The 71,658-nt window shown below is 34.0% G+C and overlaps 6 protein-coding genes across 6 annotated transcripts; 5 read left to right on the forward strand and 1 right to left on the reverse strand.

Annotated features, from left to right (window-relative positions):
• The first annotated feature begins 2,943 nt into the window (after positions 1 to 2,943).
• On the forward strand, positions 2,944 to 14,504 carry LOC130628739 (vinculin-like). The gene is made up of 19 exons (XM_057441732.1): positions 2,944 to 3,171; positions 6,467 to 6,574; positions 7,047 to 7,218; positions 7,785 to 8,102; positions 8,307 to 8,525; positions 8,604 to 8,740; positions 8,819 to 9,011; positions 9,183 to 9,328; positions 10,037 to 10,199; positions 10,734 to 10,885; positions 11,276 to 11,515; positions 11,871 to 12,006; positions 12,129 to 12,220; positions 12,344 to 12,440; positions 12,776 to 12,900; positions 12,973 to 13,088; positions 13,234 to 13,369; positions 13,562 to 13,652; positions 13,738 to 14,504. The coding sequence occupies exons 1-19, from the start codon at positions 3,115 to 3,117 to the stop codon at positions 13,920 to 13,922; spliced, it is 2,883 nt and encodes a 960-aa protein (XP_057297715.1). The 5' UTR covers positions 2,944 to 3,114; the 3' UTR covers positions 13,923 to 14,504.
• A 1,740-nt stretch (positions 14,505 to 16,244) lies between these two features.
• On the forward strand, positions 16,245 to 21,513 carry LOC130628740 (uncharacterized). The gene is made up of 6 exons (XM_057441733.1): positions 16,245 to 16,332; positions 18,474 to 18,786; positions 19,198 to 19,279; positions 19,483 to 19,669; positions 20,182 to 20,525; positions 20,944 to 21,513. The coding sequence occupies exons 1-6, from the start codon at positions 16,280 to 16,282 to the stop codon at positions 21,105 to 21,107; spliced, it is 1,143 nt and encodes a 380-aa protein (XP_057297716.1). The 5' UTR covers positions 16,245 to 16,279; the 3' UTR covers positions 21,108 to 21,513.
• Positions 21,514 to 22,094: 581 nt separating this feature from the next.
• Positions 22,095 to 24,256, reverse strand: LOC130628741 (uncharacterized). Its single transcript, XM_057441734.1, has 2 exons — positions 23,889 to 24,256; positions 22,095 to 23,728 (listed from the first exon to the last, which is right to left on the reverse strand). Exons 1-2 carry the CDS (start codon positions 24,053 to 24,055, stop codon positions 22,993 to 22,995), a joined length of 903 nt encoding a protein of 300 aa, XP_057297717.1. The 5' UTR covers positions 24,056 to 24,256; the 3' UTR covers positions 22,095 to 22,992.
• Positions 24,257 to 31,913: 7,657 nt separating this feature from the next.
• Positions 31,914 to 33,473, forward strand: LOC130628869 (delta-type opioid receptor-like). The gene has a single exon (XM_057441900.1). The coding sequence runs from the start codon at positions 31,960 to 31,962 to the stop codon at positions 33,103 to 33,105; it is 1,146 nt and encodes a 381-aa protein (XP_057297883.1). The 5' UTR covers positions 31,914 to 31,959; the 3' UTR covers positions 33,106 to 33,473.
• A 6,982-nt stretch (positions 33,474 to 40,455) lies between these two features.
• LOC130628868 (uncharacterized) lies at positions 40,456 to 48,451 on the forward strand. Its single transcript, XM_057441899.1, has 6 exons — positions 40,456 to 40,705; positions 44,007 to 44,350; positions 44,810 to 45,152; positions 45,541 to 45,635; positions 46,383 to 46,496; positions 47,864 to 48,451. Exons 1-6 carry the CDS (start codon positions 40,552 to 40,554, stop codon positions 48,095 to 48,097), a joined length of 1,284 nt encoding a protein of 427 aa, XP_057297882.1. The 5' UTR covers positions 40,456 to 40,551; the 3' UTR covers positions 48,098 to 48,451.
• Positions 48,452 to 53,750: 5,299 nt separating this feature from the next.
• On the forward strand, positions 53,751 to 56,780 carry LOC130629040 (uncharacterized). The gene is made up of 2 exons (XM_057442134.1): positions 53,751 to 54,130; positions 56,299 to 56,780. The coding sequence occupies exons 1-2, from the start codon at positions 53,974 to 53,976 to the stop codon at positions 56,631 to 56,633; spliced, it is 492 nt and encodes a 163-aa protein (XP_057298117.1). The 5' UTR covers positions 53,751 to 53,973; the 3' UTR covers positions 56,634 to 56,780.
• The last annotated feature ends 14,878 nt before the right edge of the window (positions 56,781 to 71,658 follow it).

Here is a 71,658-nt window from a genome sequence, read left to right on the forward strand (position 1 = left end):
GATTTAAAGTTAGAATTTAATAAAAAGATACAAATCAATGCCATGTGATACACAAAAGGTATACTATATAAATAAAAATATATATATAAATTTAGTCAAGCTGGCTTTGATATCATTGTTAAACAAGTATAATATTAAGCAGGCGATACAAGATTTTCAAACCTGTGGACAATACAGGACTTATTTTGTTGAAATCGATTTATTGAATTTTACAAATTTGATTGTTTATTATCGAGGAAATTGATTGGTCATTGTTTTCGAATTGAATTGAACAAGTTGATACAAAAAAGGGTAGACACTCAATTAATAAATTTGTCAGATTTGATAAATCAACAACATCATTTATAATTTCAAGAAAAAACATAAAAAAGGGAAGAATACAAAGAAACCTGTAACATACTGTGGGTAGCGTCTAGTTGTACTGCAAGGGCTAACTATGTTATGTTATTGGTTAATTTATCAGTTCAACTTGACTGTTCCGTGCAATGAACAACAATATTTTTTCATGATTCAACAAATATCTTTTTATATATATTCTTGCGGTCGGATTCGTGTCAACCAATCACGAGCAGCCATTATGAAATCGGGTACAAATGCCGTAATTAATGTTTTTGTGGTGAAATCTTCATAAATACAATACTGGATTTTTCAAGGAATTCTTTTTTTTTTAGTCAAATCTTTAATATGTTTTAGATACTGCTTAATTTTTGCCATTTTGCGACATTTTAACGACGTTTTACTTGTAAATTCTGTTTAAGTAAGGTTGCTACTTTGAAGGTTTGACAGTGAAAAGTCCACTTTGTTCTCCATCGGATAGCAACGAAGGAGAACATTCTGACCGCAAGAATACATGATAGCAGCCTCACAAAGGTTCCTTTAGAAGTTATTTTAATCACCCAAAACGCCTATACTTTTTACGGTGTATGTGGCTTATCAGCACCCTCGTTAATAAAATTACACAGGGCAGGATAAAAGTTTTTTGTTGCTTCTGAAAAAAGGGACTCTAATGAAAGCACTATTTTGTGCAGTTCTAGCTTGATAAGCTGTAGTACAAGTGAGAGTAGTTTTACGACTATTAACTTATAAAATGCAAGAATTTAAAAATAAGTATTTAGCTCCCTAGCTACATCATTAAAGCTATTACGACAAGCCAGACCATCGGGAAGGGAAGACCAACAAAATGCAAGCAGTTTTAGTCATGGCCATACACGGAATGTTCTGTTCTTGATTGACTTTAAATTGTGATGCATTTATAAATTGCGGCCTTTGGATCAACGCCATAAACTGTTCTGAGTTTAATTTCATATAAAATATAAGTAATCCTTCTACTTACTGTTAACAAGTTTCGAAACAACTTGGACAAAGAAAAACAAACCTTTTCTTGAAGATAAATTCACGTGGGCTGCAGTGACATTTAAGCATATTAAACGAGACAATATTACAAAGCTTTAAATTAACATAACAAAAGAATCTCGATTAATATTTTTTATGGCAGTCAAATCTTCAGAGACAACAAAGAAACCGAGACAAGATAAGTTTTGCTCGATCAGTGTTATTTTTGTCTTGATGGTACCAAACACACAGGTTGTGTTATATCAAACCTAGGTTGGATGTTCGAGCCGAAGTTCCCCCGCGAAGTTGAGAGTAAGAAAAAAACTTCTCCCATACATAAAACAAACACTATATACCCGCGGTCCACTAAATGTGCGCCCCTTCGGCGGGGCGCAATTAAAGAGATATTTTACGCAAACACTTTTTTTACTTAAAGGTCCAAGAAAACTTTTATGGTTCACCGATCACTTTTTTAATTTGACGCTTGTGTTTCTTGAAAACACTGTTGTGAGAACACCCCTAAAAATTTGTTCATGCATAACTAAAAAGACTTTCGAGGATTCTTGTCCCCAGGTTTATTTTGCGACATGTTATGCTAAGACTCATCAGAAAAGTGCCACTGGGAAGATGACGTTTGGTGATTTCAGATTTATTGTTGACTTGTTGTGAACCGCCTGCTCTTGTGACTGATCAAGGTAGGAGAACTGGGTACAAGGATGGTATAAACATGTTTATTTTTACTTCGACTTAACTAATGTAATCTCGTACCTGCGAAAGGAGATAATCTTTAATATCAAATAATCCAACTGCTACTGAGGGCGGTCATTTTCTGCCGGTCAAGTGCAAGAATCTACAGTGGAGTTAAAATGAAGCATGCTTCTACATATGAGCTATTGTTTTCGAATAACTGCAGCACGTAGGAGCAATCCTGAACTCTTTTATTATATGTAGCAAAATACTTAAATTACATATAAGCTGGATACTGTTCTGTGCTTGGCTCCGTTTGTGAGGTCTACTTTGTTTCAAAAACACAAAAATCCTCCATTATGGACTTTTTTCCCCACAACTAAAACAGTAATGCTCATACTGCCAGCCAATAAATTTGGTTAATGGTGGTTGAAAAACTGTCGTAGTAACGAAAAAATCTTCCGGTTCCTGCGTACGATGACCCATCCTCGTCCCCGGGGACCCTTGATGAATATTACTGAGCGGTCAATTTTAAAATTAATCAAAAAGACTCTAGGCTGGGAATAAATAGTTTAAGGGTAAGAAATAGAAAAAGTTTTATTCACAAAATAGTTTAAACATATTACGTCTTAAAATGTATTATTAACATAACTGCACATATAGAGTTTATAAAAAACAGCTTCTAAAAATTCGCATCATGTCTGCAAAGCGGAGTTAGCAATATGGCTTAGGCAATTGCCTGGGCTGCCTAACCCTCCTAGAGCTGCCTCTGGGATGGCAACTGTGGATAGACCTAATACGTCATGATAACGGGGTTCTTGACTGGGGGAGGGGGGAATCCATTACGTCGAAAAAAAATGTACGTCGCTGTGTCTTTTTGTCAACATTGCGCCCCATTTATTTTCGTCCTGATTGCGTCCCATATATGGTCAATAGTTTATCGAGTCGGTCAGGAAAAAGAAGGAGGTGGCGATTTCAAAACAAAGATTTCAAAGATCAATATATATTTACCTTATTCTCCTGCCTGGTCGGCTGGTCGACTTATTTATTTTTTTGCTTGTTCATTGTAAATGTATAGTTAACTAATCTTTTAAAATGCCAGTATTTCATACCAAAACTATAGAACAAATCCTCGAGCCTGTCGCGCAGCAGGTAATTATAATAAATGTTTTGTTTCTTCTGGCTGGGCTGGTCTAGGTTTATTTATTATTTATTTTGTAGGGTTTATTTTGCTTTGTTTTCTTTTACCACCTGGTAGGTGGCATAGCATAGATAGCTATAGATAACCTAGTTTAATAAAATATTGAACCAGTAGCTAGGTAATTGCTTGTACCTAAGTGTTATTTTAAAAGTTGTTCTGTTCGGCATATAAGTACCAAACCACACTGTTATCAGCCCAAACATAAAACTTCAGACACGATGGATCTTTTGATAATGTCCCAATGTGACTTACATGGTTTACGCAGATGCTAATAAGCTGCAAACAACTTACTTTTTTTCGGATGAGGGTTATGCTTAAAAATTCCTTGATCATTTAGTTACAACAAAAATGACAAACGAATTCAGCACCAAAATTTATGGTAACATGCTGAAGTGAAAACTGCACAGTTCAGAATGACCGTATAAATCAACTGTGCAGTTTTCACTTCAGTTATATCTTTCGGGTAAACTTTAATAAAATTTAAAAACTTTAATTCACAGTAAATCTTGTTCTAATAATTGTATAGTATTCTAAATTTCCTATTTTATATAATTTTTGCTAATAAATCAAAATATGTTACTCATTTTCCTTTAAAGTTTCTTGTTTTATTTTTCGAAATTCTATGATGTTAAAGGAATTATATTTTTTTATGTTATAGAGGATAGTTGTTTATATATCAAGTTTTTTGGAATTATTTGAAAATCTTTTTAGTTCTCAAGATATATGTTGAGCTTAAAGGTTTCCAGCTGACCCTATGACATAATCATCGATGATGTATAAGGATAGTAGGCATAAATTAATATTTGAAATATCTTGTGAACTTACATAATATCAAAACTTTTAAGCAAATGGACTTATACTCTTGATGATATCTTACCATGTGTAAAGTTTTGTAGTTTAAGAATGATCTTATCTTTAATTACAGATAGAAATATAATATCAGCATTTTTCAAAACTTTTCTATGACATCATAAGATCCTGGATTTTGAATACTTAAAATTTTAAATAACTTCAAAATGAAAAAAAAAGTTCAAATAATTTCAAAGGACTTGATTCAAAGGACTTCTCATAGCTACTGCATTGTCATATGGGTCCAGAAAATTGCACAAAATTTACAGAGGTTTTTGGACGAGTTCAGTGTTTAAACAAAACAAAGCCTGCATCCATTTTAGAAATTAAAAACAAAATTTTTAATTGTAATAATCTTGGAACTTACTCAATCAGAATAACACAGAGTTTATGTTAATATTACTTTGTTCTTCAATGCAAATTGCATGGGCCAAACGTCCCTTTTCTAGTAACAGGAGTGTTCATTAACGGTATATTGTTTGTGATAATTCTCAGTAAAAAAAGTAGAGTTTCAAAAATGCTTTTTTTGATGGCGCTGTAGATTAGTGGTTATAGCTATCGTACTCTGTGCCGGAGACCGGGGTTCGATTCCTCTTGACGGCGATTCAACATGGGCGAGTAAATGTTACCATAGCCCCGGGTTAACCCAAGCCATGTGAGGGAAATTGGGGAGATGGCTCCATATGTGGGCTGTTGGATGTTGCCAGGAGTTGTCTAGTAGAGCGCGGGCCCCAAGTGGGTCTGCGTAGCTCAAAATAAGCATTAAATACTCTAGGACTCTCCATCTAAGCCATGGCCCCTCCTGGACATAATAGACAGGGCATATCCCTCTATATTAGTGAGAATAGCCACGTAGAATATGCACATCTATTGCGATTTGCTTGATAAATATAATTATTGAAGTCACACAATTCCGTAATACTTGAAGATTGTCTTTTGTTGTGGTGGCAATGAAATTAAAAGTGCTGTTTTTCATTTTGCCAGTTTGGGAATAATTTGGACCAGTTCAGGAGTTATCATATGAAAAGCACATATTTTATGCATAAAGTCTGAACTGGCCCTCATATATACTGGCGTTTTCTGCGGCTGATGCACTTTTTTGAACTTCCAACTCCATAATTCTCCTTAATTCCAAAACTGCATATCAAGTCCCAATTTGCAACTATAATATATTAAAAAAATGCTTTATGAAGCTGAGAGATAAAAGTAACCCCATTCTATAAAAAAAAAGAGATATAAAATGTAGAAATTAGATGCCTATTTAGGAATTATATATCTAATAATCTTAAGCAACCTGTTTGCATCAAAATAGCCAAAAGTCATAAAAAAATAAGTGCTAATATTTTATGTCACAGGACCACAACAATATTTTTCAGGTGCATGCAGTAAAATTTTGTTACAAGATTTTTGCAGCAAAAATTAACAGTGGCACTTTGTTTTGTATCTTTGTGTGTGTCATGCAACAAAAACCTTTTTCTATTACATTAGTATTAAATTATGAACCACAAGCAAATTTTTTTACTGCAGAAACATTTTAATGCATTCCATGAAAAATGCTTTTCAGGGCTATATATGCTTGCAAAAATATAGGGTCATAGGCCCTTATTTCTCACATGTGTTGGCTTTGGATGCCATTTTTGTTTACACTTGGAAAGCTCAGATTTTTTTAATTTAGGTTTATAACTTCTACAAACTACTTTAAACTTCACAGGTTCTTCAGAAAGTAAATAATCTTAGAGCCATTTTCTGTCAATTACAGGATTCCAACCGTATCCAAACTTAATTTCAGCTCACCAACAATACAGTATGGTGCAAACAGGTCTACGTTATCCATGTTTGTGCAAATGTAGATATTCATAACCTAAAGCTTTATAAAAAACATTACACAACCCTTTTTTTAGTTCACATTGCATTCTGCAATGACTAGATAAACTATAATTACTATTCCATGTTTCCTTCATTTCTCCAAATTTCTGTTTACCAGTAACCAGGTTAGTAGTGAAAGTGTGCTCAATATTTAACTACTGTTGTCAAACCTAATCAAAACTAAAATACACATATTGGCAAAAAAATCAAATTAATGTTGCATTTTTTTTTGCCGATTCTAGAAAAACTTGAATTAGAAGGCTGGGACCCCTTATCAAGACTATTTAAAAGATATAGACATGGACCAATTGTTCATAAATTAGAAAACCTGCTATTCTTTGGTAAAAGTTGAGTATGTCCCAGACCATATGAAGACATGTTAGCTTTTTTCATGTTTCAACAAGTAAACTGAACATACTGTCTAAATGTGATAATTCTTAAATGTGAAAATTATCTTTAAAAGGTTGTTATCAGTCCCATAATAATGATGATAAGCGTATTTATTTTTTTAAACTGTTTATTTTTTATCAGGTTTCCCAGCTGGTTGTTATCCATGAGCAAGCTGAAAAAGGAGCAGCAATAAATGACTTAACTGGACCAGTTGGAGCTGTCGGTGCTGCTGTTAACAATTTAGTTCATGTAATGTACCGATTTTAAACTTTCATGTATTTTGAAAAGTATTCTTGTATTTGTAAGAACCTTTTACTGAAAAGTTTTATTTTTATTCGAGGTTGCACTTTCGGTATTGCTAAACTTGAATAAATTGCTATTAAGTAAAACATGACTAAATGACTCAAATTCCTAAATATCTGGGATGTCTTTTTGCTTTCTTTAAAAACCAATTTCATTATAGTGTTCTTGAAGACAGCTTGTATCCTTATAGATTGTTTATAGTGGTTCCAATGAACATATTTTTAAACAATTTAAATTCTAAAATTGATTCTAACTACATTAAAATTAGGTATAAGTGCAAACATTGGAATGTTGGAACTGCAGTCAAGAACACTTTATTGCAATGCACCATTATTAACAGTTAGATATACTAAGAACTCACCTATATGTATTAATCTTTTTATGTGTATAATTTCTGACAAAATATTATTCCATGTAGGTAGGAAGAGAAACAGCAGCCACCAGCAAGGATGAAATTTTACGCAAAGAAATGCCAGTGTCATTTACCAAAGTTGAAAAAGCGTCTTCAGATCTTATTGAGTCTACAAAAGTGTTGAAGGAGGACCCATATTCTGTAGATGGTCGAAAGTTACTTATTAATGGAGCTAGAGGTAAAACTAAAATCTCAAAGATTCTCTTGGCATTGCTGGTGATTTCCTTAAAATTTTATTTCTGCAAAATCTGATTTTTTCTGAATAAGTTGATTCTCTTGCAGGTTGTTTAACTAGTCTGATGTGATAATATGAGAAGACATCTCTCTCTTTGTCGTTCTGTCTGTATTGTGCAAAATTTATATATTTTTAAAACATTTGTTTTGACATAAAAACAGAGTGAGTTGATGGCAATGGCATTTTTTAAGTTAGTAAAACTATTAATTTGCATTTACAACTTTCAGGCCAAGTAACTTTTGAAATGGTCCCTGACTTCAGTTCTTTCGTCCTCAAGATAGATCAAATTCTCCTATTTCTCCTATATATTTAAACCGCTCATGGAGAGTACACGATCTTAGTATTATTTTGATCAATTTTTTAATGTTTACCTACAAGAGTAATGTCTCCAAAATTTAAAACAATTTTTTTATTATTTAACAAGTCTTTGCTTATGTCATCATGTGGCTTTTCATTGGGCCCGACAACCCGTTAATATAATAATACTTCTTAATTTCAACATTTTTCAGGTATATTAAATGGCACTTCTGCTCTGTTATTGACGTTTGACGATGCTGAAGTACGTAAAATTTTGGAAGTGTGTCGGAAAGTCCTGGATTACATACAAGTTGCAGAAGTCGTGGAAGTTTTAGCAGATTGTGTGACGTTTGTCAAAAATCTTACGCCTGGTATATTCAACATGGCAAAAAAAGTTGAAGGACGTATTCAAGATCTAACCCATGTCACACATCGGGAACTTTTACAAAAACACATAAAAAGTGTGAAGGAGAACATACCGCTTTTGATAGGATCGATGAAAGCTTACGTTTCAACCTTGCAAACAAATGGTATTTTTTTGCGTTTTTCAATAAACCCTTTTTTTTTATTTTTCCTTAAAGATCATTGTAATATTTCTGAAATTCTCAAATATGCCGAATGTTTTAGGCTAAACCTTAATACCCAAATTTTTTACCTTTTTATGTTTAACTTCGAGGTGTTCCCAAATACTCTTCTCGTGTATTAATGCTCTAACATCAATTGTTATGGTTTAGTTGGACGTGCTGAAGCACAAGAAGGACGCAACTTCATTATCACTAAAGTATGTGATGACATTATTGAAATCATGCGTGTTTTGCAGTTGAAAGTAGACGATGAGTATGACTTGGAAGACCCAACAAATTTAATGCGCAAAGCACGACACCGTCTCCAAGAAAAAATGAAACTGGCTAAAGATTGGCTTTCGAATCCAGATGCAGAAGCCAATGGTTTAGGTAGCCACAAAATGTGGATAATTTCAATTTCTTAACAATAGTGATTTGAGAAACACTCACCAGTTATATCTTTCGTAGGTGAAAGAGCGCTTCGTGATATAATCAAGCAAGCTCGACAAGTTGGTGTTTTAGCAAACGACCCAAAGATTAAGCAGTTATGTGACGAACTAGATAATCTCATCGATAGAATCAGTGCACTACGTGCAAAGGGATTGGTAAGCAAGCTGGACTTAAGTTTTTATGCCTATATGAATTTTGTTGTTGTTGTGTTAACCCATACTTCTTGTAATTAGGGACATAGCCCGGAAGCTTTAGCTCTTGCTAAAGAAATTGACGAGAAGTTAGATCTATTAACAAAGCTTGTCGACGATGCCATCGCCAGAGAGGTTGCCGCGGGTACAAGGCTTCCAGCCGCTACCACGCAGGGGCAGTTTGATCAAGCTTTATCTTGGATTGATGATCCAAGATCAGATCCGAACAGTGTTGGTACGTCACTTTTTCTTAAAATTGTACTTTTTATATGCTATTAGACTTCACTATTCAACATATTTGCGTCAAATCTAGTACAAGAATATAAGAATGCACATACATCGTAACCTAAATTTCGAGATCTCTAAATCATTTTTGTATATCAGTGATGTCCTACCTTGACATTAGGTCGTCGAGCAATAGATGCATTACTTGCAGACGGACGAAGACTAGCTGAACAGCTGTCAGGACCTGAAAAACAAGAACTGCTCGATACTATAGACAACGTGGACAAGTTAACAAAAAGATTAGCCGAACTGAAAGCGCAAGGAAAGGTACTGTGTAACATGTTAACCGTTTGGAAGACGCGGGGTGCATGGGAAGTAGCGTATTTCGTTTTACATCTAGCACTTCAGTTGTATTTGAAACTAACAGTCGTCGTGCAGTAAGATCAGGAGATTCTTTTAAAGTTTTCCGTTGACAGTGTAATATTAAGGTTAGTGGAGTATATAGTAGACAGTTAATTTCTTGTTTTGCATTGTAACCAAGTTGGTTATTGAGTGTTGACTGAACAGAGTAAAAATTTGCTAGCATAGATTGAGATTTTGAGTTAACTTTGATCATAGAATACAATTTTTATTCCTCGCTTTTTATCTTTGTTGTTTAATAACAATATTGGGATGCGTTTACAATATCAAAGCAATCCTGTGAAGATATATTTTAGTTTTTTGAAATCGAAGGTTTTCTAGGTTTTATTTGCTCTGAAGTCTCTTAAGTAAAGTAGTTTCAACAATTCACTCATTTCACTTCATGCGCGCGCGACAAATAAATTGCGCGTGACTAAAATTTTCTTCTACAAGTTTTATTCGTGATTCAAACCTTTGTGTAGTGTTTCTAGTAAAAACTTTGTGCGCAAGAATAAAAATATTATAGTAAAATTAAAGTGATCTATGATATGCATAATAAATGTTTACGTTTAACTTTGCTTGCTCTCACGTAATAGATGGATTTAGAAATAATAAAAATAAATTCGCTTCATTCAGGGAAACACACCAGAAGCGTTAGAAATAGCTGCGAAGTTGAAGAAAGAACTTGAAAAGTTAAAGTTTTTGTTGCAATCTGGTGCGACGAGAGGTGTTGTTGACAATTTTATGGACGTTCTTACACCTATTAAACATCTTGAGAAAGCTGCCAAGGCACCTGTAGGTAAGATATATATAATTTTTTTGTTATCGTGATGTATGCTGGAGAGAAGTACATGCTTTTGTTTGTGTTGCTACTATTCTAACTTAAAAGACTCGTATCTAACTACAATAAAAGCCATTTATAATTCCAGGATATTAACGATCTTGAAAAACGTGAATGTTCAACTATTTCTAAAAATGAATTCAATATACGTGTTTTAGCTCAACTGACTTATGTATATGTTAGCAATATTCATTATCTCCTGCCTTCTCTACTCACGTTCTGTTGTGGTCCTCCCCTTAACGCCGAGTAAGGGAGACGTCAATTGTTAGGAGAGGAGGAGGGTTATGCTAAAGTTGACGCTTGTCATTTGTCATATGTCAACAGTCACTTGAAAATCTAGAGAATGGAAAATAAATGGCACGCTCAAATTTGAAATACATTTTTACAAGGAACGTGAAAATAGTAAAAATAATCAACTCGCAAAAAAAGATTAACGCCACATGGCCTTTTTCTGACGTGAAATTCTGGTCAATAAAATATTCTTTTTTCTAGACGCACCAAACCGTGAGCAGGAATTCGAAGACAAAGCTGGTGCGTTCGAATATCATACGAGCAGAATGATTGATAGTGCTGAACAAACCGCTGTACATGGAAAACATGCCAATCGACAACTAGTCGATAATATTCATTCAGCAGCTAAAGATGTAGGGTGCTTTTAAATTTTTCCGTACTAACTTTTATAATATTCACCTCGACCAACAAACACTGCTCTCACTTCTATTATCAAACCTCCTGAAAAAGTTTGAAACCTTCTTTGCCTCAGAAAAAACTGGGGAACTCGATTGAAGTTTTGTTGTCTATTAAATTTTTTTCTGATTAAGTTCTTTTAGGATGTGTGCTCTATTCAGTTGTTTATGCAATTATACCTCTGTGCTCAGGGTTACCTTTAGAAACTATGTTGTTGATTTCTTTTTTATTTACCAGAAATTCGAGGCAGCATGTAAAAAGTTTAGACAACATTGAATTTGAAATTTGACTGACAGCCTGTTAGTACTAAATGATTTGTTCATGTAGTATGTCTTTTTCCTCTTTAGCTTGCAGAACTAACACCACAAGTGTCTCACGCGGGCAAACTGCTTCTCCTAAATCCTGGCAATGCAACGATTGAAGCCCACTTCGACCTGATGAAGAAAAACTGGATTGACAAAGCTGAGGAAGTTACCGCACTTGTAGACGCAGCGACAGATGCTTTCGATTTCGTTAAACACAGTGAAGATGCCATCAGAAGAGATCAAGCCAGTGCACTGGTTGGACTTGAGCAACAAAATCCATCGGTATGAACTAATTATTCGATTTTAAACAAATTCACGCTGCATCAAGCTTATTAGTAAATTACATGTGTTTTAAATTTAAGCATAATTTTTTTAAGCATAGTTGAGAGATATTTTTAAGTATATTGCACAGCCTTTGTTCGGATACTGTTTTTCGCATACTTCGCAATTCGTGCTTCTGTAACTAGAGATACGTTAGGAATTCTATAACTTTAATAGTTATCAATCAGAAATAAAAGATTTTAGTTTGATTATACCTAAGCTGAAAGAGGTTTTGGTTTTAAGACAAAAATAGGTAAAATTTGCTGTAAATCAGAAATACTCTAGGAATCGTCAAAATCCATTGTTTACTGTGCAGGTTGTAGTCGCTAAAGCTGGAAACATGGCGCGCATGTCGAATCGCGTCACACAAGTTGCGAAAGCAGAAGCTGAAAATTCTGAAGATCCAGAATACAAACATGCTGTTAGCATGAGTGCAAAAGAACTGGAAAATAGTAAGTATTTGCTACACCGTTTTATAATCCAATATATATCCTCGTTTAGCGGCGTGCTAATCACTTGTTGTACGCAATGCAGAGTTGGTGATTTTGTTCTTAATAAAGTCTTCATCTTTCAGGTATTTCTCCACTTGTGGTTTCTGCAAAAAATGTAGCGATCAATCCTAAAGCGCAACAAGTTCACATTGAATTTAAAGTGAGCAGTGACGGGGTATGTAGTACGTTGTAAGAATGAGTTCTGATAAAAAAATTTAAATCAGCAAATATATGTGCATTTTTTACCTGTACATTGTTTACCTGTGCATTTTTCACCTGTGCATTTTTTTTGTTTTAGCTCATCGAAAAAGTTGTGGACGTCAAAAAGGCGTTGGATCCCACCCCCACGCCGCCACCCACACCGCCACCAGATCTTTCAACCTTAACTGTGGAAGGTATATCGCAATACTTTTCTGTTTTTTGCCCTGTCATGTATTATTACTTCATCTTCTGTCCTAAAATTAAATTTTCGCGCTCTTTCAATGAGTAATATGAAAATAAACTTTATGAACGCATCAATGTATTGAACATGTTAAAAATTACAATTTAAAAACCTTAACATTTACTTTGGTTAAAGAGATAGTTTTATTCCACTTTCCAGCAATTAAATTTTCGCGCAACTTTTAAAAAGAAATGTTCCACGAACATCCCATTTTCGCGCAGCCAAATGCATGAAAAAATTAGTGGAACTAGAAGTAGCCGCAAATTTTATCTCCTAAATAATATTTAGAACCACCAGAGGTACCGCCACCTCGCCCCCCACCGCCCATCGTTGAAGGTTTGATTGCTGCTGATGAATCACAAGAACTTCATTCGATGCTTGAACAACCACCAGATGCGGACAACCGAATGGCGGTAATTGATTTCATTTTTTGTTTATATGTTTTGACAATGAATATGTACTCACGACATCCAGCTTCTCTTTAGGTTGCCGCCCATCAGCTGCACGTTGAAGCCAGCAAGTGGGAAGAAGAAGGCAATCTTCTCATCCAAGCGGCGAGACAAATGGCCATGCTTTTCGCTAAGATGTCCAAGTTTATCACGTACGTTGTTTGAACAGTTTCTAATAACCAATCATAATAAAACATATATTAACCAATCATGAATCGAGTAATTGGTTTGATATATCCTAATTTCGTTCATGTACTAAATTATTCATTTATTCATGTGTGTATTTGTTTGTTTTAGAGATGAAGAATACTTCGCAACGCATTCCAAGAAAGAATTAATAGAGACGGCAAAAATGATTGCGAAGGCAAGCACAGAATTGGTAAAACAAGCTCGACAAATCGCAAACAAGTGTCCAGACAAAAGAATGCGACATGTAAGACCAAAAAATGTCTGCAAAATATTTTCTCTCTACTTTCAGTTACTTTGATTGTGTTTATTTCGTGACATACATGATTGACAACGTAAAAAAAGTCTGTACCTCTCTTTATCACGATGACGTCATGTGATTCTCATCTTCAAAACGAGTACCACATACAGACATGTGAAAAAAAATTTTTTTTTGCAGGACCTACTTCTAACGATCGATAGAATCCCAACCATTGCAACTCAATTAAAAATCTTAGCCACAGTTAAGGCTACCATGTTTGGTGCAAACGGTAATTATATATCTCCTTTGTTCCTGTAGAGCGTAATACGATTTTGCCAGAAGGAGGAGAGTGACGAAGCGTTTTGTTTTTTTAGATCCACAAGCTGATTTAGAAGCCACTGAAATGTTGGTAGGGTGCGCAGAAAATTTGATGGGATCAGCACGGTCCGTTGTGAAAGACTGTGAAGCAGCGTCGATTAAGATTCGTTCCGGTCAAGGTCAGATTGTGCAATGGAAACGAGAACAACATGGTTCCAACCCGCTGGATCGCAGATATTAACTTCTCCCGTGTGCAAACACTTCAATTTTGATTTATACATAAATATATATATTTTTTTGAAAAGCTCTTTTTAAGATTTTTGTGCATTATTTGTAAGACTGATAGTACCAAAGTTTGAAAATTGCTGACGAGCTAAATGAACTAATTTTAAAATTAATTTTTGATAAAAAAATCTCCCTATAGCTGCCAAATAATTCATTCAATATTTATTATCCGTGCCTAATTTATTCAGTGCACTTAACAGCGAATTGAGTGGGTTGTGCTTATCGCTCGTCAGATTCATGTCTTATATGACGTCATGTCTTCATTAACACTCGATAAACCACCTTCATATTTTCACTCAATAACCCAAGTTTATATTTTTCAGAAAGTGATAATCTTAACCCACAATCCATTGCAGAGCATGGCAAAAGAAGAGTAACTGTGACAAAAATAAAGAAGTCTTGTATTATTCTCTTTGTGTTGACATTGGAAATTCATTTTTCGACACTAGCTTATACATGTCAGTTTTAGTCTGAGATGTATAAACTAGTGTCTAGTGCTTAAAAAAGGCGAATAATAATTGTAAAATCTCTTTGTCAATGCTTTTTCCACTTTCCCATGTCAGTACGAGAAAGTCGATGTGTATGAATGACATGCATCTTGACATGTTAAATGTTTGCATCCTATCTGCATCACTATTTCCATATTTCAACTATACCCTTTGCCTTTCCGAAAGGCGTGCAGTAAAAGGGTTTTTCCATTCAAAGCAATTTGCTCAAGATTGTACATTCAAGAATGTTCTTGTATGAGATGGAAGGCAAATTTCCACTTAAAATCGATTTACAAGGCTGTTTTTGGCTATTTCCTGAAATTACAAATCGGCATCACTTGCCTAGTGCTCAGCAAATACACGCAAACGTCCGAAAAATGCTTAAAATCGAACGTGCTGACGTCAGCACAAATTAGTACAATTTAAGATTTTGATCTGATCAAATAACCTATAAGTGAATTTTGGGGAGCGTTGGAGCGCATCAAATATGTATAGTAATAGCGGAACGACATAAGTTGAAACCACATCTAAGTCTTTGTAAAAACGTGTTTCTTGTAGACTAGTACTGGCGACTTAAGACGTCTTTAAAAGTACGGCACTACTTAAATAGAAAAGAGAACTAGTTTTTGAGACGTACTTTCTTGTGTAAAAAATGTGTGTACCTAAAAAAGAAAAGACGAGTTATAAACGTCTCATGTTTTTAAATGTTCTATTTTACAAGTTCTAAAGCAAGTGGAGAGGTTTGTCTTTAACTAGTATTGCAGCTCTGAGCCTAACTTTTAAGACGGTAGAACTAATGAACTTACCTTTGGGATATTGAAGAAGAACTACCTTGTTCATCACTAACATACTGCCAAGCAGCAAGCGGGATTCGATTCGCGGTCCCCAGAACTGGCAGCCGCAGACTGTTAGTGATGAACAGTGCAGACTGCTAGGCGACCACACGAGTCATTTCAGTTTGTATTCAACTTTTTGTTACGGATTGTAGCGACGCCTGTCTATAGAGAATACCATTGGAGACATGTCCTGGAAAACGACGCAGTCGCAACGAAGGGGTAAACCAACATATCACACTACTTCGTATGTGTAATTTAGCGATTTTTATAACAAAAGTATTTAATTAGGTGAGCATAATTAACCATCTTGCTTAGGTTAGCCAGCCTGCTTTGTGGCTGTTTATATGGAGCTTTATCTAACTTGCTCGTCAAGATCTCGAGTAAAATGGCAACATCTCGGCGAACAGGCTCGCCCTGCAACCAGGTTGTCTCGGCTTCCATAAAAAAAGTCTCTAAGAGAGAATTATAGCCTAACGTTTCATCGAGAACAATAATCAACAGAGCGCAACGATCAAAATATTAAGTGAAAAACATCAACGCTGAGATTGGTAAAGTCTGCCTCTAAACAGAGAAGATAAAAGCTAAGAAAAAAACAAAACAATTCCACTGCATTTTTAATCTTTTATTCCTTAAAAATCTATAAATCAACATAAACAGCCAGTTTTGCCGATGTAGTCCTTCTTTTTTCATGTCTGTTAGGATGCGCGCGCATATACTTTGTAAACATCCGCAATTCATCTATAATACCTATTTTCAATTTGTTTTAACAGAATTGAGCGAATCGTTTGATTATAAATCAAGATTTAAAAACATATTTCAAGCAAACACTACTGCAATACTGCTTTAATCAACCTCGTCCCCAGGGCTTGTTAGGCTTTTTATATAAGCCCTGGGGACGAGGTTGTGCTTTAATAATTCAGAAAATTCTGTACAAAGTTGTTGTGCAGTGTAAAAGACAGGGAGAGAAGAAGATAGAGTAAAAAACACGAATGGAAGAAAGAAAGAAAATGTATTTTTTATTGTTCGTCACGATTGTATACCAGTATGTATTCTCACTTACTTTTTTATTCATACGTTTTGTGTTTAAATTGTTTTATTAATAGGCTTACACATCTGCAAAAAATTAGTGATAAGTGGCCTAAACATGGCAACTTTATTTTCCTCCCAAGCTGGAGAATGTTTTATCATAATTTATTTTCTTTATATAATATAATTTTTCTATATATAATTTATCCGTCTATTTCTCCGTAGTAGTTACATTAAGTTTATTCTGCCTACCCAGAAACGTCATGTTATCTAGGAAGAAAGAAATAGAGAGATATCCTTAGATGTTATATATAGGGTTAAAAGCCGAGACCTTGGTTATGCATGCTTATCCTAAGTTAGACTCTGTATAATAGATAAATCTTTTATGTTATCGGGCACCCTTCTTAAGATGAAAAACGTTTTATTAGGAGAAACATTTCATTCCAAAAAAATGACGGGGGTAAATTAAAATTAACTAAATTTATGTCCGTTTATAGTTTTGTCGAATTTAAAATGTGCTTTAAGTTTGCTATACCGTTGAAAGTCTTCATAAATCAAGCATTAACATTAGAAAACAATCTAAAACTCAGCAGTGGGGAGAAGCTAGCTAGCTAGGTACCTAGCTAGGTGGCCAGTTACTTTCACTTTGAACCATAATTAACAATAAATAATAACTGACGTTTTGGGTCAAAAAAAGGAGTTTATTCCTTGAAAGTGGTTGTTGCGTGTAAAGTGTATCCAAAAGATGAATCTGCGGATACATTAATTAAACTTTAATGTTAGTCTAAAATGACTTCAATCTTTGATTTCGACACTTTAAACCAAATCACGAATTGTTATTACATAAATTACTTATATTGTATAGATATGCGGTATTTTCAACAAAGAATTTCTGCATATTCATAATGTAAACATTTCTTTAAAAGTTTGAGCTTTGTCACTAGTTGACTGAATTTTTTATTTATTTAAGAAGACTACGAAAGAAAAAGCTAAATGACATTACATATGCCATATATTTTCGTATTTCGCGCAGCTTACGAAAAATAAATATCATTCTAACATTCCTTTGTTTATATACCATGCTTCACCTACCGCTAAGACGCGGCCATTTTTAATATTTGTACCTTGAATATCTGCATCTTTGTGGTCACATGCGGCTAAATTAAAAAGTAGTCTTACAATTTATTTTTAATATCGTGCGTCCGCCATTTATCGTAAGTAAGAAATAGTAAGCAACGAATTTGACGCGGGCACTATATGCCCTTCCAACCCCCAACCCCCATATACCAGAGTTAAATCGTGTTTGTACGTTTTAACCCTAAATATGCAGGGACTGTTTTCCAGGACAGTTGTTTATAATATTAACCTTGAGGTTTTGAAGGAGGGAAGAAATATCAAAATCACGTGTGAGAGGATTTCCTGAGCGTGAGTGGTTTGAGAGATGTAGGATGAGATTAAAAGACTAGAATAATTGAAAACAAAATATTAATTAAAAATAAACACAGCTGTTGAAGGTTCTTGTTTCTAAAAAAAAAAATTAGTTATAAAACTTACTGGTAGACAGTTTGTAACTTTCTTAGTTAAAGTATCACGTGTTACTTCTGGCAGTAAATACGTTAATCGTGTGAAGAATTTCTATACTTTTATTGTGAAATATCTTTGCTAGATAGAACACACTGGTGGTGCAGGTGTCGTGCATTACACCTAACTGATTGTGTTTAATATGAACCCCATTTCGTCCTGGGTCAGGGGGAAGGATTCCTCCCTCTTAATAAATTCATTATAACAACTATTTTTTGCCATGTTGCACAGCTATGATAATACACCTCCTAAAGCTTTAGATATTTACTATTACTTCAAAATACCCCTTGAATTAATATGAAACGTTTTTATGGAGTGCATTCCAGTTTGTTTTGAAGTCTTCCAGTACATTTTTGTGAGATCATTTATGTTAAAACCTCGTATATGACTAAGATATGCAAGTTTCTTTTTCTTTAGGAGATACACATAATTTGTAAATACGTTGACAAATAACATGTTGGCATTTCGCATCAAACCTTTCATGTTAACGGAAGATTTTATTTGTAATTAGGAGAATGTTGGCATTTCGCATTTATCAAAGCGTATCTTCCAGCAGTAACAATTTTTGTTATTTAGATATGGCTTCAGTGAAGCGTCAACCTGCGAATCAAAACACAAATGCAAAGAAACAAAAACATCCGCCACATTTGCTTACATCAGCATGAGCAAAGTCGACAATGTAAAGTTAAATGGCACAATACTATCAAGCCAATACGTCAACACTAAAGCAGCATGTAATAAACTATGCGCAATGCATGATGGATGTCTTTCAACTAACGTTGGACCAAACAATATATCAACGTTGGCTTGTGAATTACTTGCTGAAGACAAATACACTAATGTGTCGCAACTGGTCAATGCAACAGGATGGGTGCTATTCACTGCAGCGGTGAGATTGGACAGATTAAAAAAAATAAACCTTTATCAAGACATTTAGGAACAAAATTATTCTTACTTGTCCCTAGGAGGATAGACAACACTTTTAACGTTCCACAAACTTTAAAATGGCGATTTTCAAGCCCTTCACATGAATGTTTCTCATCTGATTTGTTGATGTACCAAGATACAAGTTATTTACAACGTTTAATTGCTACAATAAGCACAATGAAGGTCAATCTGACATCCAAGCACTAGCTTTTCCCGCCTTTCGTTTGTTAGGAGAAAATTACTTTGATCATATTTTTAGTAAAAAATTAAACAATAAAGAATTTGAATAGATATCAATAGCTGCTAAATAATAGGGTTTTCTTTCTCTATATCTCTCCTTCTAGTTTGCCCCATAAATATTCTTATGTTATAGAATGCCTGCGATGATAATCCATGTAAAGGAACATGTCTGCCGAATCATCTTGATAACACACATATATGCTTCCCACCAAACGGTAAGCTAGTCTTTAATACACAATCTTCGCAAGCACTATAGAGTGATTTAGTATGTAAATGATATGAGGTATTTAATTATTTTTTTTTCACAAGTAAAACGTTACCTTGAAAACCTATTGCGGCGAAGGACCTGTGGCATTTTTTTTAAAGTTGTGCATTTGAAGGTGAAAAATAAGTTGTATTCTCATTTTCTTCATTTAAGCTTATTACCAACCGTTGTTAAATTTCACATTTGACAACAGCTTTGAATGTTTCGCTTGCAACACAACAGCTTTCTGGGGAGATGGGGTACGAATAAATGATCCTGGTCGAATCACTAAAGTGTTGTATTTTCCAGACACCGTTGGTGGAGCAATCAATAGGGTTTTATACCCTGAGGGCTGTTTCAAGTATTGATTTTCTTGCATAAAAAATATACCTTATAAATAAAAATAAGTCGGCAAAAAGTGACTAATATTTTTTACCGACTTAAATTTTTGCCGTCATTTTTTTTTTCCGAACTAACTTTTTTGCCGACTTTTTTCCGACTATTTTTTGCCGATTTTTCTTTTTTGTTGCCAATTCTTATCAGTTTTATGCAATTATTCTTTATTAGTTACTAAATTCAAAACTTACTCGGCAAAAATGGACTAAATTCAAAAATTTAGTCTGCAAAAAGTGACTAAATTTTGTCCAAGTGACTAATATTTTTGCCGACTTTTTATTTTTGCCGACTATTTTTTTTGCCCGACTTTTTTTTTACCGATAAAGTATTATAGAGTATAAACAGCTGTGTTTCTTGTATACTGATTCGTTGACCGTTTAGTGTTTTGGTGTAGCTAGGGAATCGTTCAAAACAAATGTTAGAGTAGTAAATAAGGTATGTTAATTAACAAATTTTAACAGACTAATTCTATTATAGACATTTATCATCGGCGTTTCCTGGCAATTGTGACAGCAACGGCTTTGTATTCTCATTTTGGTATAGAACGTTTATGCGCCACCCTAACGATGTAGCTATTTTAAACCGTGACGTAAATGGCTTTGCAGTCGCTTTGACTAAAAGAAACGCACAAAAATCTCCAACATGGCATTTTATTCTCAGAACTGAAAAAAACAGATATAAAGTTATGTCTCACCCGGGTCCCGACGCTTCGCAATGGGTTCACTTACTATTTAAATTCGACATTGCGAATGATTTGTTTTCTGTTTACATGAATGGTAAACACACGGTTGATGGCAAAAAAGAAACAAGAAATATTGCTCGTAAGAAGTTGATCTTTTATTGCAATCTGTCTACAGATAAAGATATTTGCAACAAAAGGATAAATAAAAGTTTTAATTGCTTTATGCTTACATAAGCAGTTAAGAAAGTATTTTATAATGATAGCTTCAAAAATTTGTAACCGTCCGCTATAACTGAATAACTAAATATCGTTCTGGTGCAGCACGGCATAAATGCACCTACGACTAGGGCTTGTCTATACTTACTTGTCTAGAAGGCTCACTGTATTTAATTATCCAGTCAACTTGACGTCGTTAAAAAACGGCAAGGAAAATATAAAGTGGTGCTTAAAGCGAGCTCAGTTGACCATGACAAGTTGACGCGTAGATAGTAAGGTAAGACTAGTTTTAGATATCAACTGACTTTTATGTCAAATCTAATGTTTTAAAATTACCTTAGGTAAAGAGATAGGAGTCACTGACGTACGTTTTACTTTGTACAACGGGAAGAGAAAGAGATATACCGGAATGTTCGATGACATTCTGTATTACAATCGTCTGCTTTCAAATAAAGAAATTCTCACTCTGCACAAAGTAAGTTCGCACTATAATCCTAACCTGTGAGCAAACTTTTGCAGATCTATTTGAGGGGTGGGGTCTCAACATTTATCTCAAATGAAACTTTTACTTTTAGGAGCAATCAACGCATTGATAACAAAGGATGTTACAAATCAAAGTTTGCTTAGATGATGAAGAAAGACATTGAATTTATTAGTTGGTCTTTTAATGATAAAAGTATTCAAAGGATTAAGATTAAAAAAACCCTCAGTTATAAGTATTTTAAAGGATAATTCAAACACTATTATATCATTAAAAATTATTTCGTCGCATTCACTTTTATCAACGTTGGAATTATGACAATGCAATCACGAAATGTCTTCCAACACTGGTAAAAACCAAGTTTTATTTATTATGTGTGATACTAGAAATATTATGTATTTAAACCGACACTACAGAAAGGAAATAATCAGAGAGTTGTATTCTGTTTACTTGTTTTACCCTGTCTTAAAGAATATATGTTCTTTTTTCTTGTCTTTGTAATGACAGAAGATTCTGCATGCTTCTGTTATAAAAGAAAGACATCTTGGATTTTTACACACAACACAAACAAAATGCTGTCAATAATACTCTACCTTATTTCTCCAAAACGTACTCAATAAATTTTTTTAATGCACAATAAAATGCGAATTGTTTCTAAAGGCTGGCGCGTTAACTCTTTCTATACCACGTGAATTTCATGGTAAATTTGGTAGCCCTTGAAAAAGCCTCATATCTTTTGATTGAAACATTATTAGGAAATCTATGACCCCTCAAAAGAAAGGTAAAAGATCAAGGATTCCAAATAAAAAAAAAAATTTCAAAATTCATAATGGCCAAAATCCATAATGGCGGAAAAGCTGTTGAAATTTTTAGAGAAAATGGTAAGTTTTTATATTCTCTTGTTTCTAACTTGTTTTCACATAGTTGTAGGGTGATTTCTTTGCTTAAAAAGTTGTACCCCATTATATTTCTGACACTTTACAAAAAATTTCAGGTCAAAAGGACTATTAGTTCCGGAGTTATGGTCAAATTAAGCCGGTTTCTTATTTTAGTAAGAATGTAACCGTAAAATATTCATAAAAAATGGAAAAGTGTACCCTAAATAAAGTCTAATAACATAATACTTACTAGTTCCTAGAAAGTCAATGACCCCTCAAAAGAAAGGTAATGTATCAAAGATTTTTATTGTGAAAAAAAAAAGAAAATCTAAACCGGTTGAAATCCATAATGGCGGAAAAGATGTGAAAATTTCTTCAAAATTGTGCGTAAAAATGAATTATTTGATCAAAAAATGACTTCCACTTGGTTTTAGAGTGATGTTTTTGCTTACAAAGTTGTACCCCATTATATTTCTGACACTTTGCAAAAAATTTCAGGTCCAAAGGACTATTAGTTCCGGAGATATGGTCAAACTAAGCCGGTTTCTTATTTTAGTAAAAATGTAACCGTAAAATATTCATAAAAAATGGAAAAGTGTACCCTAAATAAAGTCTAATAACATAATACTTACTAGTTCCTAGAAAGTCAATGACCCCTCAAAAGAAAGGTAATGTATCAAAGATTTAATTTTGAAGAAAAAAAAGAAAATCTAAACCCATTGAAATCCATAATGGCGGAAAAGCTGTGAAAATTTCTTCAAAATTGTGCGTAAAAATGAATTATTTGATCAAAAAATGACTTCCACTTGGTTTTAGAGTGATATTTTTGCTAACAAAGTTGTACCCCATTAAAATTCTGACACCTTGCAAAAAATTTCACGTCCAAAAGACAATTAGTTCCGGAGATATGGTCACATGAAGCAGCCTCCTCCTATTTAGAGAATTATCGTAAACCGATGAATAATCGGTTCAAATCCTAATAAAGAACAGGAATACAAACAAAAGAAAATTTGCACAAATGAATGTTTTTCCTAGTGTTTGAATGTTGTATGCCACTTCTGAAAACAATTATTTTCTTTTGTAAAGTGCAAATAAACATCACATTGTGGAGCAGAACACTTCGTGTAAACACGGACTTGCTTCTTCAACTCTGCGTAACAGACTTTACAATTTCGTTTCTCTTCGGTGAATACCGGCATATGTTCAGTGTTATATCTCTTATCAATGGGAGCTTGGAAGTTATTGTAAACAGGAGGATCTGCATACTCTTCCATACTGGTTAGTTGCCTGATAACAGCCTCTCGAAAAACAAGCAAAAAACAAGTAAAATCTGGTAGAATGTTTGGAGTATCTGGATCATCATAACTCTTGGTATTCTTATGTGCTACTGGCTCCTTATTAGCTGGCTTCTTATTGGCTGGTTTCTTGTTAGCTGGCTTCTTTTTACCTTTTTTTGTAGAGGTATGTTTCTCGCAAATGTTTTCTTTGTTATCGCAGTCATCATCGGTTGACCCCAAATCAATAACCTGTTTTCGAGGACGGCGCGTGCGACGAGAAATTCTCGTACTGGGCTCATTAGTGACTGTGGCATGGTCAGGAACATTATTATTGGCACAGAATGTTAGAGAAACAGCAGAATTTAGAGCAGTTACTTGACTTTCATTGTTCAACGTTTCAGTCGAGTTTGTGGACAGCGGCGGTGGCGGTGAAGAAGGAGGCGGTGATGAGCGACCGACAAGATTGCTTTCAACATCAGCATTTGGATCACTAAAAATAAAAGGAAGCAATCACCCTGAGAAAAGTCTTACCATCACCTTTTATTGAGACTGTTTAAAAGTAGACATCAAGTATGTTACATAAAATAATTACAAGACAGGTTCCAAGCGAGAAACGCATAAGCACAGAAAAAGGACGATAAAGCACTTACTTTTCATCCCAATCCGAGTAGTAACCCAATAAAGCATTATCTATTCTTTCTTCTTCGTCACTACTGAGGCCCCCATGACATGAATCGATGTCAGAATCATCAGTTTCAAGCATATAATTGACAGCATCTTCAAGAGAAATTCTCCTTGAGCTTCCAGCCTTCGCCATTTTGTTTTTTGAATGTTTGTGATGTTGCTGGCCCGAATCTACAACTCACACGGAAACGAAAATACTTGAATCTGATTGGCTGATTCAAAAGCCGTATTTTGAGCTTTTATAGCCTGCGAGACGACCAGTGGTTGTTTCACAATTCGATTTTGAAGTCATCAGTCCCACAGGACTGATTTTAGCTGGGGCGGTATAGAAAGAGTTAATGTTCGCATAAATTCATCGGCAGGATTTGCTACTAACTTCACACATGAGACATTGTAGTTAGATTGTGCTAATTATTTTTCTAAAAAGCTTAAGCAAATAGCATCAAGGTCTCTTCCCATAGAGCTGAAACATCTGACATGGTTTTTGCCATATATATGATGTACTCCTGTACTATTCTATGTACTACTAATATTTAAATTCGTTGCATTGGTGCGCCGAAGTTTTCATCGAGCACTTAACTAAGAGATATTAGTGCGATTGAAAATATTAATGTCATAAACTTTAATTCTACGCAATTTAGTGAGTTGTGGTTGCTTTTAAAATTCATGAAAATTGCTCCAACCTTGCGTTGGTAGTACATGTCGATTAGATATTATATTGATATTATATTGGCGTTAAGAAGACGGAGGGTATTGTCTGAACGTTTATCGGATTTTTAAGTGAACGTGATAAAATGTAAATCTTGCGTAAACCAAGCGACTGCCAAGAATTTCATGCTTAGATGCTTCATCTTATCTCTGGCTAAGTGTTTTCCGCTCTCCAATTTTGCTAGCAAGTCAGCAATTCACACAAGACAGCGTATTTTAAATCTTCTTTTTATTATTTTATTATTATTTTTTTACCTTTGAGCATTCATTATTTATCACGTAATAAAAAATAATTCTCTAGTTCTTGTGTTCTCTCTATTTTCAGAACCATCAGTAAAAAGGTTTGGGCTAGCTTATGCCTGAATTTGTTGAAACAGGCTTTTACATGTTTCTTCAATTATATTTTTATGTCGGAAAATCATTCAGATAATTCTCTATACCATTAGGTTTAAGACCCGTTTCATCCATTATGCTCGAAAGTCTGATCAAGTAAAACATTAGTTTTGTTGAGTATGTCAAAATAACCCTTGAAAATGTTTGGCTGTATCGGGTAGAATTAATCAATTAACCGTAATAGAGGTTAATTTTTTTAAAAAAATCTTAAATACTAGTTCCTACGCATCATTAAAATAAGTATTCTTGACCATTATCTATCTTTTCTAAATGAATTATTTCTTTATCATTCAATCTAAAACAAAACAGAGACCGTAGCTGTTTTTTTTGGTGCAAATAAAAAATATTTTCCTTTTTTTTGATTGATGTTACTCGCTTTATTAAATGTTACTTGTTACTGTTATTGTTGCTGTGTTATTGTTTTTGTTGTTATTTTTGTTGTTGTTGTTGTTGTTGTTATTGTTGTTATTGTTGTTGTTGTTATTCATGTTAATAATTATTGTTTCAGTGGTGCGCATGTGAAGTCCAAACCTCCGAGTAAATTGAAAGCAACCACTGACTAAACGTATTCGCTAATTAGCAGTAAAAAACTTATTCTTTGTTTTAAATTCCCGAAAAGTAGTTTCCAATATGCACAATCTCATCCTCAGAGCTTCAGAAAGCGGAAAAAAGCTCTGGGAAAGTGATTGTAAGAAGTGCATGATCTGGTAATGGCAAAGTTATATAGACCTTGTGAGATATTCTTAATTACGAGCGGTTTGTTGCATAACACAAAGACGTTGATTAATAAAAAAAAATAAAAAATTTCTTCTCCACCTGCCTCAATGTGAAAAAACCAATATAACCCGCGTACGTAGTTGCTTAGAGATCTTTCTGTTGTTAAAAAATCTTCGAAAAGACTTTGTCATGTAATATGAATCACATGATGCGTACATTGCATCAAGACCAGGAACTTGCTTTTTTTACGATTTCTATAGAGACGTTTAAAGACGTTATTAACTAAATACAAAAAAGAAAAACCACAAAAAATGCAAAAATGCAAAAAAACACTGTACACAATTCTTTAATAATTAGACTTGTTATTAAAGTAATCAAAAATAGTTTCGTAAGGAAGAAAATATGTTATTCACATAAAACGACAGACAATAACAGGAATCGTTGGTGAAAAGGTAAAAAAAAGTTTTTGTACAGATTATTTTCAATAAGGGGGATAAAAACTTCAACGTCATTTTTCCTTTATTTTCTTAATGTATGGACAAAAGCATCAAATTGTCAATACTCCGTAGCCGGAAAGATGCAACATCATCACTTTTGCACAAGTGTAAACCAGGTGGGCTCTGTTTGAATCTTAACAGTCACAATTTGTGGTATACCTACACAACAAAATAATCCACGTTGGGGCCCACCACGGTTCTGGAACTTTGGGAAAACGGTCATGCTGACATTAGCAAAAACATTAATACATTTTAAGAGTGTGAATGAAACTAAACGCCAAAAGATCTGAACACCAACAAGCGAACTCCATCAAGTTCAAAATGTGTGTATCTAGCATAAAAACATAGCCTGTACAATTACTTGAAGGAAGGAACTTTGAAGATACCTGTCTTGTTTGAACATATTTTGAGACGGTTTTCAGCTATTTATATAATCGGCAACAATTTTCAGCTATTTATAGCAGATTCGATGAATGGAAATTAGTTTTTAGGAATTAGTTGAAAATTTGAGAAGTGGAAGAAAGGACTAGAAGAGAAAGGGCTAAGGGTGAGCACAGCAAAGTCTAAAGTCATGATTAGTAGCATTGCAGCCAAGTGTGATCTTGTAGCTGGAAAGTGGCCTTGTGGAGTTTGCAGGAAAGGGTTGCTACTAACTCAATTTTTTGTCAGACATGCAAGCATTGAGTACATAAGAAGCGCAGTAGTATTTGTGGAAGGTTAAGAGCTGACATTCAGTTTGTATGCAAGCGTTGCAAAGGTGAGATTATAGAGAATAAAGAATTTCCAGATTCAATAAAGTACAACAGTGGCTCTTTAGAGATAGTTGAGAACTTCTGTTATTTAGGTGATATGTTGGGCAGTGAGGGGGGTGTTGGAAGAAGTGTTACTTGCAGGATAGGTTCTGCTTGGAAAAATTCAGAGAGTTACTTCCTTTGTTGACTAGCAAAGTCAATTGAGTTAAAATGTAGGTTGTATGAGGCCTGTGTAAGAAGTGTTATGTTGTACGGTAGTGAGACATGGGCAGTGAAGCAGGAAGTTCTTGACCGTTTAGAAAGGAATGATATGAGAATGGTTAGGTGGATGTGTAAAGCCAGTCTGAGAGACGGAAGAGTTCAGATGAGCTAAGAAGCAGGCTAAGTCTCCGAAGAATTAAAGATGTTATCCAGATAAGAAGATTGAATTGGTTGGGGCACATGGAAAGAATGGAGGGGGATAATTGGGTAAGAAAGTGTAGACACTTGATAGTTCCTGGGGAAAAGCCCATAGGCAGACCGAGAAAGACTTGGCAGGAGGTTACAAGGACAGACTTGATACAGAGGAAGTTGAGTTTAGATCTAACACAGTCTAGATCAGATTGGAAGAGGGTCGTTAATATACCCCTCCAACCCATGCTAGCATGGAAAACGGACGTTAATCTCAGAATGATGAATGATGATGATGAGGGTCGTAAAGATTGAACATCCTGAAGCTTTCTTACGCATATGTGTCAAGTGTCAATCCCGGATATTCAATATTGGAACTTTCCTATTTTCTCCCCTTTCCCCAGCCTCAATGTTGTAGAGGCCGTTGAAGAAACCAAAAAAACACACTGGGTTAGAGATAAAGAATGAGCTTTATTTGAAAAAGGTTCCATTTATTTATCATTAATATACATTGTAGATAAATTCTGCTTTATAAATGTGCCATTATATGTCTAGAGTTGTGGATAAAACTATAGTATATAATAGGATAGAGGAATTCACTTTAATTCCCAGATGTCAAAAAAAGTTTTTCTAATGTGCTACTACTCTTCTATATTAATCGTTGCTTGTTTTTTCTTATAAACAAAACAAAACTTGTTTATTTTGAAGCATAGTTAATTACACTGCTAACTTACTTTATGTAAAAGAATCTTTTGCTTTTTTAATTTTTTGCGCGAAAATAAAAAAGGAACGATTTAATTGGTTCAAGATCATGTGATTGTTCATATAACCCAATGAAAAATTTTAATTCCCATAATGTTGCGAAGAAAAAAACACGATGGTTTTTATTTTGTTTTCTTTTTTAATTTACAAAAACAAAACTTAATTTAGAGAGTTTATCTTTTTATAACCAAGCTTACAAGATTAAATGATGAATAAAAATGTTAATAAAATGGAATTAATTAATTAAATAGGAAAAGTGTTAGTTTTTATCGCATAAAATTTATTGATGGCGAATTTAAAAGTAAAACACAGCGAAGAATATGTAGAACAACATTTACTGACGTAATATTTGTAAGTGAACACACTGCTTTTGTGTTTTGCCTTTCCTAACCTAGTTAACTATGTTTTCTTCAAGGAAATCAAAATTAATGCTACGAATTTTGAGTGGTAACAAAGATCTTCTAACCTCGCAAAAAAAGGGTTATTATTATTATTATTATTATTCCGAATATTTATACATGATATAGCCACTTCAATTTTGGAAACACTGTTATCAATGTGGGTTTCTGTGTTCAGAATGTATAGATTTAGTATACACCGGTAATACCTACCCAATTCCCCTCACATGGCATTGGTTGATCCGTAGCTGTGGTAAAGGCACTTGCTAAACATGCCCGCGCTGTGAACTGAACCACGAACCTTGTGATTGTGACTAAGAAGGGAACTCCATAACCACAAGGCCACGCGCCGACTTTCCGTTCTTTGGTACATCAACTAACCTTTTAGAGGATATGAGCATATTTTTAAGACTAATTCATCTTATATAGAGTGATGCATCTTAGAAAGACTGATGCATCTAAGATAGACTCATTTATATTAGATAGACTGATGCATCTTAGATAGAGTGATGCATATTAGATAGAATGATTTAAAGTATAAAGGAATGATGCATATTAGATAGACTGCTTAAGCAATTTTTAATAAAATTTAAAAAATTTACTAATTTCAGTTCATATTGGTTATGTTATTACTAAGGGACTGCAAAGAACATCGTATTTATTAGTTCTATTTGCGTATCATGCAATGTCTTAACTAAACAACCGTCTATTTCGAAGAATAACAGGATAATTGATGTTATTCTCATTCCCAGACTCTCCTTGGACGTGAGCCGTTCCTATAAAGCGGTTAGCTATCAAACTCATAAAAAATCAAAACTGTTTTGGAAATAATGTTGTTTAATTACACGAACAATAAATGTTTTTAGCTTTTTGACTTTGGAAATAAGAATTTTATATAATTGATAATGATTAATGGACAGTAGCTGAAACGTTTTTCATTTGAAAATAAAATTTTGAAAAAAAGTTTATAAAATATAATCTTTTGATTAAAATTTTGCGCACAGCCACACTCTTACTAGAAGCAAACTTATTTGTGAAGTCAAAAATCTAACAACATATTTTGTGTCTTTTTAAATTGACGATTGATCGTGCAATATCGCAAAATGTTTTTTATTTAAAGAAACTTTCTAGATGTGTTCCGGCATAAAATTAATTGAAGGATAACAAAAACATTGATACATTATAACACATACTTCTTTGTTGTTTATAACTTTCATATCTGGTAAAACAAAAATTTTAGAACGAAGTATATCAGAGCACTAAGAAGACTTTTTCCACTCTATGGTAACTGTCGTGTGTGTGTGTGTGTATATATATTAGTTCTCCAAAGCTTGTTGAATAGTATAATATTAGCACCTGGTATAAATGGTGTTTACTGATACAAACCAACAATTCAACAATTTTTTGTCACCATTTTTTCAACCAATGTCTATAATTTGCTAAATTTTTCAAAAAAATATTTTTTGCATTAGCCATTTCAATTTTTTCAGATTTAGTAAATTAGTCAAATAGTTTAACGTGGCATGTGCTGCATTATTACACGGTGATTGATGTTTTTTTAGATCATAATATCCTGTCTGAGGTTTAAGTTAAGTTTGTGTATTTTGCAGACTCAAATATTACTTGCTATTTGGTTGAAAAAAAATGTGAATAGATCTTAAAGTCCTAAACGAGTCTATTGTTTAATTTAGTGCGACTAGAAATTATATTATTGGTCGCACTAAATCACTATACAAATCTCAGTAAATTAAGAGTGTAGGCTTTTTTATCGCATGTTATATTTCGAAATTAATTGTGAGCTAGCTTCATATCACTAGTTAATAATTTATACGAGAACTCAGCACGCTATCTTTATAAACGGAGGAAAAGACCCGCAGTTGTTTGTATGTTTTGTTATACGGACTCCACAAGAATTTGGTGAAATTTCGAAATTAGGTTTAAACATTCTATAATGAAGAAGAAGGAGAAGAATTTTTTCTGTTGAACGCATAGTATTCGCTTTCGCAAAGCAAAACGTAATAATTACATAACTATATTTATTTTACAATTTTTATTTGTGATACTATTTTATACTTATATCATATCTATCTGCAATATTTGTATTGGGTGCTGGGAATATAATAAAGTGATTCCCGGGGTATTATGTATGATAAGAAAACCCAGGGAATATTATGGGTTTGTGTTAGGCCGTTGTTATTATGCATAACAATCGGTTGCTATGAATAATTCCCCAACTTATCACAATCCCCATATCGTGTCCATGTCCATGCTGAGCAGTTTATAAAATCCAGTTTTCACTGTTTTATCAAATTTACTGCAATAAAATAAATACAAACACTGTAAAGTGTTAGATTTCTTGAATTTAAATGCAAACTTTTGTACCTAGAGAACAATATTAATACCGGTTGGTGTCAAAGTTTTTGAAACATTATTTTGTTGTGTTTAATAGGTTGTGAATATCAAGGAAGAAAGCGTTGAATGTTTAGTGTTGAATCTTAAGCTTTGCGGGATATTAGTAACTCCTCTCTGTTTAAAAGAAGTAGGCGAGTGGTGTAAGTAGCTTGTTCTAGGTCGTTGAAAGTAGTTGACTCATTTTTATTTATGTTTTGTATTTTTTTCTAAAAAGTCTGTTTCGTGGTAACACATTCTCGCCATATTTGTAACTGTGTTACAATCTCTTCCGACAAAAGTTTATCGTGTAAACAAGAAGTGAATTTCGAAAAGTTGGAACAAGTTGGAAGCTGGTGTTGACGCTTTATGTAAATACAAAATAGAAATCAAGTAAAGAGAAACAGTTGTTTCACTCTGGAAAGAAAGAAAAGATAGTTTTAATAAATAAATAGAAACAAGAATATATATATCTACGGGAATTTTTATTGTTATCTTCTTCTTCTTCTTCTTCTTCTTCTTCTTCTTCTTCTTCTTCTTCTTCTTCTTCTTCTTCTTCTTCTTCTTCTTCTTCTTCTTCTTCTTCTTCTTCTTCTTCTTCTTCTTCTTCTTCTTCTTCTTCTTCTTCTTCTTCTTCTTCTTCTTCTTCTTCTTCTTCTTCTTCTTCTTCTTCTTCTTCTTCTTCTTCTTCTTCTTCTTCTTCTTCTTCTTCTTCTTCTTCTTCTTCTTCTTCTTCTTCTTCTTCTTCTTCTTCTTCTTCTTCTTCTTCTTCTTCTTCTTCTTCTTCTTCTTCTTCTTCTTCTTCTTCTTCTTCTTCTTCTTCTTCTTCTTCTTCTTCTTCTTCTTCTTCTTCTTCTTCTTCTTCTTCTTCTTCTTCTTCTTCATCTTCTTCTTCTTTTCCTTCTTCTTCTTCTTTTTCTTCTTCTTCTTCTTGTTGTTCTTCCTCTTCCTTAAAAAGTTTAAAGTTTTTTTCCTAATACAAATTTATATTTTTTTTATTTAGGTAGATATATAAAAGTCATCATTCTCAACATGCACAATGACACCGCCGTTAGAGTTAGCACTATGCCACCACCATCATCTGCGCCACACATCGCAGAATGGTTTAAAGTACTCATCTTCATCGCGTTGACATTTACCTTTTTTGTCGGCACAGTCGGCAACATACTAGTGGTTCATATCATACGAAAACGTAAACAAAAACGCAGTATACATCTATTGACTTTAAATTTAGCTGCATCCGATTTAATTGTTTTATTGATTTATCTTCCAATGCAGATGTACACAATCCATACAGAATTGGAATGGCATTTTGGAAAATCATTATGCCGAGTTTCGTATTCAGTGAATTCATGCTCAGTGAATGCTTCCATCGGTACGTTAGTCGCTATAACTCGGGATCGATACGTTGCAGTTATGGATCCTATAGTCGCTCATAAACGTGCGACAACTTTTATTAAATATTGGATTATCATAATATGGTCGTTTTCGGTTATTATAACTGTACCATTAACAGCCGTCGTAGACGCTAAAGTTCATCACACAATGATGATTTGTACGGAGTATTGGCCAAATCCTAACTATGAAAATATATATTGGATATCAGTGTTTGTGCTGCAGTTCGTTCTACCTCTCATTTTTATTGCAGCGTCTTACGCTATCATTTTAGTTCAATTGCAAAAAGCCCAAACCCCAAATGAACTTGTATGTTTGAATAACAACAATGAAGACCGTAATTTTGCTTCCAGTCGTCGGATAACGAAACGAAAGAAGCAACAAAGCAGAAGATTAAAAATGTCTGTCGTTCTCGTTGTCGCTTATGCGATATGTGTCCTTCCACAACACTCGGTATTCTTCGCTACAACATATGGAAATCTCGGTACAAAATCGTACGGAATTTTAATTTTTATCACGTCAAATTTTCTTATGCTGCTTAATAGTGCACTCAATCCAGTCATTTATGGGACATTAAATGACGAAATGAAGAGGGGATTCTTAAAAATGTTATGCTGTGAGAAATACAGTTTACTCGAATCCTTTCGGAGTAGTTTTCAAAGATTGAGGCTACGAAAACGAACGACAACGACCGAAAGTAACACGACAAATACAAGTTTATCACCAAGAAAAACATCGGTTCAATTCGATATAACGCCAGTAACAAGAATTGATAATTTATAAACATATCTAGTACGCATGCTCAGTACGCTTAGCAAAATTGTGAAAAAAACGCGTAAGAAGTTATAATTCATGTTTTCGTTGTAAATACACAGAGGTATTTCATTTCTTACTTTCAAGTCGGATTTTCTGGAATATACTAGCGAAACATTATTGACACAAAACAAAACAGAGGCGTATTTGCTCAAGTGTTAGAATTTGTTAAGTTTCTGATGATCGTAAGGACACCATACAAATCGTTTTTTTTTAAATTGGAAAAATGAATGTTTATGACATCAGTCATGGAAGAAACATTATATTATTTCGTGTAAGATGGAATAACCGACATCCAAAAATTTCTGTTTACTCGAATACAATTAAAAATTATCAGATATTCATCACATTATTTCGATACATGACATTGTCGCAACTTTCACTTTTATATTATTTTCACGTGCATGACTCCCGTAGCGTCAAAACACCCGTAGCGTCAAAACGCCCGTAGCGTCGAAACGCCCGTAGCGTATAAACACCCGTAGCGTAAAGCATCCGTAGCGTAAAACATCCGTAGCGTAAAACATTCGTAGCGCAAAATATACGTAGCGCAAAACGCAAGTAGCGTGAAAACTACCGTAGTGTATGAACACCCGTAGCGTAAAAAGTCCGTAGCATAAAACATCCGTAGCGCAAAACGCAAGTAGCGTAAAAACTATCGTAGCTTATAAACACCGTAGCGTATAAACACTCGTAGCGTAAAACACCGTATTGCAAAATGCAAGTAGCGTTAGTAAAAAGCTTGTAGCACAATGGTGGGACCCTTATGCGAACAACAACGTGAAAATAGACAAAAACCATAAACTTTTTTTGTTTTTTAAAGGAACACTATGTTTATTTGAACTTTACTTTTTCACCAAATGGCGTGCTACCATAGTGTATCAAAAAGCATATTAAAACCCAACAAAATAGATCAATTAATAAACCTTTAGCAATGGTAAAGAAGTCATAGTGTTTACGTTGTTTGCAGGTTCAATCCCATTTCTTACGGACATAAATTATAAGACAAACACTGTGTTTCTCACTTCTTGTTGCGAAGACAAATAATAAACTAAAGCGGTGAAATATAGGGAGGAGGGTTTTTTTGACAAAAATTTCTGCCTGATATATCTCGGGTAATTATCCCCGTTGTCCTCAACTCGTTCCCTGGCCACTTTGCCGGTTTAATTACCATGATAGCGGCGATATTAAGGGCTCCTCAATGATTCAGGGGACAAGAGATCCTCTAGGGATAAAGATAAAGAGATTATGCCTACAATACCAGCTTACTTGAGGAAATGGCCGGTAAATAAGATTATAAAAAACAACCCAATTAAAACAAAATATTTACTATTTCTTTAAGTTAAGCTTTCAAGAAGGGATATAGCGTATCGTACTGTATTTAATTTTTGGTTTCAAAAAAGTTTGTACCTTTTGGTTAAACATTACGCGAATCTAGTTGAAAACGTTGGACACAGTCTAGTTTTTCCACTTACCGATTAAAAGATCATACTTTTATTTGCTTAAACAGCTAATTCTAATTCAATTTAAAATCGTTGGCGTGAAATGCCACGTCAGCAAACCTTTAGTTTACGTCGACATTAGAGAGTCTAATTAGAGAGTCTATTGAAGAAAGTATCGTCCATTTTGACGACAAAAACATTCTGACGTGGCAATAACTGTTGTTTGCAAGAAATAAAGAAATGAAAATTTAGATAAACAGTTTATACCATTCCCGAAATCTTTAAATAATGCCCCCATCCATCACCCCTTTAACTCAAGATTATATATCTCCAGATCGGAACAACTGTGCAGGGGAACAGAAAAGTTCTTAACGATGAAAAGATAATGGTAAACTAAGCAGTTGTATTTGATAAAGAGAGATTTTTTTTATAGGTTATTCATACTCTCGTTCGTATCTTATCTGTAAATAATTAGAGGAAGAAAAAAAGGAGAATGTTTTTGCGAAACAATGATAAAGCGAATTTTTAGTGTCTTGTCGCGTTTTGTAGGGTCAGCCAATATTCTTGCGCACGTTCTCTACTACTATTTTTATACGTTGTTGTTTTTGTTGTTGTTGTTGTTGTTGTTGTTAATTTTTAAACTTTCTTTTTAAACAACTTAAATGCAATATTTATACATTCTAGGTTGCTTTCTTATGCTAGCGCGGTGTCTCCTCCGGCGTAATGAATGCAACTGCACAAACCTTTTGTTGAGTTCACAAGAGAATACAACGAAAGATGTGTGCGCGGTTAAAAATTTACAATTAAAAACACAATATATGCATAGAAAAAGCAGTTTATTTTTGCAAATAAAAACCATTTGCTCTTACTAAAATTTTAGTAATATTTTGACTTCTTTTAGAAAAAATTTACAAAAATTTTTTATATTATAGTATACCTTCATTGCTTATGACCGTTCAGGTAAGTTTTCTACATTTTATTTTTTGTGACCGTTACTGATGTTTGTCATTGCATCAAACCTTTTGCTTGTCAGTTACAAAGTAGTAAAGAGAATTTAATTCCATTTTGATACCTTAAAATCAGTTATCATGAGTTACGGCTAATAGATGTCTGTATTTCGATTCGGCTGCGACGACAATTAGTGTAGTTCGGAGAGTCTAGGTTTAAACATAAAAACGTGCATTCGCTCAACGGATGGACTCTAGTTGTAGTGTATATATTGCGTTTTAATACATTTGTTTGAAGTTTAATATTTAAAAACGAGTAACTCTGTTTAATACTGCAATCTTCGTTCTTTGATTAAAAATCGCTTAACACAAACTTTCCTTAACTCGAACCTTTTTTAAACCCTTCTTGGAGATTCGAGTTGTGATTGAACTAAACTAAGTGAGCTATAATAATTGACATATTCTTATATTAAACAAATAGCTAGTTCTAAATGTTTCTTTAATTTTTGGACTAGTTGGTTTTAGAACATAGTTGTGGAGAGGCAGGGTGATTTTTCACACGCCAAATAGTAAAGGGTTCGCTACATTTTTATCCCCTAGATCTCTTTGAAAATAAAACCTCGAAAATCGAGTTGGCCTCAAAGAGCTCTAGGGTCGATCGAGAATAGGGTTCGCTAGTCAACTGAAATTTCAAGCACTCTAAGAACCTCGTTCCCAGGGCTTTTCCTTCTTTGAAATTTGGGACATTCGGCGCTGGACATACGCTCTTGTGGTGAAGCGTGTAAACCACAATTCAGTGAAAAATAATATCTATTGATCAAAATTAATGTTTCGTAGGTATAACACTTCAAAATCAAAACAAAGATACACAATGATATAGCGCTTGACCTGAAAAATTAAAATGCCAAAAATTTGTAAGCGGATGGAAACCATTGCATGAGACTAGAGAAAAATGGCGCGTGCAAGCTATGCCGCGTGCAGACTTATGCTGGTAGGGATTATGTGGTGTTTGTTAGCCAGGAGTGAAGTAAACTCTAAGCTATTTTTAGAATATTAAATTTTCTATTTGAGTTGCATTTATCTTTGAAATTTCTGCTTACGTTTAATTTCTTGGTTTCTGACTAGCCCAGCATTTTTAATGCCAACCAATTAAAAATTGGTCTTGCCAACCAATTAAAAATTGGTTAAAAATTGGTCTTAGCTTATCACTCTTTCTATAAAAATCTGGCCGCGACCCCATCATACTTAAGCTGAGGGGCTGGCAACAAAAAAATATAGCTTTGCAGAATATGAGTTCATATCAAACTTTTGTGAATTGAATATAGGCATGGCGAGAAAAATGTTTCTACATAATTTTTCTCTGCAGGATAAAACACCATTGAAAACTGGGCATAGCGAAAAAAGTCTTGATGCAATACACCTTTACGATAATTCAATTGTACATGCGTTCCTACGGCTCTCCATCGTTTTCAATATCGGAAAAAAGGAGGTAAAAATCGTGTTTTTATGAGAGTTTGTTAGCTAGACATGCTAACTTCTGTCATATCAATGTCTTTCAAATTTTCAGGAAACGTTAATAATAATAAGATACAATTTATGTGTACTTTTCATGAAAAACAAAACACGGCAAGAAAAGTTATCACGAAAAAACTTGTTTTCTCATTAATAAAGTCTTATAAAAGTGTGATATTTACCTCCTCTGATCGCTAAATAAGCTGCAATGGAGTGTTAGTTTTCCCGAATTATCGTAAAGGTGTATTCTTAGTATAAACTCCTCTTTTGAGTACATTTCAACATAATATACTTTGAAGTATAGCTATAACTAGCTAAATTTCACGGATAGATGGGCTCATTTTTATTTTTCGTGGGAATTGAATTCTGGGGATGACCTAAATTTTTCATTTTGCGGGAAAAAAGTTTGGTGAAAAGTTATTAACCTTGCGAATCCCAAAATTTAGTTTCCACAAACGTTTATGGACTTTGCAAAGTCCATATGGTACACCTGGTTTGCAACCTACTGGATGAAATTTGCGATAGTCAGCATTGCTCAGGCTACCTTCCTTCAGCAAAGTCTTGTGGATGTTAGTAATTTTTTTTCTCATGGCCAATACTGAAGGCGAGAAACTTTTCAGGTGGTATAGTGAGCTTCCGAAATTTGGTGCTATCGGCTAGAAGGTCTTCCATTCTGTTGACATGCACATTATGATCAACTAAAACGACAGAATTACTTTTGTCAGATTTTTGTAAAATTAAATCCTTGTGATAAAGATAATAACGCATCATTCTCTTTCTCTGTGAGATTTTTGGTCTCACCATAGGTGTTGTAAGAACAATGAAAAGAGAGCAAAATCTTTTATCCTAGTCTTACGAAATGTAGATTCACACTAGTAAATAAATCAGAATTCCTGATATCCCGAAGGAAAGATTAATAACTTATGAGATAATCACTGTAGTTCAATGACCTAGGTGGAATAGCAAAATTTAAGCCTTCAACAAGTAAAGATTTTTCAAAATCACTTAAACAATGTCTAGAAAAATTAAAAATAACTTTATGGAGATCATTTTGTGGAGTTTGTAGCTTCTTCAAAGTTTGAATCTTCTTATCTTGGATATTTTCGTGTGTCTTTAGAATAAAGTCATTCCCACCAAGAAAGATTAAACAAATACAGTACTGCCTGAATGCAACTTGACATGTACGAGAGTTTTATGACGTCCTGTAACGATCTTATGTCTACATAAAGAACCTTCACATATCTTTTGTTTACACACAAACCTAATTGCTTTCTATTGTTATCATCAATGAATTCTTTTCTTACATGTAAGATGCATGTTATTGTTTAAAAGTGTTAAACGTCACGATATTTGAAATCTTGAAAAAAAATATAATGAATTGACAACGTTTGGGGTGCTCATACAGCCATTTTCAAGTCTTCAGGAGTGCTATACTGTAGACTTGAAAATGGGTGTATGAACCCCCAAATGTTGTCAATTTGTTGTATTTTTTCTTTTTGTTGTTCAATGTTCCAAATATCCATCTAGTTTCAATTAATACATCAATAAAATGAAGCCAAAATTGATAATGAAGGCATGATTTGATAATTCTGTAGATTAATTTGTAGGGCATTGATAGAAATATTTTAACAGTTCAGAACGGAGAAAAAGCAATCTTATGGTTTCGGTAGAGTGGGGATATTAAAGCGAATTGTGAATGGTAAATATTTGGTAGCAAATCTCTTTGATTTTCACAAGAAACAAAAAATCTGGCAAATTTAAAATAAAGCACTCTTTGGTATTGAAAACAGGCAGTTATTTTGAATTCTTTTCAGCATATAATGTGTTTTTCTAAGTTAAGAGTTTAAGGGTGGGTGGTTTAAGGTTGGGTGATTTAAGGGTTGGCTGTTGGTGTTAAACTCGCAATATGTGTATGACTAACCTGTAGGTTATCTACACAGTTCTCCTAATAACACAATACCAAATAAACCCAATTGATTTACACACAAATATATACCACAATGATTTCACCAGCAAGATTGGTTTAACACAAGTAAACCCCACCACCAATTGATTCTTATTAGTAATCGCCTAGAATGGAAGATTAACAGTTGGATGTTGCTGGGAGTTGTCTGGTAGAGCACGGGCCCTAATTGAGTCTTTACAGTGAGATTTTTGCCACTAAAAAGTAAAAAACAATACATATGAAAACATACCATCTGCTCAGATACCTTTCGCCTGTGAATTTGCTGTCCAACGCCCTTTCTGAAAATTCCTCTTAAGACTTTGGAACAGCATAAAAAACTATTGTTTGACATAGCATAGCTACAGTTTTCCATAAAAAACAACACCTCGGTATTTCTAAAAGGTTTTGTTTTCTTGGCATACTAAACTATTGGATGTGGTAAGTGAACAAACAAAAAAACACAAACTTTGTATTGCATCTTGAGTATTAAATGCTCAAAAAAATTCTCGTTTTTAAAAACTGTGTATCTCTGCTTGCTAAAATTGAATTTTTAAGTAATATGTAGTTCCAACAACAACAATGACCGTGATCTATGATATGGTTATTTATATACTGTATTTATATACTATATATATATTTTTTTTAATGTTCGTTTATTCCTGTATGGGACCCACTTTAAGAATCTGGACTGGTACGTGAGAAAAAATCCAAATAAAAGGATTAGGTGGTTCTAAATTGTTTTATGGTCCTGGCAACAAATATACTTTTGCAGATCAAAAAATCCTGAGGAAAAAATCCACCCACTGACTCATTTTTGCAAGCATGTACTAGTTCGGAACGTGTGACATGAGTATATTTTCAATGATGGCCTAAAGCACAATGTTGAGCTGTTATAGGTACTAACAAGTGGTTTCCTGCCTGTGCTGCTTATATGTTGAAAGAGTTTAGACAATATTTATTGCCAATTTTAGGGATTCTGACACACCCGGCTCCTTCCCTTAGCTTTTAAGAACATGACACTTTATCACAAGTAGACCACATTAAGCTAGGCCTGATGTGGTTTGTAATGTTGTACACTTTTATAACTATGGATACTTTTTTTGGATATGTCTTTCATTTTTTAAAACATTAACTTTAAAGCTACTTTTTTGGCATATTTTCAATAAAATTTTAAGAGCTTTGAGAAATTGTAAACGTGACAACATCTTTGTTTGTTTTTGAATTTTTTGAGTGAAAATTGAGCGAACTTTTTTCACATTCTGTATTACGCGAGTTAAAATGTTTTACATATATCAGTTAATAGAAATTTTTAGGCCTGTCTTTACTGAGAAAATCTTGCAAAATAAATTCTTAAACAATTTTAACATTGTTATTTATATATACTATTATACAAGACTACCAGTTCGCCTCAAATTTCGCATTAAATGAGGTGCAGCTTGTCACCTAATTTTTCAAGCAATACACGATACCATTTTTTTTCAATTTATTTTATTTAGAGTACATGTAATGTATCATATCAGACGAAATATTTGAACTAACTTTTAAATCCACAAATACTTGGTAAATTGTTATGGGCTGTGCACAAAGTAATAATAATGATGTAAGAAGAGAAAGTTTGTATGAGCGGAGAAACACATTGGTTGTGAAACCACATGTTAATGTTAAAGTTGGTGGTGGGATACGCTTTGAAGACATTAATGGCACTAAAATTATTTTTATATTTGGTAAGCTCACATTTTTTTTACAAATTCGAAATTTTATTTAGGAACTACAAAATACCACCAGTATGTGATACACACCATTCACACACTTTTTAGACAACTGTGGAAACGAGCACTTTTAATTCATCGATTTCTTGTGAAATGCTGCATTTAACAGTGACTGTATCTGCTATATGTTCAAATTTTTATGTGAAATTTTAAGAATATTATTATGTGAAAAAGAGTTGGCTACTTTTTTTTATGCATATTTGTCAACCAGGTTGGGTTAGACTACATAAGTTGCTAGTTACACAGTCCAGAAAAGAGAAAAGAGAAATAAAGTTTTTTTAGCAATTTATGTAGATGTAAACTATTGTAGTTGTTTTAGTTGAAAAACTAACTAAATCTTCCAGAACTGCATTAATGAAGTGAAATATTGTTTTCCCAGTTATATAAATTCACATGCACTGTAATGTGACGCATGAGTCACTGGTCCAACAGTTGCAAAAAAAATTATCTATAAAATGACAGAGATACTAACAGGCCTGTAAAGAAGCACTAGTGTGATAAATTGCCTGCCACAAACTTAATAAAAATTACAAAAAAAATACATAAAAGTTCAGTAATAAAATTCCTTCGCCCCAGCACACCACAAAGAGGTTGCTGTTTTGCAGTGGTGAAGAAATGTGGTACAAGCTCCCGCAATCTTCACAACTGGAAATATCAGCTCAGATATCAAAAACTTGTAAGTTGAGTCATTGTCACTGTACTTTCTTCTAAAATGACGAGAAAGTGTCCTTTTAAAGCTCATAATATTGCTGTACTTTTTTCTAAAAATGGAGAGAAAAGATCAAAATGCCATAAAAAATAAAGCAATCCAAACTACTATATTTAATCAAAAAAAGTTTTAAAGGTAGTTAAAAATAAAATTTCAATAGCTTCCTTGATTGTTAGCACTTTTAAACATTAGCATGCAAGTTACATGTGATAAAAAATTTAATTTTATCATCTTTACGCAAGGTTGAACTTTGTATTTTCACTTGCTGCGGATTTTGCAATAATAAAAAACGTAAAACAATGAAGATAAAATTGTTGCACCATTTTTAAAATAGTGAGTTTTGATCTGCAAATTTTATGTTTAGCAGGTAAAATTTAAGGTGTAAAAAAAAGAAAAAAAAAGACTTGCGAATAACCACGTGATCTGTTAATTTAAATGCTGGAGTAGATAAACTGTGTTATCCTTCAACAAAATTTTGTCCTAAACTAAAATTTGGGGACAGACAACCATGATGATTTCACACTTGATTGCATAATCTCTTATAATAATACGGAGACTGTTTCTGTTTGTAACAGGCAAAGTGGATATTGTCATTTTCCTTTGATGTCGTCGAAAAACTTATGTCTAATATGTTACATTTTCTGACTTTACGGCGCGATGTCAATAACACTACTTTAACATCAATATCCTATATTAAATTAATGAAGCCATTACAGTGACCTAAGTCTTACAGGCCAAATAACTTGAAAACGAGGTGGTGACGTCAATGATTTTTCACGGCGTAGGTAACTAGGGAGCACCTAGGACCAATTTGGGTAATTTTCCAAAACCCGGGTCTGCAAATCCGTTTCTGAATGAACGGGTTGATGACGTCATCAAAAAACCTTCAAATCCTAATATCTCCGCAACTGTTTGTCAAAAGTACATGATCCTATACATTTTCTTGATCTGCGTTTAAAGATCTATATGATGAAGGCAACGGGTATACAAATTTCTAAAATAATTATACTTTTTGTGATTTGGAGTTCTTTGCTGACGTCAGCAAAAATTTAAAACCCTTAATCTCCTTATGCGTTCGTTGAAACATATGATTCTTTACATTATTTTGATCAGCGTGTTAATCTCTACGCATTATAGACAACAGATGAACTAAATTTTGACAATTTCAAAATAACCTATATTTTCCATTGTCCTTCTGGCTAAGTGGATTTTTCCATGGCCCTTATCAACTAGTGATAAAATAATAAAAATTTGTAAAACTTGAACTGTATTAATCTTCAAATATTGCCTGAGACCTAACAATCAACAAGCTTGTGAGTTTATCACATATCAAAATGGAATGGTGAAACATGTTTCATCAATATGTGGAAAAGTGGAAGAAAGAGTGTTCTAAATGATGTGTTACCAATAGTGTTGCATAATAAACAAGATATGCTCTCTTAAAAATGCAAAAGATTTGAGGTGCTAATTAAGGGAAATAGGATATTTAGGAGATTTCTAGGCAAAGATAAGAATTAATTTTTATTTCACTCAAAACCATCATGCTGTTATGCATCTCAACGCTGCAGTTATCAACCTGTTAAATCGATCCAGATATAAATTTTCCACCCTTCAAATTTGGTCTTGTTTTAACTATTATTTCACTGTATGAAAGTATGCATCAAGAAATATCTTTTTAGTTAAGCGTTATTTCATTATGGGGTTTGTTGAAACCCTCGAAAATTAATAAATAGTGTTTCATGTCAGCAACATATCATTATCATTCTCGGCTTAACGTCCGTTTTCCATGCTAGCATGGGTTAGACGGGGTATATTAACGACCCTCTTCCAATCTGATCTAGACTGTGTTAGATCTAAACTTCCTCTGTATCAAGTCTGTCCTTAAAACCTCCTGCCCAGTCTTTCTTGGTCTGCCTCTATCAAGTCTCTACACTATCCCCCTCCATTCTTTCCAATTGCTCCAGCCAAATCAATCTTCCTATCTGGATAACATCTTTAATTCTACAGATACTTAGTCTGCTTCTTAGTTCATCTGAACTCTTTCTGTCTCTTAGAATGGCGTTACACATCCACCTAACCATTCTCATATCATTCCTTTCTAAACGGTCAAGATCTTCCTGTTTCACTGCCCATGTCTCACTACCGTACAACATAACACTTCTTACACAGGCCTCATACAACCTACCTTTTAACTCAATTGACAAGACTCTGCTAATCAACAAGTGGACTAATATAAACATGTGCAAAGTAATGTATTTCAAGAAAAAATGTTTTTTATTATTATTATTTAATTTAAGTTCAACTACTATCAAATTTATAGGTATATAAATAATTTTAAAACAAATTTTTGTATGATTGGCTAACCGAGTCATGTCCACCAATTTAAATGAACAGTCAAAATTATTTTACCACCTATAAAAAAAATATCTTTACGGGGATAAAAATTTCTCGTTTGCTGAGCAGTTAAAAATATTGTGTTCTTAATCAGCTCTCTAGAAGTAGGTGTTAAAAGTTATGGCTTTTTTACCCTACTTTTTGTTCTTTTAGGGGGACCTGGTTCAGGTAAGGGTACAATAGTCAACAATCTTGTGGATATGTACAACTTTCATTTTGTTTGTGGAGAAGATTTAATCCTGGAAAAACTTATTGAAAAACTGTTGCCTGACTGTGAGGAGGCTGGTACTGGAACAACAAAATTGTTATCAAAAAAGATGGAAGAGGACCCTTCTCAACTCACCCTACATTGGGTGTTAGAACTTATTGAAGAAGAAATCGAAAAGCATAAAGGCGACACTATTCTTGTTGACATTGTTCCAAATCTTAAGTTTTTACTTAAAGTGCCAACATTTGTAAAAAACTGTGAAGAAGAAATGGAACAATTTGAAAACAAGGTTGGTATTTTTTAATTCTATATTTCAATCAACAGATTTAGAAAGTTTGCTGTCACCCTTACCCTGCACTTCCTATGACACTATGACGGTCCCTGCAGTGTGACATGCACCCTGCAGTGTGACACGCTCCCTGCAGTGTGCCATGCTCCCTGGAGTGTGACATGCTCGCTGCATTGTGACATGCTCCCTGTAGTGTGACATGAACCCTGCAGTGTGACATACGCCCTGCAGTGTGACACGCTCCTTGCAGTGTGACATGCGTCCTGCAGTGTGACTAGCTTTCTGCTATGTGACACTCACTCTGCATTGTTGCACACTCCCTGCCCTGTGACATACTCCTTCCTTTACCCAAACGTCTCAGAGAACCCTGTTTCCCCTTCGTATAACTCTTGTTCTTTCTACTCTGTAATTGTATTATTTGTTTTTCTTTTGAGACTGATGTGTTTTTTTTTCATGAAGCATCCAGTTGCATTTGCTATCAACTTGTTACTTGATCAAGACCATTTAATATCAAATATTAATCAGACACATGCATGTACGAAAGCACCGTCATCTGGCCAAACAGAAAACAAGGGAAGCTCTGATGAAATGGACACATCTAGAACACAACGTAGATATAATATGTACAATAATTCTGTTAAAGAATTTTTGAGTTATTTTGAGAATGATGATAGACTGTTGACTGTTGACACATCATGTGGAAAAATTGACGTTGTGTGGGATAGTGTACGGGATTATGTTGTTGACAGTGATATTGCAGTACCAGTAATGGGCCTCGACCAAGTTGTTTTGTTTAAAACAAGTAAGTGGATATTATGTTACACAATTTAGACTCCCCGTTAGTTACTAAAGGAACAAAATGTGACAACAACAGTCTACCTAAAAAAGGGTTTTTTGCCTTTTTAATTAAAATTCTAATAGTAAAGTTTTTTAAAAATCTTAAGCATAACATGGATGGTTTTCCAGCTAAGTAGCTTAAGGCGTGGCTTAACAGACCAGCTTCATTCTCATTTGGACAGTTAAAGTTAAATGTTTTCTAGAATGGTTTTTCATGTTGCAAATCAACAGAAACATTTCTTTTTCCAATGTTTACTCTAAAAGGTTTATATTCAATTCACATATCTTTATGCTACAAATTTGTCTCTGTAAATCATAATGTATATTAAGTACAATCTGCTATTATTTATTAGGTGAAAGCGACTTTAGTGACGTTGATAGAGAGAGGTATCCAATGTTAGACGTGAACATTAAAACGCTTGTTTCTGATTCAGCAACTGCTACCCCTGTGAGTATAAAGCTGGTTTTTGGTAGAAAACAATCAATAAGCGAAAGAAATTTTTATCTGCTCAAAGTTAATTCATTCCAGGAAGGTGCATTAAAATTTGCACGTTGTTTGCTTTGAAATACCGAATAATTATCCCCTACTCCGAATGTTAACTGTTTGCTTTTTCCACCGCTCTCCTTTTTTATATATTTGTTTTTGAAACGCACTAATTATTTAACTCATTTATAATGTCACTCCTATTTACTTTCCCGTAATCAAATTGAAACAGTATATATGAACACAAGTAGTCTGAAGGAAAGAATTAATAACATTGTTGCGTTGTAATGACATCAGTTACCTAAAAAAAAAGACTTCGATGAAGTATTCATGTTTTCGATTTTTCAACCCCTCCTTTTCCACACCCCGTCTGTTCAAAATTTATACGATAATGTAGTTGGAAATATATATTAAAAAATAATGACTCAGAATATAGATACTACAGTAATAAGAAGTTAAATTGTTGAAATTGGTGAATTTCTTGAAGGGTTTTCTACCAGAGGATGATGTTAATTCATCCTCTTGAAAATTTTGTCTGTTATTATGAAGAGTAGATCAGGTGTAGATAGACCCGTCTGTCACTTTTGTCAATATTGCAAGCGCTAAATTGTGCTCCTGGCGATTTTTTAATTTTTATTTCACGCATGCAGTCTGGTTTCACATAGGGCAGCCATCATTTTGACAACTGTGTACCATGTAGGTTTTTTTTAGGAAGCACTACTTCACAAACTGGTAGCACATTTACGAGTCAACGCCATCGAATCCAAAACTTTTGTTGTGGATATTACAGGCACTTCTCTTTGTTTAGTAGATAAATTTAGAGAGGTATGGATGTTTAATTGAATATCTCCACAGTCTCTTTTTTTTATTCTTTTTTTCCTGCTTTACTTTCACCCACTTATCAATTCATTAAGAGAGGTATGCAGTGAACACTTTACGAATTTCCGGTAAAGCGAACATCTGGATTTAACAGACCAAATTCTCCCCTCCTCCTATTATATCATTTTGGAGGGGAGAATCTCCTACGTAAAGGTTAAACGTGCTAAAATATCTCAGTTATAATAGTCCACTTTTTGTGTGACGTAACGTTTTGACAAGTAAAAAACGTCCAATTCATTTAAGAAATGAAATATTTCCTTAAAATTGGTGATATTTATTTGAAAAAAAGAGGATCTCTTATTAATCTCTTAGTCGTATTTTGTCCGTGTGTCCGCGAAAGCTGCTTCTTGTAACGGAAACACGAAATTTTTAAAATGCGCACCAATACCAAATGCAATATATTTTTGTCCACTTTGTTGCGACGGGTAAATTTAAAGGACGGGCGACCCCGTGGATTTTTCCACGGAATAACGACTAGTCTCTATAATAATAGCCGTATTTTGTCTGTGTGTTCAAAAGGGTTACCGCGTCCTGTTACGGAAGCATGAAATGTGATATATAAAGACCGGGCGACCTCGTGGATTTTTCCACGGGTTACGACTAGTCTCTATTATAGTAGACGTATTTTGTTTGTGTGTTCAAAAGGGTTACCGCGTCCTGTTACGGAAACACTAAATGTGATATAAATAGGACGGGCGACCTCGTGGATTTTTCCACGGGTTACGACTAGTCTCTATAATAATAGCCGTATTTTGTCTGTGTGTTCGAAAGGGTTACCGCGTCCACGGAAGCATGAAATGTGATATATAAAGACCGGGCGACCTCGTGGATTTTTTCACGGGTTACGACTAGTCTCTATTATAGTAGACGTATTTTGTCTGTGTGTTCAAAAGTCTTACCGCGTCCTGTTACGGAAACACGAAATGTGATATATAAAGGACGGGCGACCCCGTAAATCTTTCCACGGGTTGACGACTAGTGTAGTACAATATATAATTTCTTTTGGATTTCGTGCTTCTAAAAAATCTGTATTGATTTTAATAATAGTCATTTTACACTTGTTTACAAGAAAACCTTGGAAAGTTATACTGTAATGAGAAGCCTTGAAGTAATGAAAATCTGAAATACGACCTGTTTCAGCCTGATAAGAGCCCTACGTGTAAATCTTAAGAATTTGCACTCGGGCATGTGCATTCTCATTTCCCTGCAGTGTTTGTTATATTTAGAGCAAACAGTATACACTTGCTTCCAAGAAAGTGTTTTTCGCTTGTGTTACCGATCGTGTTTCATGTTTACTTCTGCTTACGTTTCAGACAAAACAACCACGGTTAATGTTTTTGGAGTTAGAAATGGGTCAATTAGATTTCTTTATCCACGGTTTGCGAAGGAGAACGGAGAGAAAGAAATCGTTATTTCGAAAGCAAGCGCAATACTTTCGCTCGATAACCACGTCAGAGAACGACGCTTTAATTTTCCCGCAACACACCGACGTGGAGCTGTGCCATCGAATTGGTGAAGAATTCATTATCGCTAAAAGTGTGGCTTAAGTCTTTTTTCGTTCGGTAACAGTATCTATAAGTTAAAAAGTGAAGTTTTATCAAGTATTTTTAGTTAAAATAGCCATCCTGATCTCTTGACTTGCGCATTTTTACTCAAACCTATACTTGGTAAGACTTTCACCATTTACTGAATATTAGTTTGACTTGTAACAAGTTTCATGTTTTCGTTCATATTTTTAGAGTTGGTGATATATGTTTTTAAAAAACACGTTTTTGTATATTTGTGCATAAGTTTTACGAAAGGTTTTTTTGTCAAAAAAGAGATTCCATATTTATTTATTTAGTTGTATATATATAAATAAATTAAAGTTAAGGAAAAAACATTTTTAGAAACATCAACAATTCGTTATTATTCCTGCGGCTTTACTTGGTGGATTGTTTTTTATGGGTGGGCTGTTCGTGATCAAAATCCACAAGCTCATTGAACACGAGAGCAATGCCTAAAGGCCGAGCATGTGCAAGTTCACATGAGTTCGTGCAAGTTTACATGAGTTTGGAAATAAACGATACTTAAATGCTAAACATTTTGATGTTTAGGGTAGGGAGTGAAAACGCCGAATTAACTTTAGCATAAACCTTTAGAAATGTAAATACTACAACCGGTTACTCGACCACTATCTAAGTAGAACTTTTCAGCCTACCTGTTGCAGAGGACTCGTCAACTGATGCTGCTTCTCCATTTTGAGAAAGATCTTAAAAATAGAAAATTAACCAAATATTCCCGTAATTGTTTGAGAAGTAGTTTTCCACGTTTTTCTCAAATATTCATGCTTTTCAATTTTTTTTACAACGGATCGCTTAAATTTAGGCTGCTGCGAACTTGTCAATGTTCACAACGAATTTAGGACTCGAATCTTAGGTTATTTCATTAAACCCAAAATTTTAAAAGGTAATGTTTGCAGACAATTTTCACTAAATGTCGGACCTTTTCGCGTAGTGGAGTGGATTGTTCTGTGCGCAGGTCCTCAACCGTTAACATATGAATAAAAAATTAACACGTTTCGCCAACAGAAAGCCTTTGCTTAACATATTCCGTAAAGCAACAATGAGATCTTGCTTCCACAGCGAAATAGACAATCAAGAACACAAAAAACACATTTTCGATCATTATTACAGTGAAACTATCATGTTATGTTGTTGTATACCGGTTACACAAAGAAGCGGGATTGAAATTATTTGAGATGCAAAATTACCTTACTTAAATCACCATTGTTGTAACGCATTTTTACAAGATTTTCCAATGCCAATTTCACTCCGCCCTTATTTGTCTTAAAGTTTTAAAGTTATCGCGATCAAAATCGTATGTGGAGACCTTTTACCTCTACTAAACTGCACAGCCGGTTAAAAACACTTCATTAAGGCCTAACCAGTTACAAAATGGTACTGTTATCTAATAAGTTCCTGTAAATAAAATATAAACCATAACTGAAATATTAAGTAGAAGAGTAATACAAAACAAAAGACTAGTTAAACATCAAATAGTAAGTAATTGGACCATAGAATGGGGGACAAAATTATACGAATTTACACATGAAAAGATAAAGAAATCAAAAAGATAGACAACATGACTCAATAAGCATATCACAGTAAAATTACTTCAACATTTTCTGGAAGTCTGATAGGGTGAGTCATTGAACACGAGAGCAATGCCTAAAGGCCGAGCATGTGCAAGTTCACATGAGTTCGTGCAAGTTTACATGAGTTTGGAAATAAACGATACTTAAATGCTAAACATTTTGATGTTTAGGGTAGGGAGTGAAAACGCCGAATTAACTTTAGCATAAACCTTTAGAAATGTAAATACTACAACCGGTTTCTCGACCACTATCTAAGTAGAACTTTTCAGCCTACCTGTTGCAGAGGACTCGTCAACTGATGCTGCTTCTCCATTTTGAGAAAGATCTTAAAAATAGAAAATTATTCAAATATTCCCGTAATTGTCTGAGAAGTAGTTTTCCACGTTTTTCTCAAATATTCATGCTTTTCAATTTTTTTTACAACGGATCGCTTAAATTTAGGCTGCTGCAAACTTGTCAATGTTCACAGCGAATTTAGGACTCGAATCTTAGGTTATTTCATTAAAGCAACAATAAGATCTTGCGTCCACAGCGAAATAGACAATCAAGAACACAAAAAACACATTTTCGATTATCATTGCAGTGAAACTATCATGTTATGTTGTTGTATACCGGTTACACAAAGAAGCGGGATTGAAATTATTTGAGATGCAAAATCACCTTACTTCCATTGTTGTAACGCATTTTTGCAAGATTTTTCAATGCCAATTTCATCCCGCCCTTATTTGCCTTAAAGTTTTAAAGTTAACGCGATCAAAATCGTATGTGGAGACCTTTTACCTCTACTAAACTGCACAGCCGTTTAAAAAGCCCTCACAGTGCAACTAAAACAAACATGTATAAAGCGAACACTTCATTAAGGCCTAACCAGTTACAAAATGGTACTGTTGTCTAATAGGGTCCTGTAAATAAAATATAAACCATAACTGAAATATTAAGTAGAAGAGTAATACAAAACAAAAGACTAGTTGAACATCAAATAGTAAGTAATTGGACCATAGATTGGGGGATAAAATTATACGAATTTACACACGAACAATACGCATGAAAAGATAAAGAAATCAAAAAGATAGACAACATGACTCAATAAGCATATCACAGTAAAATTACTTCAACATTTTCTGGAAGTCTGATAAGGTGAGTGCTTCGCGTACAGCGATAGGAACTTCCTTGAATGCTTTCCCAGCACGAAAGAAGCATCCCAACGTACCAGCTTCCGGTCTAACACGTGGCAACCTCACCAATGTACCGTTGCTCTGTGTTCTTATATTATGACTTATTAAATCAAAATAACCCTCAAAATTTTCACAAGTTTCACTGTTCAGACATTTATAGGTGAAAATACATAAATTTCTATTTTGGCTCATTTCATAAGTTGGAAAATTCATTTCAGCATCAGAGTTTTTTACAATAACAGACTTCGCACGATTTTCCAACGACTTTACTTGAAATGTTCGGTTTCCAGCAAATTTTACTGTCTAGTCGCTAACTAAGAAGATCTCTTAGAAGATTGAGCGTTGAAGTTGTACAGGAGAGGAAAACGGTGCTGATCTATTTCTATTAATTTTCATGTTTAAGGTCACTAGTGCTGCCCTTATTAACTGATCTCTTTACTTCGCCGCCAGACATACAAAGAGACAAGGGGCTCCGGCTTTGAGATTGGTTAAAGCCGCAATTTTCTTCGCATCAGACAGACTTGTTTGGTGCCTAACGTCTCCTCGAAAATAAATCTCTTGTTGGTCATATACACGTACAAGGCCCACTGGTATAGAATATAAAGTTCTCGGGCTCAGGTACCATCAAGGGCACAGGGCCTTACATTTCACATATTCCAGTTTATTAAATTAAACTGGTTATGCTGTAGAGATCGACCTTCTTCTGAGAGACTAAATAAACAACTTTTTTATAAACACTAGCAAAGAAAGCAAAGTTTAAGAAGGAGAGCCATGAAATTGACATGACTATTCAATTTGGCGGTAATTTTAAACATACGACTGGAAGTTAAGTAGCAATATGAAAGATCATTTAATAACAAGAAACAGAAGTAGAAGGAAAGATTTAAATTTCGCAAAAAGGTGAGGTTTTAAATAAAGTAACTAAAATTATGTGACATATAATTTTTAGGACGATTTATTATTTTTTTGTTAGAATTATTTTCTTAATTCAGATTGATGAAAAGCACAAATCGAAAGCACAAAATACAACCACTAGCTACGATATTTTAACATGACATTTGAACAAACACAGACAGGCATGTAATATCTATTCTTATATATCCAATTGTTGTTACGTTTGTTACTGTAATTTTTTTGAAAATACCAGTATGGAAAATTTAAAGAAACTACTTAAGGAAAGAGTTTACACGGAATAGCCTTTTTTACAATAGACTTATAGTATTTGAAGCCCGAGATGAAGCGAACAAAAGTCGAATTGGATTAACTATACAAATTAAGTGCTTCGTTTGAAAAATTAGGAAATTGAGTATGCTGTCATTAGGAAAATAAGCTCCCTTGGATCTAACCAAATAATGTAACTAAGTTCATGTGAAACATTACAGGAAAATCTTGACATGTTCGTAGTTCTCAACTGCTTGTGGTTACAATCTTTAAAAAATCGGCTTTTCTTTAGAAATACAACTCAGGTTGAAGTTGTAAAGAAAAGCATTTAATAGCTTTGCTTCCTCGTTGTAACGAAAATGAAGCACGTCTCTTTTTTTACCTCTAACCAGCACCATATTTAGAGTAAAAAGTTATGGAAAAAAAAAGTTGTGATGGTAGATGGTAAAATGGTAGAACAAGGAGGTAGAGGTAGCTTTATTGCTACCTCCTTGGGTAGAATTAAACGTCACGAAATTAGTGTTTCAATCAATAAAATACATATTATGGTACTATAGCGGCGCAAAATTTTCAAAAAAGACGGGGTTAATTTGTCATTGGATGAACACCATGTCAGCATTAGTTTTATCTTGGACGATTTGCGAGATTAATTTAGTAAGTTTTTAACAAATATTGAAAGGATAAAGCGTAAGAAGCATAAAAGCGCAAAACCAGTTCAGCACAAATTTGTTCCATGCGATGAAAAAATTTATTACACTTTTATTGAAAATTCTTGCAAGATTCTACTCGCACTACTATGAGGTGGACTATATTATATACGTATATATTAGGTACATATTAGGTATATTTTAGGTATATATTAGGTACATATTAGGTATATATTAGGTATATATTAGGTATATATTAGGTATGTATTAGGTATATATTTGATAAAAAATGTAGCAATTCCGCAGGCAGGATTATTGGACAGGCAAGATATATTTTTAATTTATGCTTAGAAAGCAGGATCACTAGAGAGGCGGAAATATCGGAGAAGCGGGAAAACTATAATAAATACAAAAAACAAAGAGGCCTGGTATCGAGAGTGATTACTCCAATTTTAAAAACTCAAAAACATTACAATAATTAACATTAGGCCCCCTCCCCTGCAGTGTTTTCATAAAACACTGCAGCGTTTTCATAAAACACTTGAAAAAATGTGAGAAATGTCGATACAGCTGGAATACACTGAAAAAAAGCATATGTTAACTGTTGACCTAACTTAAACCGGATTTTAAGCAGGTTGTAGCTTATATAAGTGCTACACCGCAGGAATATACCACAATCATTAAAGAAGAAATAATATTACTAAATTAATTTCCGCCAAGTTATTTAATTTATTATTTCCATTATGAATTGGAATTTCCTAGTTTGTGGATTTCCCACAAAATAGATATACGGCATTAGTTGACCAAAATGTCCCACTCATGCAGAAACAGAGGACTGGTGACTAAAATTAAAAAACACTAGTCTGGCCTTCTAACATTCACTTACTAGGCAGCAACACATATCACGACGTATGAAGATCTTGGAATTTGCTGAAATTGGAACTCTTTACGACTGCAAGCTAAGAACATAATTATGTTGTGGCCACTGTTATGGGAGCGTTGACAGCTCCAAAATTCTGTGTCTTGTTTCCAACTGTTTGTAGCCGCGAGCTATAAAATTTAAAATCCTCTGTGTTAACAGTTTAGCTAAAATTGTATAAAGCCTTATGGAAAACACACAGCATCATACAATTAACTACGTGTTATTGCATGAATGTTTCGAATTAGACAAGTAATAACACTGCGTGCACTCGAAATTGAAATAAGCACGGCCTCCATGTGACTTATGTAGTAGGTCCCGTTCAGCTCAAGTCGTCGAAGTTAACACAAAATTCAGAAATTGCAGTTACAAGGAACCTCTAACGATGAAGTTTTTTATCAACGCCATTATCTTCTTGCAATGGTTAAACAATGTTTATGGATGGTGGGGCTGTTTTAAAGTTACCGGCATGCTAAAATGCGGACCAAAGTTATATCAGCCCGCGAGAGCACAGCTTTACGATGACGATACACTTACAAAAGGTATGTGCTTTCTCAATGTCTTTTAAGGCTAATAAAATGTAATTTCAGAATAATTTCGTATTAAACAAAATAAGCCGGGAAAAAATCTAGAATCTATCACGGAGCAAAGCTTAAAAAGGTGGAATGTTCTAAAAATGAGATTAAGTGTTAAAAAATCGATGTAGAATATGCCGGTTTCGGTGGACGTAAGAAAGTGTGCAAAATATGCTAGTAGCAACGTCTCTTTAATAATAGCCGTATTTTGTCTGTGTCCGCGAGAGCCACGTGCCGTAACGAAATTTTTAAAATGCGCACCAATACCAAATGCGATATATTTTTGTCCACCTTGTTGCAACGGATAAATTTAAAGGACGGGCGAACCCGTGGATTTTTCCACGGGCTAACGACTAGTCTCTTTAATAATAGCCGTTCTCTGTCTGTTTGTTTGTGCGCGAGAAAAACGTCGTGTTACGGAAACGCATGAGGCAGTATAAAATGGGCGGCAAAACCATGGATTTATTCACTTGTGCTCGACTAGTCTATATTAACTCTACGCGTTTTCTGTCCCACTGGCTGATGTCGTGTTAACCACACACGAATTCTTTAAGGGTAAAATATAGAACATGATATAGTCTTGCTGACTTTGTTGAAACTTAAAAAAGTTATTGCATTGGTTAACGACGTTCGGAGAAGGTCCTTTATGAGTTTATGAGCTGTATAAACAAACGAAGCAATTTTTGGCTACAAACAAAATCATAGTGCAGGAGCTAGCTATAGCTTGCTAAGGTTTTCGTTTAGTTTGGGATATGTGCTTTCTCCTATACAACATTTTTGTGTTATCTTTACAAATTTGATTTTAAGCTCCATATTGGGTTTGGTTTTTCTTCCTCCAAGCTAATTAAAAAGTAATAGTAGCAGACATAGGCATTTGCAGAAAACTTTTGCAAAGTACATGAAAAAATATTTCCGCAATGAAGTTTCGACTGTTTTTAGAAGTTGCGATAAAGTTATTTTTTATAAGCACAATAAACTTAAAATAATTCACTGGCTGTATGTACTAAACGCTTATCCCGGTGTGGCACTTTATTATTTTTGAACTTCCACGTGGGCATACTCTACAAAATAAGATATGACAGTTGACTGGTTTTTGCTAAGATAGATAGGTACCAACATCCCGTGTTACTATTATTGTTTATTTTATCTGATTTTTTTTTGTAAAAGACATCATACCTGCAAAGGTTTATGGCAACATCGTTGAAAGCACTTCACTGGGTGTGCAATAAACTGTGTGTTTTTACAATAAACTGAACTGAAGATTCAAATTTGAAATTTCCTAAGAGCTTATTCCGCAAATTGAAATGTTTTTCTTGTACAAGGCTACAACAGTACTTTATGTATATTATTTTTTTGTGGCCGTAGAAAAATGCACTGGTTTACCCGTTCTTTTCATACTGCATTGCGTTCTTCCCGCTACTTGCAGTACCATTTTTTGTGACAGACAGAGGTATACGGGCATTATAACATGGACTAGTCGATGGGCTGTGGATAAATTCACGGAGTCGCCCGTCCTTTATTTACTGGAATTCGTGTGTTTCGCTACCTGTGGTACCATTTTACGCAGAAACAGACAGACGACAGCTATTATTAGAGTAACTAGCCGTAATCCCGTGGAAAAATCCACGGGGTCACCCGTCCTTTATATATCGCATTTCGTGTTTCCGCCACAGGACTTGCCTATCACGGACAGACAGACAAAATACGGCTATTATTATATAGATTTATTGATTGACATATTTTTATTCAAATTGCTGTTGTGTGGTGAAGTATACTTATATTAGGCGCTCCTCCCGGTATGAGGAATGATGTAGTTAACCGCTTAACCTGAATTTCAACACCGGATTACCCAGCTAGTCTGTTACGTTACTACCCAATTTTATCTATTTAAAATGGCTACGTGTTCCCCAAAGAGTAAATAATTTGCTGACAGGCGTGTGGATATTTTGCGTTGAAAGTGTGAATGTTTAGTTAACTGAGATCAGTTTATTCAGATTTCTATATTCCAATTTAAGCATTCCTATGGGTGGAATTGTGCGGGATAATCTTCTATAATTTGTACGAACATTGCAATCTTTTTAATTCATTTTTTAGTTTCTTCTTTTTTATTTTCTGTATGATGTTCTTCGTTTTAGATGACAACATGATCGTGGAATTCGGTTACGGGAGCAACGGTTTTGGTCCCAATCGATTCATTACACATAACTCTGCGCTTATTTTAGAGGGTTGTGCTGAAGATTTTGGCACTGTGCCAGATCCTCATTTGCGAATTTCTAATTACCAATGTTACGGAAAAACAGTGGAATTCAAAGTTAAAGTAAATGAAAAGAAATGCCGGTATTCTAGAGGACCTCTTCAAAAGAATAATGGAGGTTTTGTTAAAACTGTGCACCAATTCGAGTGTTACGGTGTAGAAATTGATTTGGAAACAGAGAAGGTCGAACAGCAAGTTAAAAGATTATCACATTAAAAATTAGTTCTTCATGTAATTTTCACTATTGTGCGAATCAGGAAGTTATGAATTAATTTAATAAAGTTTAAAGTACTCGGTTCACTTCTAGTGTTTTAGTTCTTTGAATAAAAGATAACACATATATTGTCACTTATATTTGTCATCCACCAACATCGTGACATACTTTGCGGTCGATTTCACTATTGTGCGAATCAGGAAGTTATGAATTAATTTAATAAAGTTTAAAGTACTCGGTTCACTTCTAGTGTTTTAGTTCTTTGAATAAAAGATAACACATATATTGTCACTTATATTTGTCATCCACCAACATCGTGACATACTTTGCGGTCGACTTCACTATACCTTAAATGATTTTTAATAATTCAAATAGTTAAAGCATTTTAAATTGCTGAAACTCAAAGTTGAAATATGTGTGTGTAAAGAGCCTTTTAACTCAGCTGTAAAATTCATTGAAATACTTTTATTCACGAAAGAAAATAAACTCAGAATTACTGATATAACCTGTTTTAGCACTTTTCAAAAATTACAATTAATTCAACGTTTTGAAAATAGAAACGCTGTTATAACACAAGAATTTCTAATTTTTTATGTAATCCTTACATTTAACTTTTCGCCACAGCACGTCATGCATCCATTTTTCTTTCAGTTTCCTTATTCGTATGATAAAAGTACTATTTTTTAAGACATATTCAAGATTTTAGAAGCAGTTCTTATTTTAGTAAATGGGCTACCTGAGTACAATCGGAACCTCCTCATAACTGGTTGAAAGAAAGTAACAACTTAAAAAGTTTACTTTTAATTTTTTGTGTTTAACACGATCCGATTTCTAATTTACGATGGCCCTGAAGGGTCATACACTTCTCACCAAATTTTTTTACTTCCCGATTTTTTTTTTACTTCCCGCTACTTTTTTTTTACTTCCCGCTACTTTTTTTTCACTTCCCGCTACTTTTTTTTCACTTCCCGCTTTTTTTTTCACTTCCCGCTTTTTTTTCACTTCCCGCTTTTTTTTTCACTTCCCGCTTTTTTTTTCACTTCCCGCTTTTTTTTTCACTTCCCGCTTTTTTTTTCACTTCTCGCTTTCTTTTACTTACATAAAAATTCACTCCAAGCACTTTTTTTATTGTCTCATGACAACATTCAAACATGGCGACGGTTCCAGATGAGATAAAAACAGTAGTGGTAAAGTATTTCAACGAAGGGCTGACATGCACTGAAATTATTGAATTTCTCAGGATACAACATAACTATGAAGTAAGCTTGTCGACTGTTAAAAGATGGTTACGTTATTTTGGATTACGCAAAAGACCTCTATCAAATAACAGAAGTCCTCGTATGACGGTTAGGGAAGCTGTTAGAGATGAACTGAGCGGAAGTGGTGCAGGAGTGGGGTATCGTAGAATTCATAGAATTTTGATTTCAAAAGGCATTGCATGTAGAAGGGAAGATGTGAGAAAGTTTATGAAGCTACTCGACCCAACAGGTGTTGACTTACGACGACGAAAAAGACTTCACCGCCGCAAATACAGATCTCCCGGTCCAAATTTTGCGTGGCACATTGACGGTCATGATAAGCTTAAACCCTATGGATTCAGTATTCATGGATGCATAGACGGCTTTTCTAGGAAGCTTATTTGGCTGGAAGTTGGAGCAAGCAATAAACTTCCAGAGGTGGTTGCAGGATTTTATCTCGAAGCTGTCTCTAAATTAAAGGGAGTGCCACTGACGATAAAAGCAGATGACGGTACCGAGCACTCACTAATCGAGCCTATGCATATTTACCTTAGATCGTTATCAGGAGGACAAAATGTGAATGACAGTTTTAGTAGAATAAGTTCACCACAAAATCAAAGAATTGAATCATACTGGGCTATGTTACAAAGGGACAAAATTGGTTGGTGGAAGCGCTTTTTTGCAGATTTAGCTGACCTCGATATGCTTGACACATTAGATCCGGTATTACTCGACTGCATTCGCTTTTGTTTCATGCCATTAATTCGAAAAGATTTGTGCTCAATCATGTCACACTGAAATTCGCACATAATTTCTAAAAGTCGAAACAATGGTCCTAGTGGCCGTCCAAACTGTATGTTTCATCTCCCTCATTTATATGAGGCAGAAAACTTTTTACAACAAGTTGATCAAGAAGAAGTCGATGAGTTTTTTCCTGTGGTCGAAAACAACGTGTTAGATGTTTCAAGCGAATTTACAGAATTCGCAGAGTATTTTCTTGCAAGAGACGGATTAAATCGTCCTGTTAACCCTGAAGAGGCCTTGAATCTGTACATTTATTTACTCGAAAAAATAGCACATTTTTCCTGATAGTCTATAAAAATAAGTTCAGAGCACTAAGCAATTATTTGTAACATTGTTACGTTTTTATGTTGCATACATGGAAAGGTATAGAATCTAACAATGACAAAATTATTAAGTGGTAGCAAATAATTAATGATGTTAAAAACAATCTACAATGTATATATACAATGGTTGAAAATAAAAATAGAAATAAAATATAGAAAATACTCATATATATTTCATATCTCACACTCAGTTGTTATGTTGAATAAAAAAAGAAGAAATTTTATCCTTGTCCCAGGGTATCTTGGCCCCTGAGCCGTTATTAAGAGCAGCCAATTATTTCCACTGCTATCAAATTTATCACAAAGGCAAAATGCCCCCGGAACGAAGTTGAAGAAATTTGGGAATATGTGCAATGAGGATATCAATTGATTTCCACAGAGACAACTGAATTATTTTCATGTGGGGCTATATACATTAACAAAATTGCTAGAACAAAAACAACATCTGAAACAAAACAAGTAAATATAATTTTCAAATAGAAGTCACATCCGATGCATGAATTCTAAAACTTTTTTAATCTAAACCAAGCCCTATCAAAAATGTAGAAAGTTTAAAAAACAAAAATAGGCATCAATAATATAAACAAACATAATATCAGAACAGAATTGCCACCAGCATTTCATCTTATATATACTATAAACACAAGTAATTACATAATATCCATCTCCCAATCCCCCTGCTGGAGTATCTTGTGAAATTCCTCACGCAGTTCACAAAAGCTGTTGTATGTACTTGGCAGTTCAAGGCATGGACCACAAGTGTGAGCAATTGGTCTTCTTGAAAATACGCTTTCAGGTTTAATAAAATCAATATCTATCTTGTTGACTGTCAAAATATCAGAACCGGTCAAAAATTGCATGAATTTCTTCAACATGGTCAACTCTAAACCACGTATATACTGCTTCAGGAAACTAAACGAATCTCTTTGTGAATTATCTTCAGGAACACAATGTTTGAACAATGCAATAACTTTTTTTGTCGAAGGTACTTTTTCGTCATAAAATTGCTTTACAGAATCAATTGTGCTAAACTCAGGTTCAGAGCGCAATTCTTGAAAACATTCTTGCCATGAAGTCGCTATCAGGTGAGGTTTTTGGATTAACTCTTGACGAGCTATCTCAAATACAACATTCTTCACATTTTCTATAGTTACTATAGTTATCTCCCTGAAAGTGATCGGGGTGGGATGCTCCACATCTATAAACCGTGGTCCACCACCATCCTTCATCTTAACCAGTTTGTAGTCGCACGATTCAAAATCATATCTTTCATACTTTAGCTGCAATTTTTTTACTTTCTTTGACTGGGGTTTTGATTTTTTTGGTGTGGATCTTATTTTTGACAACAAATTACTCAACCTGTGCTCTACTTTCTTTTTTTTCTTTTTTTTTTTCATCGCCAACAGGATGGTTGCTATCATCTGTTGAGGAACTTCCCTGGTTGTTGCTGGTCTCATTCAAAACAGCTTTTACTTCAGTTTGAATGGTTTTACGCAAAACGTTATCCATCGATAAAATATTATCTATTCAATATTAGCTAAAATATAAAAGCAAAGCATAAGCTAGCTAGCTACAGTGCTCATGGCCATGCATTGATCATAGCAGAACAGGAAGAGAGTAAAGATAGCTATAATTAGCTACAGTGCTCATGGCCATGCATTGATCATAGCAGAACAGGAAGAGAGTAAAGATAGCTATAATATTAAATGAATCTCTCCCCCCCCCCCCCCCCCCCCCTACCCAGTGTGTCAGCTTTTATCCCTAGAATAAACAACACAATTTAGAGCTCGTATTTAACTAGATCAAGAATAAACCAAACTACGACGCCAAACTTAAATTATAACATTATCTAGATCTAGGATAAACCAAACTTAAATGATAATACTGAAATAAAACCATCTAAGATCTGCCAAATTTAGTTGGCCACCACCTAGTTGTTGATAATATGGAGCGCGAAAGAGTAGAAAAAGATGACAGAATGATCAAAGCGTGCGGAAGTAAAAAAAAGCGGGAAGTGAAAAAAAAAGCGGGAAGTGAAAAAAAAGAAGCGGGAAGTGAAAAAAAAAAGTAGCGGGAAGTAAAAAAAAAAGTAGCGGGAAGTAAAAAAAAAAGCGGGAAGTGAAAAAAAAAGCGGGAAGTGAAAAAAAAGTAGCGGGAAGTAAAAAAATTTGGTGAGAAGTGTATGACCCTTCAGGGCCATCGTACTAATTAAATCGTGTAAACACTGCTTAACAAAATTGGTTTTTAAACAAAATAATCTATGATCTAATTTGGAAGTACCCCCGTATGTAGCAGCTTGAGTTTCTAAATGTGTTCACTATTAACCTTGGTTGAAATATGGCATTTCACTTCAGCAGTATTTCATACCTGCATGGCTTAAAAAACTTTGTTGTTGAAATTAAAATCTTAACGCTGAGCAATTGTTTCATGACTTTAAAATAAATTTAAGAAGTCCTATTCTGGTCAAAGTTTTTTATGTACTTAAAAAATACATAAAGATATCAGATCATGTAGATGATGTACAACGTCTTCTTCTCTCAACCAGCCAACCATCATCATCTCTATCAGTTTCCCAATACTTTGTATACATTTGCCAATGAAATATGATTTCCTTTGCTTATAAATATATACTTGTGTTATTTCATGGTTTTCCACCAGGTTAGAGGGATGTTATTGTAAAACCTTGATCCATAAATAGTCTCTTATAGAACTTAGGAATTGATATGTGGAAATTCTTAGCTCGGGCCTTAGCTTTTATACAACGAACAGATAGTACAACCTTACAGCCGCCATAACATTTTTTTTTTATTTAATAAAGTTGGAGAGCAATTTTCATAGAAAAAACAAACAGAGCAATAATAAGCCATGTTTATCTCAATGCCTATCACATATTCAAATTTTCAAATTTCGCATTCAACTAAGAGAAGTCTTTGAGAAAAGATGCAAACACTTTAGTTGTCATGCGGTGAACAACAATTGCATTCATTGTTCATAAAAGAAGAAAAAGACCTCATCCAAGACATCAAACATACATTTTTTACGTCTTTTCTAGATAGTTTACAATGCATATTGTGTGACAAGAGAAAAATGTCAAAGAATTTGAATCTGTCGCGAGAACTGGATAAATAAACGAAGAAGTGTAAGAAGAGGATAACATGCTTGTCTGAACTTCTCCATGTTTTCCAATGATCTGTTTTAGACAGTGATAAAAATCACGAAAGAGATGAATGTTTGACATTGGATTGGCTGGAAATCTTTTTTGATGACATGTGGGACAGTACTGTCACCAAGTTTAGGCTGACTGCTATAGCTTTTCGCCCAAGATTTCGGTCTACTATCATCCATCCATTTTTGACACATCTTCATTTTTTAACGTCTTATATATAAGTGAATTTTGATTTTAAAGTTTGTCCCCAAAAGAGCGTTTATTTTGCTAACAGTCGCCCCCATTATTTAACAAATGCCAATTTAGTGCGCCAAACTCGTCCAAAGCATTTTTTATAATACATCTCACATGTTAGTAATTTACCAAACAAAATAATATTAATGGCGTTGCCATGGCGGCAACGGTGGTGCTTGAACATAAAAACTTAGTGAAGCAATGTTTACAAAAAAACCCACATAGTTCATATCTTTATACTTACAAGGGCGGTGTAAAAAACACTGGTGCGACCGCTCATCGCACGTCACTTATGCGAAAGGTAGGACAAAAGTTTTCACGGCGGATAAAAGACCTTTGGAATGCTGGAAATTTTAATTTAAAACAGATTTAGATACGATCCAGTTGATAGAAAAGATATATTAGTTTATATTCCTGGCCTGCCAGATCTAAATAAATTCTTATCACCGGGAAACTAAAATAGTTAAGATGGGAAAAATACTGACCGCGCTTTTTGATTGGTTGTTTTTATTGTCCTTTGCCCACGTGATCATTATCGCGAAATCCTTTCCTCTGATCCTCTGATCTGAATTCGTCAGATAAATGAGTTTTGAGACTTAGAAGGTAATTGCGTGCTTTTTAAGTCGAAATAGTGCTGTCACACTGAACCTGCCATTTTCCACAAATCAAACATTTTAAAGGAAAAATTTTCTTTTTTAAAATTCTTAAGATCAAATCAACTATCTCTTTTTTAATAGCCCTACGACTTTTCCATAACTTGTCTTAAGCAACCGTCTAAATACTGATGTGGGAAATATATAAGACGGGAGGACATCTAGCTAAGGACTTGTTAACCCGTAGAATATTTCACGACTAATCTTTTTATTCATACCCGTATTCTACTTCTGCGCGATTTTATATCCGTGCAGTGGAAACACGAAATGGGATACATAGTATGTTGGTTCAGGCCTGTTTTTGCACCATTTTATTTCTAGGAGTTAATTGGTGTGCCCTTGAAGATGATTCCAGCCTCGGAAAATCCGTATTGGCTATTTCACAGACGCAATTGTTGAAAAATATAAATGGCGAACGCGCTTTGGTTAGTTGTCGAGCGATAACAAGTTGTAAAAATATAAATAGCGCGTTCGCTTTGGTTAGTCGTCGAGCGATAACAAGTCGGAAAAATATAAATCGCGCGTTCGCTTTGGTTAGTCGTCGAGCAGTAACAAGTCGGAAAAATATAACTAGCGCGTTCGCTTTGGTTAGTCGTCGAGCGATAACAAGTCGTAAAAATATAAATAGCGCGTTCGCTTTGGTTAGTCGTCGAGCGATAACAAGTCATATTTTGTCCATATTTCGCTTGGAAACATGTAGCAATGGCGCCCAACTGAACAGAAAATTTACTTAACTGTCGTATACTATGATATCAAATAATTGGAGACAACCTAGTCCTTTGCAATACAGTTTCTATGGGACTTGAATTTATTTATTTATTTTATTTTGTAAAGAAAGCCTTTGCAGTTCTTATAAAGCAACATGCGACAAAAGTTTTAACGTATTTAAAAATATCATTTTTTCTAAACGAAAAACGCACGCATTCTTCATAAAACCCCAAGACATATTTTACTGTCCTAATTGTTTTTTACAACGAAATTAATCAAGCAAAACAAATTGTTTACAAGTGGTGAAATAAGTATATCTAGAAATCCCAGAACATACTTATTTATTTAAAATAATTTATAATGCGAAACGAGTTGCGCTCATGGCGTGCAGAGAGGTAGTTAAAGTTAATAAATCGCAATTACAACTATCTAGAGCACAATCACATTTTCTTAAGATTAGCTAACCGAAACGAGGATCGCACGGTATGTTTTTACAAGCCAAGTTGGACGATAGAGGAAAAGAATTTCTTACGAATCAAGAAAATAAGAAAACAGTCGCAACATGAAGTTGCGTTTCGTTGGGAAGTCACTTCAGAACAAGAATAGCAATAAGAAGGGAGAAAAATAATTTGTATAGACAATGTTTTGAGTGAGTTATTGTATACAATATTATTTGTTCAAAAAGTAGACAAAGATATGTCGTGTTTGCACTTTCTTTGCATTACATCAACTTTAAATTTTGTGTTCATAGTTATATGAAATCACTTGATGTTAAAGAAAAGAGATCACATGCAATGGTAAGTTTTTTTTTTGCGTTTTTTTGGAGTTTTTAACAAGGGGAAATTAAACTAACCAGTAAACAACGCCTGCAAAAAATTCCTTTTTCAAAAAACAATTTTTATGAATGCTTTAAAGTATTGTTACTTAGTTAAAAATGAAAAACATTTTACGCTCAGCGTAAAACGCTTTTAACATATTGTTAATTGAGAATCTGGGCATTAACATTCTCTCTAGTACTTTTGAAGCAAAAATGGTTCTTAACCCCAGCTAGCGCTGATTTACGGAAAAACATGTTAATAAAATTTGCATTCTTTGTGCAGGTTGTTGTTAGTGAACTGTTCCGTTATTGTGCAGATCGTTTAAATGGTGAAGCAAAATGATTGGTGAATCAAAGCAACCCATCAGGGTGGTGTGAGTAGTTTGATTGAAGTTTTTATTATTACAATTTTAACGCGCGCCAAAAGTTTACAGTTTTGCATACATGTTTTGTGTAACGTGTTCTGTCAAATCAAGTAATGTAGTATTGTCATTTTATTGACTAAGTCATGGTAAATTAAAAATTAGAATTAGCGAAAAATAGTGATGCTTAATATTAAAAAGCAAATTCCGTCTCTCAAACATGGTTTTTCTAATGTTTTGTGGTTTCAGGGGGAGTTATTGCGATTTTGTAATAAAAGCGCAATTTGTTTTACGGCATTCTTTTCTCCTTTGACGTCTTGATTAAAATTTTTGTGATTGACATAACAAGTGTTTACTTTGTTTAATGAATTTGAAATTTGAGGTACTTCTTTTTAGCAGCAAAATACTTAAATATTAGTTATAAGACAGTGGAAAAATCCACGGGTTTGCTTATCCTTAGATTTTTGTCTTTAACGAGTGTCCGGTTAAGGTACAGACATCTTAAGCCAGCAGAACACACCTGTAATTATAGATATAGTTGCAAGTAAAACAAGGCTTTGTAACTGGCAGTCTTATTTTTGATTTATGATATATGTAATTTTTCTTTACCTGTGTTTAAAAATATCGGTTAGACACTTTAAATGGGAAGTGCTTCCTGGTAGGACAAAATGTAATAAAACTGATATGTGATAAACATTTTTCAAACAAACTTCATCCAAATGAAAACCAAAATTATCATCGTGTTTCGCAGTTAGAGAGTAGACATGGTTCAATTTCTTTCAATCAATGAGCATGTGCAATATGAAAATTTATGTTTTTCACAAGTATGAAATTTAGTGCGCCAACATCCTTCCCATTATTTACTTCATAAATAGTGAGCTTTGTCAAATGATAGTTTAGTCACGTTTCTTCTCAACTTCAACTCTATGCATTATCACTATTGTTTTCAATAAAGAACAGAAATCCTACGAAAATATGCCACTTGCTTACTTTAAGATCATTTTCATGACACTAATCCTTTATATTATAAAGTAAATAAAATAATCACCGTGTTCCCTCATGCCAGATCCGTAAAAATTCAGTATTCATCTACTATGTTGAGTTTGGAGCTTAGCATAGGTAAAGCATGTAACATATCCGTGCTAAACGTTTAGTGCAAACAATTCTGTCGCATGTTTACTGTAGCACCATTTTTTTAGAAATTAACTTTATTTTTATTTCTGTTTAAATAACCTTAAAGATAATTAACTCCTATATATACGGAGGTGTGGCACTCGAGGGCTAAAATATGCTGATATCAGCAGCAAATATCTGAGAATCATAAGGCAGAACCACATTTTTTCAAAATTATCCAGGGTTCCTCGACGTTGTCCATCATTTTGGCTAGCGCTGAAACTTGTGACCGAGACGCGGTTGGGATCGTGGGTTGGAACTAAAGACATGCAAAGAAATGCCATGAGTAGTACAAGGGAAAGAAGAGGAATTCTTAAGTAATTTTTTTTTCATTGGATTTACAAGAATTTGAGGTACCCCACAATGAGAAGTAAAGAACAGAAACGCCTTTCCGATGTCTGATGATGAGGGATGGTCACGTCTGGATAATATTTATTTTGTGATTTTAAGCTACCTAGCCAGTACCATGCCAGCACTCCAGGGCACATTTGTTATTAAATAATTAAGTGATAAAGTACAAGAACTAGATATATTATTTTTATGTAGCTAGCTGCACAAAAGATTTTTCAAGGCATTCTGTCATTCTAAATAAAAATAGCTAGCTAGTTATTTTGACCTCCCATAACAGTAAACAGTCAAGAATTGAGTATATAGCTAGATAGGTATGCAAGGCATTGCATGTTGGTAAACATGTTTTCACGACAAACTGAAACCTATATTTCATATAAATTTCTGCAAATGCTCAGGTTTCTTTTATCGAACGGGAACGTATTTTTCATAAATAATTTGGTAGGTTTTCAGGTTTATTTTGTGAAATGACAAAATTTGGGAAATTATAGCCAGAAGTAATATTCGCTTGAAGCAGGAAGACCTAAAGTCTCCAGGTTAAGACTTAGTAAAGCGTAAACTGTTTCACATGGAGGACACTTAGTGTAATGTGTTACAAATCCAGTGGAGCGCTTATAGCATTAAAAGTATAATATATTTTTCATAAACCAACATTCACAGGACTAATGATTAAGATAAAGCCTATTGTTACTTCTGCAAAGCAAATACAGTTGGTTAGCATTTTTCATTTTGCATAAAAAGTTCCTGTGGATATTCAAAAACTAATTGTGAGTGGCACCAGGCTGAGCAATTAGTGCAAGTAAACGTGTTGCAGATACAGGTGGACAAAAAATAACTTTCTAACCACTTTGTATTTATACAGCATAAAATTTAGATTATGTATTTGGCACTGTGCTTTAGAAGCACATTCCCACTTTCTCTGAGCTGGATAAGGTATTTGGTCCTAAACCTGTACCACATTTTATCTGTTTGAATTATTTTGAATTCTGAGAATCACGGCTTGTCAAAATTGATATGCTGTCAAAAACAATTTATCGGTGTCTCCAAAAATGGTTAAATTCAAGAACTCAAAAACTATGATAGTAGTAAAAAAATTTTTTGGGTTTAGTTTCAAGTCATTATTATGACTTTTACTTAGTATAGTTTTACCATAGTTTTTCATACCGCTGACACCAAAATGGCTGCAGGGACTAATCGGTTTGAAATTTATGTATTAACATTAGGATAAGGATGAAAAAGTTGTTGTGGGACATGGGTTTTAAACCTTAAAAATTTCCAGCGAGAAATTTGAAAACTAATGAATGAAAAAATCACAAATGTTTATCTTCAAATTTTTAATTTTTGTTAATGTAAAAGTAGTCCACATGAAAAAGGTTTCTGATGTTTTTTATGAAGAAATCTTCCATATTAGCCATATGTCGTAACTTGATGAACAATGAATTTTCCCGCAGGTGTTCGTGTAGTATAATCTTAAAAATGTGATGTAATTTTCCTGTTTAAGTTTTGACTTTTAACCCACCTAAAAAGCTCAGCCTTGTCCTTTCATACTTAGTCTAGCTAGTTATAGCGAAATAGTTTAATATTCAAACTTGACCTATTTTACTGAGTATTAAGTAATAAATGCTAGTTTAATCATAAATCTAACTATAGGGTAGCTAAGCTACCTGCAAGAACAACATCAAACAACATCGAGGCTGTTCTCTTTTGTAAACAAACCCAGTTGTATTTTTGTAATAAGTACCAAATTTTATGTGTGTATTTCTTGCGCTTATGAGTGTAACCAAAGTGCCCTGTACGTAAATCCTAAAAATTTATGTCATTGGCTCACTCTTTACGAATGACACCACGTAATAAAGAAAAAACCATGCTTTGCTATTTGCCGTAACCTATACCGAGATTTGGTTGTGATCAGAATTGATTGTCTTTAACTATTTTTCTTTGGATTTATATGTACGCAATGACTAGTCTGAAATGTGTTGCGAGGAAGTGCAGAATCAGAAGCAATACTGCGAGGTCTGTTCTAAATTAAAAGAAAAGAAAATAATTAGTATTTGTATTTGAAATAATTGTAATTGAATTACTATATCCTCTTTTTTCATTTTTAAATCCGCATTTTTTTATCTAAGTTTACTAAAATTCAAGTAGCCCTCCATATAAGCCAATATATATTTATTGTTGACAGTAGGGACAGTCATTGGGTATCATGGATAAACAAACGGAAGTAGAGTTTATAGGTGTATAAACTCTTAAGAAAATCAAACTTGCACTGAAGTTTTTTAAACAACTGCAAAGTTTAATTTTGTTAACAAAAATTGTTGCCTTGTGAACGCAAGTATATCTTTAAAATATCTATGTGTCATCGACAGGTTAATTTTCTTGGTGTAGGTAGCTCGTATCTAGCATCGTGATGACAAAGAAACAAATCTACTCTTTCAAAGTAGTCGTCTCTCCTTCGTCGTACGTAGTTTGTACAATGAGTAAGTAGGCAAGAGTTTATTTGCTGGAAAATAATTAATTACAAATAAACAAAATGTTATAATAAAAAAGGAACTTTAGCTAGATAAATTGCTAAAACAACAACAACAAGCTGGAGACCATCACACTAGTTAAAAACTAATCTAAGGAGATGGCCACCATATATATTTAGATTTTTCATTTTAAATAAATAAATATAAATTCTTTGTTTATTTTCTTTAAGAAAATTAACTATACACTGTAACTAAGTTTTTTTTCTGTTTGCAAAAAGTAAAAAAGGGACTAGTTAGGAATAATTATTGAGGAGGGAATTTTTGCAGAGTGATTTGATTCTAGATATTGATAGTGAAGAAAGGTCTTGTCTAGGGAAAAGAGATTGAAAGAAGTTCCAGGCTAGTATACATTGATATAAAGTAGAATTGGTACCAAAAGAAAAAGTTCTAACAAGGGGTTTGTCTAAAAGTTTAATAGAAGATCCTCTGGTATTGTAAGTATCCGGGCGAAACGCTAGACTGAAAAGACTATTTATATCAGGTGGGGAGGTTTTGTTTAGGATTTGATGAACTAGAGTTTATCAAAAATATCAAGAAGGTTTAGTTGCTTTGAGGTTTAGAGGGTTGATTAAAGTCAGCGAAGGTGATGAGTCTGACCGCTATTTTTTGAAGTTTAAAGATTCGATCAGTATGGATGTTATGGTTTAGACACCAAACTTGGGAGGAAGCGTGAGAAAAAAATAAAGAGCAGTATACAGAGAGGAGTATCTTTAAGGAAACGTAGAGACGGAGTTTGGAAATTGCTCCATTACTTTTGGATAGTTTGGTAGCTAGGTTTTTTTATGAAATGACCAATTTAAGTGAGAGTCAATAATAACCCAAAGTCAATAATAACACAAGTGGAAAAGGATAGTTTTTTGCCATTTAGTTTTAGTCTAAAATCATAGTTAATTGACTTATTGGGATGCCTGAAAAGAATAACCTCGGTTTTGGCAACGTTAAGTGCAATTTTATTTGCATTTAACCAATGGCATAGAAGTTTTAGATCAATATTTACCCTTCTCTTAATGGTTTTCAAACTGGGACTAGGGCATAATAGACTGGTGTCATCTGTAAAGTGGAAAACATCACTACAGTAAATTCCGTTTAGGAGGTCATTAATGTAAATCAAGAAGAATAGTGGTCCAAGGACTGATCCCTGGGGCACCCTATGAAAAATTTCTAGTTCGAAAGAGTTATTCCCAGAAATAAAAACAAATTATCTTCGGTTAGTAAGATAAGATTTAAACCAGGAGTTTGCTAGCTCACGAATGCCATAATGTTGCATTTTACCCAATAGTATGTCGTGGTCAACGGTATCAAAGGCTTTTCGAAGGTCTATAAAAATTCCACAAGAAAAATTTCCAGAGTCAAGTTGTTTTCTAATGTTTTCAATTAGATTGATTAAGGCATGGTTAGTTGAGTGTTTTTTAACTAACCATGCCTTAATCAGTTTAATTGAAAACATTAGAAAGTAAGAGTTTATTTGCTGAGAAAATAACTACAAAAAACAAAGTGTTTTCATTATAACATTTTGTTTTTTGTAATTAGTTATTTTCCCAGCAAATAAACCCTTACTTTCTAATGTTTTCAATTAGACTGATTAAGGCATGGTTAGTTAAAAAACACTCAACTAACCATGCCTTAATCAATCTAATTGAAAACATTAGAAAACAACTTGACTCTGGAAATTTTTCTTGTGGAATTTTTATAGACCTTCGAAAAGCCTTTGATACCGTTGACCACGACATACTATTGGGTAAAATGCAACATTATGGCATTCGTGAGCTAGCAAACTCCTGGTTTAAATCTTATCTTACTAACCGAAGATAATTTGTTTTTATTTCTGGGAATAACTCTTTCGAACTAGAAATTTTTCATAGGGTGCCCCAGGGATCAGTCCTTGGACCACTATTCTTCTTGATTTACATTAATGACCTCCTAAACGGAATTTACTGTAGTGATGTTTTCCACTTTACAGATGACACCAGTCTATTATGCCCTAGTCCCAGTTTGAAAACCATTAAGAGAAGGGTAAATATTGATCTAAAACTTCTATGCCATTAATTAAGGCATGGTTAGTTGAGTGTTTATTTCTGAAGAAAAATTGTTTATTAGTGATTATTTTATGTTTATCAAGAAATGAGATGAGATGCGAGTGAACAATTTTTTCGTAAATTTTATCAACATTAGAGACAAAAGATATTGGTCTAATTATTTAACGACTACTTTCAAAGTAGTCGTTTCTCCTTCGTCGTACGTAGTTTGTACAATGACGTGCCTTTTCATCTCTCGTGTGCTTAAAAGTCAAATGAAGTTATTACTGAGATATCGTTGTAACGGTCAAGCTCGATTTTAACGTTTTTGCCAGAAGTCAGACACTAGACACATCAAATTCCATGTCATAAAAAAGTGAAGTAATGTTTTGTGAAATGCAGTGGCCTTGCGCTTTTCTAGTTGCAACAGATTCAGATAAGATGATTTTTAGTTCATGGATGCTGTGTACTTAGAGGTAAGAAAGTTAACAATTTTTGAAATTATATTGACTTCAATTTATATTTGTTTATTTTCTGCTGTTTCCTAACAATGATAACTTCTTTACATGTTCTTGTACTAATAATCATCATTACCCTGGTTTCTACTTTTGTGGAATATTTTACTACTTAAAATTCTTGTAGACAAGATAATAAATGC

This window comes from Hydractinia symbiolongicarpus, chromosome 15 (genome assembly GCF_029227915.1).
Source record: "Hydractinia symbiolongicarpus strain clone_291-10 chromosome 15, HSymV2.1, whole genome shotgun sequence".
Classification (NCBI taxonomy): domain Eukaryota; kingdom Metazoa; phylum Cnidaria; class Hydrozoa; order Anthoathecata; family Hydractiniidae; genus Hydractinia; species Hydractinia symbiolongicarpus.

Coding starts and splice junctions, on each gene's coding strand:
- LOC130628739 (XM_057441732.1), top strand. CDS start 3,115: ATGCCAGTATTTCATACCAAAACTATAGAACAAATCCTCGAGCCTGTC. Junction 10,200..10,733: donor AGCTGCCAAGGCACCTGTAG/GTAAGATATATA, acceptor TCTTTTTTCTAG/ACGCACCAAACCGTGAGCAG. Junction 13,653..13,737: donor TACCATGTTTGGTGCAAACG/GTAATTATATAT, acceptor TTGTTTTTTTAG/ATCCACAAGCTGATTTAGAA.
- LOC130628740 (XM_057441733.1), top strand. CDS start 16,280: ATGGAAGAAAGAAAGAAAATGTATTTTTTATTGTTCGTCACGATTGTA. Junction 16,333..18,473: donor TTCGTCACGATTGTATACCA/GTATGTATTCTC, acceptor TTTGTTATTTAG/ATATGGCTTCAGTGAAGCGT. Junction 18,787..19,197: donor GGGTGCTATTCACTGCAGCG/GTGAGATTGGAC, acceptor CTTATGTTATAG/AATGCCTGCGATGATAATCC.
- LOC130628741 (XM_057441734.1), bottom strand. CDS start 24,055: ATGGCGAAGGCTGGAAGCTCAAGGAGAATTTCTCTTGAAGATGCTGTC. Junction 23,729..23,888: donor TACTCGGATTGGGATGAAAA/GTAAGTGCTTTA, acceptor TTTTATTTTTAG/TGATCCAAATGCTGATGTTG.
- LOC130628869 (XM_057441900.1), top strand. CDS start 31,960: ATGCACAATGACACCGCCGTTAGAGTTAGCACTATGCCACCACCATCA.
- LOC130628868 (XM_057441899.1), top strand. CDS start 40,552: ATGGGCTGTGCACAAAGTAATAATAATGATGTAAGAAGAGAAAGTTTG. Junction 45,153..45,540: donor AGTTGTTTTGTTTAAAACAA/GTAAGTGGATAT, acceptor ATTATTTATTAG/GTGAAAGCGACTTTAGTGAC. Junction 45,636..46,382: donor ATTCAGCAACTGCTACCCCT/GTGAGTATAAAG, acceptor GGTTTTTTTTAG/GAAGCACTACTTCACAAACT.
- LOC130629040 (XM_057442134.1), top strand. CDS start 53,974: ATGAAGTTTTTTATCAACGCCATTATCTTCTTGCAATGGTTAAACAAT. Junction 54,131..56,298: donor TGACGATACACTTACAAAAG/GTATGTGCTTTC, acceptor TCTTCGTTTTAG/ATGACAACATGATCGTGGAA.